The 72,089-nt window shown below is 36.4% G+C and overlaps 1 protein-coding gene across 1 annotated transcript; it reads left to right on the top strand.

The window, feature by feature from the left end:
* Positions 1–351: 351 nt before the first annotated feature.
* Positions 352–39,587, top strand: LOC142340936 (uncharacterized). The gene is made up of 3 exons (XM_075391757.1): positions 352–913; positions 30,232–30,391; positions 39,452–39,587. The coding sequence occupies exons 1-3, from the start codon at positions 625–627 to the stop codon at positions 39,585–39,587; spliced, it is 585 nt and encodes a 194-aa protein (XP_075247872.1). The 5' UTR covers positions 352–624.
* Positions 39,588–72,089: the final 32,502 nt, after the last annotated feature.

A 72,089-nucleotide genomic window follows, 5' to 3' on the forward strand; every position in this document is an offset into this window, starting at 1 on the left:
TGGTCATTTTAGCTTTGTAAGCTTTATTGGATTTCATCAGAGCCGTTTTAAGTAAATATCTTACGTAATATTTTTCTTGTAAGTAGCTTCCTTTTTATATTTGACATACGGGTCAGAAAATTTATTTTAAGCGAAGACGACAATAAACCGCGGGCACGTATTTTAGCAATTTCAATTTCAATGACAGTATATGCCATTTAATTCTAGTTCGGAAGGTATCATAGTTAAATTTAATGAGCTAACACAGGTTAGAGAAAAATGAAACTGAATTGACATATTTTGAACAAAGCTCAATTTCCATACTTTTAATTAATCTACTGTATGAAGAAAATAAATCTTGGTCAGTGATATCCAAAGTATGGTCCCGCTTTAACTTCAGTTGTTTAAAACCTAAGTCAACACTATTGTCTCAAATTGAATTCGGAAGAGAAATTTCAAAATTTCATATAAAGATATCTGCGTCCCCTAGTCAGGAGGGTTTTTGTAAACATTGTCAAAACTTGGATTTTATTGCAAACGCTTAAAAAAATCAATTGTGTGCCTAAGCCTTCTGCCTGAAACCAAAATTATCCAAACAACGCCTCTTTTGCTGTTTATAATCAAAGTTTGACTATACATCCAAAAATGGTTTCAATGAGCGTAATCAACTCGACGGTCGACGCCGAATCCTCGCAACCTGGTGCTCCTTTCGGACCTATATTTGCCTCAATTGCTGACGCAGAAGGCATGGATGCGATGTCTGGCATAGTAGCCTCTACACACGTGGTAGTGATGCTGAGCCAGGTGGTGGTGATCCTGATGGCAGTGGGTTTGGAGGGCAATTTCTCTGCCCAGACTCTCATGTGGTTGCAGGCTGCAATGGAGATCCTCAAAAGGGTTTCAACTCTGTACAACCAGTTGTGCAATGATATCGGTAAGAGAGAACAGCTGCAGTAAGAGAGTGACAACTTTTCACACACTAGCAACACATGTATTTAGTAGTAATTGTTTGTCGCGAAAACTTTTCGCTAAGGTGTCCCTACCTTTAGGCAAGGCGGATCGGTTATGTGGGTTTAAACATAATATTTCTTCCTTTCCCGCATGTTTCCATTATTCTTTCCTTCTTTAGTAAAAATTTAATTATTGATGCAAAAGATATTGTCCATTCGTCGTTATGCGGCCTTCAAGTTTGACCCTCGCTCATCCAAAGACTTGACAAAGGATTTGGAGGACAATTATCAATGGAAGTCATGTTGTTTTAGCCAATGACTTTCCTGCAAAAATAATTGTCCTAACCCAGGCTGAGGTCCCAGACGGAAAGTCGATATGTCCAGACCGTCCCAGACGGAAAGTGCCTATGTCCAGACCGTCCCAGACGGAAAGTGCCTATGTCCAGACTTTCGTGCGTTCACAAGACTTTCGTGCGTTCATGTCCAGACTTTCGTGCGTTCACCAGACTTTTGTGCGTTCATGTCCAGACTTTCGTGCGTTCACCAGACTTTCGTGCGTTCATGTCCAGACTTTCGTGCGTTCATGTCCAGATTTTCGTGCGTTCGACAGACTTTCGTGCGTTTACCAGACTTTCGTGCGTTCACCAGACTTTCGTGCGTTTATGTCCAGACTTTCGTGCGTTCACCAGACTTTCGTGCGTTCATGTCCAGACTTTCGTGCGTTCACCAGACTTTCGTGCGTTCACCAGACTTTCGTGCGTTCATGTCCAGACTTTAATGCGTTCATCAGATTTTTGTGCGTTCATCAGACATTCGTGCGTTCACCAGACTTTCGTGCGTTCATGTCCAGACTTTCGTGTGCGTTCATCAAATTTTAGTTCGTTCATGTCATCAGTTGGATGCAATTGGAACTGAAAATGAGCACAATTGGACTAAAATTGACGATTTCGTGTCCAAAACAATGTTCGGTGATCGAAAAAGTTAAGCCTCATCGAGAGCGGATACTTTTTCAGAAGTAACTGAGAACTTGTCCAAAATGGTTTGCTCAGTCCATTTTTTTATTTCATCCCCATTTATGGCTAAATTGGAGCCTGCACACCAAAAATGAGCACAATTGGACTAAAATTGACGATTTGGTCACCAAAACAATGTTCGGTGATAGGAAAAGTTCAGATCCTTTTCGGAACTAGGTAAAAACTCGACCAAATTAGTTCGGTCAGTCCGAATTTTTAATTTTATCACCAACTGTGGCTAAAGTGGAGCATACCCACCAAAATTGAGCACAATTGGACTAAAATTAACGATTTGGTGTCCAAAACAATGTTCGGTGATCGAAAAAGTTAAGCCTCATCGAGCGCGGATACTTTTTCAGAAGTAATTGAGAACTTGTCCAAAATGGTTTGCTCAGTCCATTTTTTTTATTTCATCCCCAATTATGGCTAAATTGGAGCCTGCAAACCAATAATGAGCTCAATTGGACTAAAATTGACGATTTGGTCACCAAAACAATGTTCAATGATAGGAAAAGTTCAGATCATTTTCGGAACTAGGTAAAAACTCGACCAAATTAGTTCGGTCAGTCCGAATTTTTAATTTTATCACCAACTGTGGCTAAAGTGGAGCATACCCACCAAAATTGAGCACAATTGGACTAAAGTTAACGATTTGGTGTCCAAAACAATGTTCGGTGATCGAAAAAGTTAAGCCTCATCGAGCGCGGATACTTTTTCAGAAGTAATTGAGAACTTGTCCAAAATGGTTTGCTCAGTCCATTTTTTTTATTTCATCCCCAATTATGGCTAAATTGGAGCCTGCAAACCAATAATGAGCTCAATTGGACTAAAATTGACGATTTGGTCACCAAAACAATGTTCGGTGATAGGAAAAGTTCAGATCCTTTTCGGAACTAGGTAAAAACTCGACCAAATTAGTTCGGTCAGTCCGAATTTTTAATTTTATCATCAATTGTGGCTAAAGTGGAGCATACCCACCAAAAATGAGCACAATTGGACTAAAATTGACGATTTGGTGTCCAAAACAATGTTCGGTGATCGAAAAAGTTAAGCCTCATCGAGCGCGGATACTTTTTCAGAAGTAACTGAGAACTTGTCCAAAATGGTTTGCTCAGTCCATTTTTTTATTTCATCCCCAATTATGGCTAAATTGGAGCCTGCAAACCAATAATGAGCTTAATTGGACTAAAATTGAGGATTTGGTCACCAAAACAATGTTCGGTGATAGGAAAAGTTCAGATCCTTTTCGGAACTAGGTAAAAACTCGACCAAATTAGTTCGGTCAGTACGCATTTTTAAGTTTATCACCAATTGTGGCTAAAGTGGAGCATACCCACCAAAAATGAGCACAATTGGACTAAAATTGACGATTTGGTGTCCAAAACAATAATCGGTGATCGAAAAAGTTAAGCCTCATCGAGCGCGTTTACTTTTTCAGAAGTAAAGGAGAACTGGTCCAAAATGGTTTGCTCAATTCATTTTTTTATTTCATCCCCAATAGTGGCTAAATTGGAGCCTGCAAACCAATAATGAGCTCAATTGGACTAAAATTGACGATTTGGTCACCAAAACAATGTTCGGTGATAGGAAAAGTTCAGATCCTTTTCGGAACTAGGTAAAAACTTGATCAAATTAGTTCGGTCAGTCCCAATTTTTAATTTTATCATTAATTGTGGCTAAAGTGGAGCATATCCACCAAAAATGAGCACAATTGGACTAAAATTGACGATTTGGTGTCCAAAACAATGTTCGGTGATCGAAAAAGTAAAGCCTCATCGAGCGCGGATACTTTTTCAGAAGTAACTGAGAACTTGTCCAAAATGGTTTGCTCAGTCCATTTTTTTTATTTCATCCCCATTTATGGCTAAATTGGAGCCTGCACACCAAAAATGAGCACAATTGGACTAAAATTGACGATTTGGTCACCAAAACAATTTTCGGTGATAGAAAAAGTTCAGATACTTTTTTGGAACTAGGTAAAAATTTGTCCAAATTAGTTCGGTCAGTCCGAATTTTTAATTTTATCACCAACTGTGGCTAAAGTGGAGCATACCCACCAAAAATGAGCACAATTGGACTAAAATTGACGATTTCGTGTCCAAAACAATGTTCGGTGATCGAAAAAGTTAAGCCTCATCGAGCGCGGATACTTTTTCAGAAGTAACTGAGAACTTGTCCAAAATGGTTTGCTCAGTCCATTTTTTTATTTCATCCCCATTTATGGCTAAATTGGAGCCTGCACACCAAAAATGAGCACAATTGGACTAAAATTGACGATTTGGTCACCAAAGCAATGTTCGGTGATAGGAAAAGTTCAGATCCTTTTCGGAACTAGGTAAAAACTTGACCAAATTAGTTCGGTCAGTCCCAATTTTTAATTTTATCATCAATTGTGGCTAAAGTGGAGCATACCCACCAAAAATGAGCACAATTGGACTAAAATTGACGATTTGGTGTCCAAAACAATGTTCGGTGATCGAAAAAGTTAAGCCTCATCGAGCGCGGATACTTTTTCAGAAGTAACTGAGAACTTGTCCAAAATGGTTTGCTCAGTCCATTTTTTTATATCATCCCCATTTATGGCTAAATTGGAGCCTGCACACCAAAAATGAGCACAATTGGACTAAAATTGACGATTTGGTCACCAAAACAATTTTCGGTGATAGGAAAAGTTCAGATCCTTTTCGGAACTAGGTAAAAACTTGACCAAATTAGTTCGGTCAGTCCCAATTTTTAATTTTATCATCAATTATGGCTAAAGTGGAGCATACCCACCAAAAATGAGCACAATTGGACTAAAATGGACGATTTCGTGTCCAAAACAATGTTCGGTGATCAAAAAAGTTAAGCCTCATCGAGTGCGGTCAGTTTTTGTGTCCGGGTCAATGTTTTGTTCAAATAAAAGCAAATATGATACGAAGAGTTCCAATTGTGTGTTTAAGGCGAATCAAAATGAAAAATTAGCCTGCTTGCTTTTATTGTTTGTTATTTATTGTTTTTAGGGGACTCCGCGCTTAAAATACGTTATGGTTTTCAATAAATCAGGCGTGAAAGAAAGGTTGCGCGAAAAGAAAAGGGTCCTTAATGTATGTTTTACGCATGAAAATTGGAGGAAGTTTTTGAAACAAATCAATTGCTTTTAGGTGAATTTTCAAGTTTATCAACGTATTTTACCATTACAGAATATTTATCCGGCATATGTATGCTTGTTATACTGCTTAGAAATTCGTCTTTCAAGATATGCATACAAAGACTATCGTTTTCGAACGTAAGTATTAAAAAAATTGCAAGGAATTGGAAGAAAAGTGAAAAAAACGCCTTTTTTCACAATCAGTCCTGCTTTAAAGTGGTGTTTGTACTTCGAAACTATGATTTCAAGTATGCAACGTTTAGCTTAATATCGCAGCTTTGTAGCTAAACCAATTTTAACCTAAAACTACGTAAAAATTGTCGAGAAATTGGTCAAAGAGTACGACGTACTTGAGGTGGAAATTTCGAAAAAATTCGAATTTTCAAAGTTGTTTTTGCCAATAACTTCGAGCATAGATAGAGTTAGAAAGCGTTCTATAGCTTAAAATAAAGCTTGGCTAATGTGCGTTACGGTCATGTATATTGTTACAATGTTATCTGTGAACAAAGGTGTTGTTTTTTTGCTTTCACTGAAGAATGTCGAAAATGAGCTGTTTTTGACCAAGGGGTCAGAATCATCAAAATTTAAAAACTGTTTTTCCGAACTTTTTTATGTTCCAGATGATAGCCCTTCTCTTCCTGATTCCAAAACACCTTCATTTTTAAAAATCGGTTCAGTCATCTTCGAGATATTAAGCTTTGAAAACAGGTTGGGGGTGGGATTCATCCCCATTATTCCAATCTGTATTCTCTTTTTTTTTAAAACGAGCTATATTTTTAAACTAACTAACAAAACCAACTAGCTATATATATTCGGCAGCTCGAGGGCTTCCGAAATATGTAATTTGAATGCAAGTTGTATTTCGCCTCTCTACAGGCAAGTTATATGTGTTGGCAATGTGAAATATTCGAATTGACTGCCCCATTGTCAACTGACCAGCGGTATACATTCTGAGCATGTCATCTGACAGCAGGAGGAGTGCTATGAAGCGCTGTCCGGGTAGACCACTATAACTAACCTGCAATGAGGTGCTAGCGAAATGAAATGTATGCGAATTCCGTTTAAGTAGTAAGTTACTGTTTCGAATGAAATGAAATGGAACGGACAGGACCCCCCCCCCCACCGAATGGCAGAATGGTAGCTGCTGCAGACCAGCGTACCTGCTGCAGAACAGCGTAGCTGGTGCAGACCAGCGCTTTGAGTGCAGAGGACAGTGCAGACAGCTGCAGCAGAGCGTTATAAGTGTTATAGGGTTGTTATAGTCCATTTTTAACGGGTTTCGAGCACTTTTAGATCTACTGAGATGCATTCGCGCTATTTCGAGGATGATATTCCCGGAAGTGGAATTAATGCTAATGAGTTTTTGAGCCCTGGAGGTAACAAGAAGGCTATTAGGATAAAGTGTTTGGAGAATTTGAAAGTAAAGAAGGAAGATTTTTTGATGAAATCAAGACGTTGCGTCAATTTCGAACATGCAACTTCATTAAAGTTCAGAAATTTTAAAGCCAAATGCGAACCCAAAAAAGTGTTGAGCACTGTATTGAAGCTGTTCAAAAGCGCAAAGTCCGTCAAATTGGGGAAATTGAGGCCCAACCAGAAAAAAGGAATAACAACCGAATGGGAATACAATGGATGGGTCAATTTTTTTGGCATCGGGGATTGCAACCGTGCTAAAAGACGTATTCAAAAGAAGCCCCATAAGTACGGTCAAATGAAAATTGAAAAAGTTGGTTCAATCAGGATCCTGGGTTTTGATGCCAAGAAGAAATACGTTCAAATACCACGTTTCAGAGTACCCGCCAAGGAGAAAGTTCCGAGACAGTACTTCATTTGGGGCAAGAGATTAAGCCCAAAAAATTACAGTAAATTTGCAGTCGACGAATTTTCCAGCTTGCTTAGTAATGTTGTGCTTGTATATTAGTTCTTGTTGCTTTTGCTTGGTGTAGATTTAGGTTTTAAAGTTCACTTTACCCTTCAAATTTGTATATATTCACCTTTTATGACTACTTAGAGATGATGAATTGAAAAATGATGATTTCAAAAGTGTTTTATTACCATTTATCGATCTAATTATTCATATAGTATTTACCATGTGGTCTATTGTCGAGGATTCTGCAGGGGAAACCCTAGATTACCAACAGAATTGTTGACAATAGGCTATTTTCTCTATTCTTCAAAAGTCGCGATTTTTTTTGTTTGCTATTTTTGATAGGGTCATAGAGTTGTTCAAATTGAACCAAACCGGATATGGAGTATCCCATGTGTACCTGGAGTCTAAAACAAAAAGAATTTTTGGTATAGCTTGCCTAGGAAAAAAGTTAGTTTTTCATACGGAAATTTGCGATTATTTCGAATAAATAATTTCAAAAATAGGTCTTTTTCATCGGGCCAAGGAGTTGTTGAAATCAAACGAAACTCGGTATGGAGTATCCCCTGTCTACCTAGAGTTTAAAACAGAAGGAATTTTTGGTATAGCTTGCCTAGGAAAAAAGTTAGTTTTTCATACGGAAATTTGCGATTATTTCAAATATTTAATTTTTAAATATAGTATTTTTCATCGGGTCAAGGAGTTGTGCAAATCAAACCAAACTCGGTATCGAGTATCCCATGGATAGCTAGATTGTAAAACAAAAAGAATTTTTGGTATAGCTTGCCTAGGAAAAAAGTTAGTATTTCATACGGAAATTTGCGATTATTTCAAATATTTAATTTTTAAATATAGTATTTTTCATCGGGTCAAGGAGTTGTGCAAATCAAACCAAACTCGGTATCGAGTATCCCACGGATAGCTAGATTGTAAAACAAAAAGAATTTTTGGTGTAGCTTGCCTAGGAAAAAAGTTAGTATTTCATACGGAAATTTGCGATTATTTCAAATATTTAATTTTTAAATATAGTATTTTTCATCGGGTCAAGGAGTTGTGCAAATCAAACCAAACTTGGTATCGAGTATCCCATGGATAGCTAGATTGTAAAACAAAAAGAATTTTTGGTATAGCTTGCCTAGGAAAAAAGTTAGTATTTCATACGGAAATTTGCTTATTTCTCGAATAAGGAATTTCAAAAATAGGTCTTTTTCATTGGGTCAAGGAGTTGTTGAAATCAAACGAAACTCGGTATGGAGTATCACCTGTCTATCTAGAGTCTAAAACAGAAGGAATTTTTGGTATAGCTTGCCTAGGAAAAAAGTTAGGTTTTCATACGGAAATGTGCAATTATTTCGAATAACTTGAAATTATTGAATTTTAAAAATAGGCCTTTTTCATCGGGTCAAGGAGTTGTCCAAATCGAACCAAACTTGGTATCAAGTATTCCATGGATAACTAGATTGTAAAACAAAAAGAATTTTTGGTATTGCTTGCCTAGGAAAAAAGTTAGTATTTCATACGGAAATTTGCATATTTCTCGAATAACGAATTTCAAAAATAGGTCTTTTTCATCGGGTCATGGAGTTGTTCAAACCAATTGAAACTCATAGTCAGAGTTCCCCAGTGTATACGGAGTCTAATGAGCCAAGAATTTTGGGTATATCTTTTCTAGAAAAAAAGTTAGGATTGCATTCGGAAATTTGCGATTATTTCGAATAATTATTTTTAAAAATAGGTCTTTTTCATCGGGTCAAGGAGTTGTCCAAATCGAACCAAACTTGGTATCGAGCATCCCATGGGTAACTAGAGTCTAAAACAAAAAGAATTTTTGGTATAGCTTGCCTAGGAAAAAAGTTAGTATTTCATACGGAAATTTGGACTTTTTCGCGTATTCTATTTTTAAAAATATAGAAATTTCATCGGGTCAAGGAGTTGTCCAAATCGAACCAAACTTGGTATCGAGCATCCCATGGGTAACTAGAGTCTAAAACAAAAAGAATTTTTGGTATAGCTTGCCTAGGAAAAAAGTTAGTATTTCATACGGAAATTTGGACTTTTTCGCGTATTCTATTTTTAAAAATATAGAAATTTCATCGGGTCAAGGAGTTGTCCAAATCGAACCAAACTTGGTATCGAGCATCCCATGGGTAACTAGAGTCTAAAACAAAAAGAATTTTTGATATAGCTTGCCTAGGAAAAAAGTTAGTATTTCATACGGAAATTTCGACTTATTCGCTTATTCTATTTTTAAAAACATAGAAATTTCATTGGGTCAAGGAGTTGTCCAAATCAAACCAAACTTGGTATCGAGTATCCCATGGGTAACTAGAGTCTAAAACAAAAAGAATTTTTGGTATAGCTTGCCTAGGAAAAAAGTTAGTATTGCATACGGAAATTTCGACTTATTCGCTTATTCTATTTTTAAAAATATAGAAATTTCATCGGGTCAAGGAGTTGTCCAAATCAAACCAAACTTGGTATCGAGTATCCCATGGGTAACTAGAGTCTAAAACAAAAAGAATTTTTGGTATAGCTTGCCTAGGAAAAAAGTTAGTATTGCATACGAAAATTTCGACTTATTCGCCTATTCTATTTTTAAAAATATAGAAATTTCATCGGGTCAAGGAGTTGTCCAAATCAAACCAAACTTGGTATCGAGTATCCCATGGGTAACTAGAGTCTAAAACAAAAAGAATTTTTGGTATAGCTTGCCTAGGAAAAAAGTTAGTATTTCATACGGAAATTTCGACTTATTCGCTTATTCTATTTTTAAAAATATAGAAATTTCATCGGGTCAAGGAGTTGTCCAAATCAAACCAAACATGGTATCGAGTATCCCATGGGTAACTAGAGTCTAAAACAAAAAGAATTTTTGGTATAGCTTGCCTAGGAAAAAAGTTAGTATTGCATACGGAAATTTCGACTTATTCGCTTATTCTATTTTTAAAAACATAGAAATTTCATCGGGTCAAGGAGTTGTCCAAATCAAACCAAACTTGGTATCGAGTATCCCATGGGTAACTAGAGTCTAAAACAAAAAGAATTTTTGGTATAGCTTGCCTAGGAAAAAAGTTAGTATTTCATACGGAAATTTCGACTTATTCGCTTATTCTATTTTTAAAAACATAGAAATTTCATCGGGTCAAGGAGTTGTCCAAATCAAACCAAACTTGGTATCGAGTATCCCATGGGTAACTAGAGTCTAAAACAAAAAGAATTTTTGGTATAGCTTGCCTAGGAAAAAAGTTAGTATTGCATACGGAAATTTCGACTTATTCGCTTATTCTATTTTTAAAAATATAGAAATTTCATCGGGTCAAGGAGTTGTCCAAATCAAACCAAACTTGGTATCGAGTATCCCATGGGTAACTAGAGTCTAAAACAAAAAGAATTTTTGGTATAGCCTGCCTAGGAAAAAAGTTAGTTTTTCGTACGGAAATTTGCTATTATTTCAAATAAGTAATTTTAAATAATTTTCAAAATTAGGTCTCTTTCATCGGGTCAAGGAGTTGTCCAAATCGAATCAAACTCGGTATCGAGTATGCCATGGGTAACTAGAGTCTAAAACAAAAAGAATTTTTGGTATAGCTTGCCTAGGAAAAAAGTTAGTATTTCATACGGAAATTTCGACATATTCGCTTATTCCATTTTTAAAAATATAGAAATTTTATCGGGTCAAGGAGTTGTCCAAATCAAACCAAACTTGGTATCGAGTATCCCATGGGTAACTAGAGTCTAAAACAGAAAGAATTTTTGGTATAGCTTGCCTAGGAAAAAAGTTAGTGTTTCATACGGAAATTTGCTATTATTTCGAATAACTTGAAATTATTGAATTTTAAAAATAGGTCTTTTTCATCGGGTCAAGGAGTTGTCCAAATCGAATCAAACTCGGTATCGAGTATGCCATGGGTAACTAGAGTCTAAAACAAAAAGAATTTTTGGTATAGCTTGCCTAGGAAAAAAGTTAGTATTTCATACGGAAATTTCGACTTATTCGCTTATTCTATTTTTAAAAATATAGAAATTTCATCGGGTCAAGGAGTTGTCCAAATCAAACCAAACTTGGTATCGAGTATCCCATGGGTAACTAGAGTCTAAAACAAAAAGAATTTTTGGTATAGCTTGCCTAGGAAAAAAGTTAGTATTTCATACGGAAATTTCGACTTATTCGCTTATTCTATTTTTAAAAACATAGAAATTTCATCGGGTCAAGGAGTTGTCCAAATCAAACCAAACTTGGTATCGAGTATCCCATGGGTAACTAGAGTCTAAAACAAAAAGAATTTTTGGTATAGCTTGCCTAGGAAAAAAGTTAGTATTGCATACGGAAATTTCGACTTATTCGCTTATTCTATTTTTAAAAATATAGAAATTTCATCGGGTCAAGGAGTTGTCCAAATCAAACCAAACTTGGTATCGAGTATCCCATGGGTAACTAGAGTCTAAAACAAAAAGAATTTTTGGTATAGCCTGCCTAGGAAAAAAGTTAGTTTTTCGTACAGAAATTTGCTATTATTTCAAATAAGTAATTTTAAATAATTTTCAAAATTAGGTCTCTTTCATCGGGTCAAGGAGTTGTCCAAATCGAATCAAACTCGGTATCGAGTATGCCATGGGTAACTAGAGTCTAAAACAAAAAGAATTTTTGGTATAGCTTGCCTAGGAAAAAAGTTAGTATTTCATACGGAAATTTCGACATATTCGCTTATTCCATTTTTAAAAATATAGAAATTTTATCGGGTCAAGGAGTTGTCCAAATCAAACCAAACTTGGTATCGAGTATCCCATGGGTAACTAGAGTCTAAAACAGAAAGAATTTTTGGTATAGCTTGCCTAGGAAAAAAGTTAGTGTTTCATACGGAAATTTGCTATTATTTCGAATAACTTGAAATTATTGAATTTTAAAAATAGGTCTTTTTCATCGGGTCAAGGAGTTGTCCAAATCGAATCAAACTCGGTATCGAGTATGCCATGGGTAACTAGAGTCTAAAACAAAAAGAATTTTTGGTATAGCTTGCCTAGGAAAAAAGTTAGTATTTCATACGGAAATTTCGACTTATTCGCTTATTCTATTTTTAAAAATATAGAAATTTCATCGGGTCAAGGAGTTGTCCAAATCAAACCAAACTTGGTATCGAGTATCCCATGGGTAACTAGAGTCTAAAACAAAAAGAATTTTTGGTATAGCTTGCCTAGGAAAAAAGTTAGTATTTCATACGGAAATTTCGACTTATTCGCTTATTCTATTTTTAAAAACATAGAAATTTCATCGGGTCAAGGAGTTGTCCAAATCAAACCAAACTTGGTATCGAGTATCCCATGGGTAACTAGAGTCTAAAACAAAAAGAATTTTTGGTATAGCTTGCCTAGGAAAAAAGTTAGTATTGCATACGCAAATTTCGACTTATTCGCTTATTCTATTTTTAAAAATATAGAAATTTCATCGGGTCAAGGAGTTGTCCAAATCAAACCAAACTTGGTATCGAGTATCCCATGGGTAACTAGAGTCTAAAACAAAAAGAATTTTTGGTATAGCCTGCCTAGGAAAAAAGTTAGTTTTTCGTACGGAAATTTGCTATTATTTCAAATAAGTAATTTTAAATAATTTTCAAAATTAGGTCTCTTTCATCGGGTCAAGGAGTTGTCCAAATCGAATCAAACTCGGTATCGAGTATGCCATGGGTAACTAGAGTCTAAAACAAAAAGAATTTTTGGTGTAGCTTGCCTAGGAAAAAAGTTAGTATTGCATACGGAAATTTCGACTTATTCGCTTATTCTATTTTTAAAAACATAGAAATTTCATCGGGTCAAGGAGTTGTCCAAATCAAACCAAACTTGGTATCGAGTATCCCATGGGTAACTAGAGTCTAAAACAAAAAGAATTTTTGGTATACCTTGTCTAGAAAAAAAGTTCGTATTTCAATCGGAAATATCGACGTATTCGCTTATTATACGCTTATTCTTTTTTCAAAATTATAGAAATTTTATTGGATCAAGGAGTTGTTCAAATCAAACCAAACTCGGTATGGAGTATCCCATGTGTACCTAGAGTGTAAAACGGAAAGAATTTTTGGTATAGCTGGCCTAGGAAAAAAGTTAGTATTTCATACGGAAATTTGCGATTATTTCGAATATTTAATTTTTAAATATAGTATTTTTCATCGAGTCAAGGAGTTATTCAAATCAAACCAAGCTCGATATGCAGTATCCCCTGTATAGTTAGAGTTAAGGGTAAAAGAAGTTTTTGCTATAGCTTGCGTACGAAAAAATTGGGTTTAGTATGAGGTTCAGCGGAGCTTGGTTTTTTAGTTCTCTTGATGCTGCAAACAAGAATTGTGATAGAAGAATCTGGCAGAGTGTCCTGTAAGAGGCCTCGTTTGAACGTTGATGAAAATTCAGTGCGCCAGTCACAGGAAGACCAAATTTGGCTGAAAATAAGACAACTTCAAGTAGAAATTGAGCTATTGAAAAAGAGAGTAAGGGAGCTTGAAAACGCGAAAGTTGAATTCGTTGATCTGACAGCTGACGATAGCTTTCCATCGACTGTCTCCGTACTTTCAGATGATTTAGTTGAAATCCCTAACGGTATTTGAGATCATTGTTGGATCTAAAACGCCATGCAATTTTGTTCTGATTAGAGATAAACTCTTCGTTAGTGAGTTTGAAGTTTTGTAGTCGAGATGATTTTCTAAATTACTTTATTTTAATTCAACTAGTGTTTGTTTAACCTCAACGGCGTTTAAAGGCACTAAAATATTTGCTGTAACAATGTGTCATCAGTTTCACAACGTTGTTTCTGAATTTCAGGTCTTGAAAATGGACAATAAATACTATTGGCTGATTATGAGCGCCGAAAAAGATGATGCCCAAATCATTGATACGGATTCTGAAATGTGGGGTTACTTGAGTCAGTCTGACAAATTCAAAAAAACCGAGGGCAAAGAAGCGCGTTTATTCAAAGGCAATGATTGGCGTACCTATAAGATTTTGAAGCATGGCACCGATGATTATACTGCAGACCTTCGTGAATTGAGAAAACAGCTTAAACTTGACGACCCAGTTTCTCTAAGTGATTCTACCCAAGCAGCTAACGAAGAAAGTGATGATTTGGTTGCCCCTCAGTCCTCAAAAGTCAAGAAGTTAACAATGGTTTCGGTATGTTTCATTTCAAAAGCATATAATAAAAAAAACATTACATTCAATATTTTGTCTTTCTGCATTTTAGTGCTGTGCGAAACATAGAGGTTTTACTGAAGTTCTCTTAGAAAATGAAAAGCGAATGCATAATCTTGTCACCCTCCTCGAAAGCACCACAAGTCAGTCAATTGACGACATAAACAACATCAAGCGCAACCTGAATGGGATTGTTAGTTTTCAACAGTTATTTCGAAGTTTGTTTTTATTATTATGAACGTTATACCGGTTTGTTTTGTAGGTTACGGGTGCTCTCGCTGGCGTCGACGGGTTTCAAGATTTAGAAAACGTTACAGCTGAGGTTGATGAGGAGAGTACCTTGGAGGTAGAGGATTTGGAAGAGGCCGCCTTGCTGCGTTTAGTTGAGAAAAAGCCTGCAGTTCAGTTTGGCATAAACGGTAAAAACCTTGATCATATATACCGTGGTCACAAACCTGCAGAGTACGGCCTGGCATTGAGGAAGTGGATATATGGAGTTGATGGCCTAGCTTACCAGATGATCTTGCCCTCAAAAAGTTTGTCGAGTGGGAGAGCTTGTGCTTCAAAACAGTCAATGCTTACATTTTTTCGTAAGTTTCTTGCCGGATATCTTTGGTGCTTTTTGTCATTTCTTTTCTAATGGATCCTTTGTAAAAGTGATCATTTGTACTTGTTTATTATTAGGTGCTGTTGAGAGAAAGTTTCCAAGTGCTTCCTTCCCTAATGCGAGAAGAGATGCGAAGAAGGCAGCAAACAAAGCGGGTTTGAATGCAAAACAGAGACTTGAATCCACGGGCAAATACAGCGAAGATGCTAAAGGGAAAAAGAAGCAGTCTTATTTGACTTTGATGGATGCTAAAAGAAAGAAGGATGCAAATTGAATTTCTAGTGCTCAGTTTATGTAATGTTTCAAGCATTTTCTTTTCTTAGATGTTATGTAGCTAGATGTCTTTAGCGCTGTTATGATTAATTTTAACGAGAGCTCTATTTGTCTAGATTATTTGAATGAATTTTGTTCAGATGCGCAGATGTGAAATCAAGTTTTGACTCGCCTTTAATTGTCTATTTAATTTTTGAAAAATTTAAAAGTTTGGTCTTTTCTGATAGTTTTCAATTGGAGATTACAAATAAATCGAGATGATACTCCATTGATTCAAATAGCAAAAAACTACGTTCAAAGAAAGTAAAAGTCCTCTGATGCTTATTGTTCGTTTGATTTTCAGATCTTAACCATGGCTCCAAGCAAAAAGACGTCCCGTTCCAAACGAGAAGTTAAAGCGCCGAGTTTTGAAACCAGCCCAGAAGTCCAAGTTCAGCGAAGCATTCGATATCAACATCGAAATACACTGTTTTGTTTTTTCTACAGTAAAGCATGCGTTTCGACAACGCTGAATAGTATTGCATGGCCACGTGGATACACCGATGAACAGAAGCTTGCAATGAAACCGGGCCAGTACGAGTTCATACGACATAATCAAGATACACCTAGGATGCTATACTTAGGCTACGGTGTCGCTGATGAAGTTAGGCTACACAAGAAGTTGACAGAAGAGAGAGTTAAAAGAGGACTGCCTCCAACCTACTTGAATTGCGTCATACCAGACAAATCTTCAAAAACGAAGGCAGTAACCAGTGTTACGCAAGCTACCGAAATCTTAGTTCCGGAATCGCCTAACGTCTTTTCTTCGCCAGAGGTTCAAATTCAAGAAGGAAATGCGGTTGCGAGCAATCAGGAGGCAAGAGCAGTCAGCAGAGAGAAGGTGACAACTCAAGGGCTGCTATTCCAAGAAAAAGCAGTAATGAATGATGAGCCCAATGAGCAGGTGAATTTTTTGCTGATAGTAGAGTTTGAATTTTTTCATGTCGTCTAAAGTTTGAAGGTCTTTTTGCAGGCTAGACCCCCAGCTGTATGTAAGGAGTTCATGGAATTCATGAAAAGGCACGAAGAACGAATGAGACGAGCGGAAAGAGTTGCGAATGAAATTAAAGGCGGACATGACAAGAAAAAGCGAAAACTGCTTGGAGAGCTAGATCAAACGGTAATTTTGTCTGTCTTTTTAATAAAGACTTCAGCACTTTTTTTGATTTAGGCACAAGACGTTAAAAAAACTTCAACATTTTTTTAAAATTTAGGCAAAGGACGTTCAGGAAATCTGTCTACTCCAAAAACACGGCTTCCAGAGCATTGACGAACATCCAGAGTTGATGGTGGCGTATCCTGTACACCGAGTTGACTTTGAGGGCGAAGACTTGATGAAGGCTCACAAAGCCAATGCGCATCCTTCTCAACTGGGTAGATTTTTACGACGTGTTCTGTTCGGAGAATATGGTTTAGTGGAGGAAATGATTGACAGTACCCGGTCTTCAAAGCGTTCCGAAGCACCGAGGGACAAAGTCGTGCTTTTTCAAGGTTAACTTGCTTTCGCGTGTTTTCTTTTATAACATAGTTTTTTAACAATTTTTCATCTCAGTAATTTGGAAAAAGTTATAGTTGTCCAAGTCCTGCTTCTTTGCTCTGAGAAAATAAAAGAAATCTGGTTCTTGTTTAGATGTCGTCATGCAGAAATACCCCCTCACGCCACAACTGGCATATCGCAAAGCTAAGGAAGCTGCCAATCAGGCTGGTCGAGAAAGACTCAGTTATTCTAAAAGGACAGAGATAGATGATGAAGTGGAAATTGCTGCAGTTTCAACCCCTACTGCTCAGTAATTTCGGAGATTGAGTTTCAGTAGATCAGTCAATTCTGAAGCATTCATTTGTGACTGTAGTTTTGATCTCAGGAAAATTACTTTTAGTTTCTATTATTTTATTGAAAGTCTCCATTTGAGTTATCAAATTGTCGCCTAATTTTATTTACTTGAGATAGCGGTTGCTTTCATGAGAGGTTTTAATTTTCATTTGATTCGGAACAGTTTTCGATTTTCTAGCATTCATCGTTTTAGCATTCATCGGAGATTGAGATGTAGTAGATTAGTCAATTCTGAAGCGTTACGTTTGTGACTATAGTTTTCGATCTCAGTATAATTACTTTCTATTATTTTATTCAAAGTTTGCATATGAGTTATCAAATTGTCTTCTAATTTTACTTAATTGAGATAGCGGTTGCTTTCATGAGAGGTTTTAATTCATTTGATTCTGAACAATTTTCGGTTTTTAGCATTCATCGTCGTGCAGTGACGGCCTTTAGTTTTCGTTTGTTTTCGTGGCTCGAAAATTGAAAATCATCAAGTCTTTCTATAGTTTCAGTAGTTTTTAAAATCAAATTAGTAGATCTCTCTAATCATGAAAACAAAAACTTTTCCAATTTTCAGATTATGGACCAATGTGAAAAGCTCGCACAAGTTGAAGGATTTTTGGCCGAGCAGTTTGTGAAGAGATCGGATTATCCTATTCATGCGTTGACAAATTTATTATCAGCAGACAGCTACAAGAAACTTTTGATCTCTGACAAAAGTTTCAAGAAACTGCATCTTGATATGGAAGAAATTTATAAGTCTTCTTTTGCTTTTGGACTGCGAATTGAACCTGACAATTACGGAGGATATGTCCTGTTCAACCGTAGTGGAAAAGTCATAAAGTGCGGAGAAATAAACGTTGCCGTCGGCCTGTTAGCTAAGAAGCCAAAAAATCGTGAAATTGATGACTGGTCTTTGATGGAGGGGGATAAACTGTTAGTTGGAGTGGCGAGATGGGCGAACCATTCATGTGTTGCAAATTGCGACTATTATATGAGTAATGGTTTTCGAGGACGAGTTTGCGTTCGGCTAAGGGCTCTTCGTGAAATTATGGACGGCGAGCAGTTGGTTACTTTCTATAACAGTGATTTTTTTGGAGAAAATAATGCTTTGTGTCTCTGTGAACATGAAGCAAAACATGGAAAAGAAGAAGGACAGGGCCTTGAGAAGCAAGATGACTTTTGCGCTACGACAGCCAAAAGAAAACGAGTTGCAAAACCCAGGATCAAAATTATTGAAAATGATGAACGTAGCTCGTTACTGGCCAATCTCATCAAGTTTTACGATGAAGACTCGAATGTCAGCTTAGAATCAGAAACTAGCTCGCTGCCTCTCACAAATTCAACTGATTCAGATTGGGATTTATCTGACAAAAATTTTGATACTATCAGCAATTTATCTGAATTATCAGTTGCTAGCAGTACAAATTTTGCCGATTTCTTTGGTGAAGACGAAGATTATGAATTTGGATTAGATTTCATCGCCAATTTCCCAATTTCTGAGGACGTTCACGGGACACCAGAAGCTTACGATGAAACAAACGAGTTAGTTAGCATGACAGGTGTCACAAAGACAAATTTAATGGCTTCACTTTTGGCTATTGTCTCGCTGCATAACGCCCCTGATGCACTTTTGAACGATCTGCTGAAGCGAGATCAGCTTATTTTTGGGGGTCAAACAGTTTCGCCTTGGGCTTTCAAGAAACAGTTTGAAGATTTTTGCTCGAAGTATCAGTCCAGCAAACAGAGTTCTGAGAAGGGCGAGCTAATCTTGTTGAATTTTCGTCCACTATTAATTGACATTCTTAACGATTCACTTCCTGACATATTAAATTATGCTGTAAACAAACCTGAAAAGCAAGATATCTCGATGCCCAAATTTCGTATAGCCGAGAACCGAATCAGCGTCAGATTAATTGTCAATACTGATGGAGCAACTGTCAGCAAGACACCCGTAACTTCCGCTTGGCCTCTATTCTTTGCGGTTGCTGACCTTCCTCCAAAAAAGCGACAACTTTTCAAAAATATTGTCCTGGGAGCGTTGTTTGTGGGAACTGGTTATCCGGACTTTGATGTTGTATTCGAGCATGTGCGCAACCAGCTGTCAGTCACAGAGAAAGTTCATTTTAATGGAAATGATATAGCTGTCTCATTTGAACCTATCTTGTTAATTGCGGATCTGATTGCAAAGTCAAAAGTGCTAAAGATGAAGCAATGTAATGGCTACTACGGTTGCACTTTATGCACTCAGAGAGGCTGCCACATTGGACGAGTTCATAGATATCCTCATGAAGAAAAGTTTGAGATGCGATCGTTTAAATCCCACATGTTCAATATCCAGGAGCTTGAACGAGGAAGCATTCAGGAGTTAAGAGCTCGGCTTGGTCGGGATTCAGATTGGGAAATAAAAACTCAAGGGGTAAAAGGCCGTAGCAAAGTTTTCAACGTTATATCAAATTTGCCTTTATCATCTCCAGTTGACCCTATGCATCAACTTTTTCTAGGAGTTGCAAAAGATATACTCCTCTATCACTTTGAGACAATGAGATCCGAACATAAAGAGGAAATCAATTCTTTCATCGGAACGCTTGATTTACCGAAGGAATTCAGGAATATGATCAGAAATCTGCAGGCTCTCCCCAATTTCAAGGCAAAGGAAGTCAAGTTTTTGTTATTATATTTGGCTCCAATAATTTTTCCTCCGTATTTGTTCGGCGAAAACAGAAAGAGCGATGAAGTTGACCTGAAAAAATTAGTTTTTTCGATCCGCGAACTTTTTGAATCTTCCCGCAATGCGGACTTTTGTGATCAGCTTCTCTCTGAGTTTTGTGTGAGTATGGCTGAGAAGACGAACAAAATGGATACAATCAATTTCCATCTCCTGCGGCATCTCGGATGGCAGATGAAAAGTATTGGACCTCTGTATACTGCCTCTGCTGCAATGTTCGAATCCGCCAATAGGCTACTAATTGCTCCGCTCACCGGAACTGTAAACCAATGCCAGCTAATGGTTTGGCGTTTTATTAGAGCAAAAATGTTAATAAAAATGAAATTCAAGGAAGACTGTTTAACTCCAATGCTTGCAGATTTCCTCGAAAAAAGGAAGTTCGACGAAACGTACGGCTTTGCAGAAAATTCAGACACCAGAACTTTTCGGAAGCGACGGCCGCAATTAAAACTCTTTTGTCGTTTTTCGGGCGAGTTCTTTTTCTCCTCGGCTGCGTACGGACGAGGATCGGTCGCAGATAAGTATGTTGGTGTTGATTTGGAAGATGAACTTATAGCCGGAGAAATTCTGTTTTTTTTTTCGAAGGAGAAACCAGAGGTCTAGTTCTCAGAATGTTCAAAATTGTGAAGACGCTGAAGTTAGTGAAAAATGAAAATCGACAGGTGTTGCCGTTCGGTTTTATTGTAGAAGATACAGAAGAAAAAATCGAAATTCCGTTGACTGCCATCAAATTTAAATTTCTTTATTTCAAGTTTCGAGAAACTTATTTGATTACAATGTTAAATCATTATGAGCACAACTAGTGAATTTATAGATTTGTAATCTGGTAAAACTGCTTCTGTTTTAGCTCTAAACTCTCGTTTCTCATTCTTTGTTCAGCTCAATTGAAAATTGTTTCTTTCAAAGTTTTGTCCTTTTTATAGATGTTTTCCACTTACAAGTTGAATATATTTTGCGAATTTTAGAAATAGTTCTTTTTCATCGGGTCAAGGAGTTGTCCAAATCCAACCAAACTGGGTATGGAGTATCCCCTGTGAAGTTATAGTGTAAAACAAAAAAAGTTTTGGTATAGCTTGCATAGGAAAAAAGTAAAGTTTTCATACGGAAATTTGCTATTATTTCAAATAAATAATTTTGAAAATAGGTCTTTTTGATTAGGTCATAGAGTTGTTCAAATCAAACCAAACTTGGTATAGAGTGTCCTCTTTGTAGGTAGAATGTAAAACAAAAAGATTTTTCTGTAAAGCTTGCCTAGGAAAAAAGTTTTTCATACGGAAATTTGCGAATTTCGCAAATAACGAATTTTAAAAATTGGTCTTTTTCATCGGGTCAAGGAGTTGTTCAAAGTGAACCAAACTTGTTATCGAGTATCCCATGGGTAACTAGATTATAAAACAAAAAGAATTTTTGGCATAGCTTGCCTAGGAAAAAAGTTAGTTTTTCATACGGAAATTTGCGAATTTCGCAAATAACGAATTTTAAAAATAGGTCTTTTTCATCGGGTCAAGGAGTTGTCCAAATCGAACCAAACTTGGCATCGAGTATCCCATGAGTACCTAGATTGTAAAACAAAAAGAATTTTTGGTATAGCTTGCCTAGGAAAAAAGTTAGTTTTTCGTACGGAAATTTGCGATTATTTCGAATAAATAACTTTAAAAATAGGTCTTTTTCATCGGGTCAAGGAGTTGTCCAAATCGAACCAAACTTGGCATCGAGTATGCCATGGGTAACTAGATTGTAAAACAAAAAGAATTTTTGGTATAGCCTGCCTAGGAAAAAAGTTAGTTTTTCGTACGGAAATTTGCTATTATTTCAAATAAGTAATTTTAAATAATTTTCAAAATTAGGTCTCTTTCATCGGGTCAAGGAGTTGTCCAAATCGAACCAAACTTGGCATCGAGTATGCCACGGGTAACTAGATTGTAAAACAAAAAGAATTTTTGGTATAGCTTGCCTAGGAAAAAAAGTTAGTTTTTCGTACGGAAATTTCGACTTATTCGCTTATTCTATTTTTAAAAACATAGAAATTTCATCGGGTCAAGGAGTTGTCCAAATCAGACCAAACTTGGTATAGAGTATCCCATGGGTAACTAAAGTCTAAAACAGAAAAAAATTTTGGTATAGATTGCCTAGGAAAAAAGTTAGTTTTTCGTACGGAAATTTGCTTATTATTTCAAATAAGTAATTTTAAATAATTTTCAAAATTAGGTCTCTTTCATTGGGTCAAGGAGTTGTTCAAATCGAACCAAACTTGGTATAGAGTATCCCCTTTGTAGCTAGAGTCTAAAACAGAAGGAATTTTTGGTATAGCTTGCCTAGGAAAAAAGTTAGTTTTTCATTCGGAAATTTCGACTTATTCGCTTATTCTATTTTTAAAAATATAGAAATTTCATCGGGTCAAGGAGTTGTCGAAATCAAACCAAACTTGGTATCGAGTATCCCATGGGTAACTAGAGTCTAAAACAGAAAGAATTTTTGGTATAGCTTGCCTAGGAAAAAAGTTAGTGTTTCATACGGAAATTTGCTATTATTTCGAATAACTTGAAATTATTGAATTTTAAAAATAGGTCTTTTTCATCGGGTCAAGGAGTTGTTCAAAGTGAACCAAATTTGGTATCGAGTATCCCATGTGTAACTAGATTGTAAAACGAAAAGAATTTTTGGTATAGCTTGCCTAGGAAAAAAGTTAGTATTTCATACGGAAATTTCGACTTATTCGCTTATTCTATTTTTAAAAATATAGAAATTTCATCGGGTCAAGGAGTTGTCCAAATCAAACCAAACTTGGTATCGAGTATCCCATGGGTAACTAGAATCTAAAACAAAAAGAATTTTTGGTATAGCTTGCCTAGGAAAAAAGTTAGTTTTTCATACGGAAATTTGCGATTATTTCAAATATTTAATTTTAAAAATAGGTCTTTTTGATTAGGTCAAGGAGTTGTCCAAATCGAACCAAACTTGGTATGGAGTATTCCCTGTGTAGCTGGAGTCTAACACAGAAGGAATTTTTGGTATAGCTTGCCTAGGAAAAAAGTTAGTTTTTCATTCGGAAATTTGCGAATTTCGCAAATAACGAATTTTAAAAATAGGTCTTTTTCATCGGGTCAAAAAGTTGTTCAAAGTGAACCAAACTTGTTATCGAGTATCCCATGTGTAACTAGATTGTAAAACGAAAAGAATTTTTGGTATAGCTTGCCTAGGAAAAAAGTTAGTATTTCATACGGAAATTTCGACTTATTCGCTTATTCTATTTTTAAAAATATAGAAATTTCATCGGGTCAAGGAGTTGTCCAAATCAAACCAAACTTGGTATCGAGTATCCCATGGGTAACTAGAATCTAAAACAAAAAGAATTTTTGGTATAGCTTGCCTAGGAAAAAAGTTAGTTTTTCATACGGAAATTTGCGATTATTTCAAATATTTAATTTTAAAAATAGGTCTTTTTGATTAGGTCAAGGAGTTGTCCAAATCGAACCAAACTTGGTATGGAGTATTCCCTGTGTAGCTGAAGTCTAACACAGAAGGAATTTTTGGTATAGCTTGCCTAGGAAAAAAGTTAGTTTTTCGTACGGAAATTTGCGAATTTCGCAAATAACGAATTTTAAAATTAGGTCTCTTTCATTAGGTCAAGGAGTTGTTCAAATCGAACCAAACTCGGTATCGAGTATCCCATGGGTAACTAGAATCTAAAACAAAAAGAATTTTTGGTATAGCTTGCCTAGGAAAAAAGTTAGTTTTTCATACGGAAATTTGCGATTATTTCAAATATTTAATTTTAAAAATAGGTCTTTTTGATTAGGTCAAGGAGTTGTCCAAATCGAACCAAACTTGGTATCGAGTATTCCATGGGTAACTAGATTGTAAAACAAAAAGAATTTTTGGTATAGATTGCCTAGGAAAAAAGTTAGTCTTTCGTACGGAAATTTGCTATTATTTCAAATACATAATTTTAAAAATAGGTCTTTTTGTTTAGGTCAAGGAGTTGTCCAAATCTAACCAAACTCGGTATCGAGTATCCCATGGGTAACTAGAGTCTAAAACAAAAAGAATTTTTGGTATAGCTTGCCTAGGAAAAAAGTTAGTTTTTCATACGGAAATTTGCTATTATTTCAAATATTTAATTTTAAAAATAGGCCTTTTTGATTAGGTCAAGGAGTTGTCCAAATCTAACCAAACTCGGTATCGAGTATCCCATGGGTAACTAGAGTCTAAAACAAAAAGAATTTTTGGTATAGCTTGCCTAGGAAAAAAGTTAGTTTTTCATACGGAAATTTGCTATTATTTCAAATATTTAATTTTAAAAATAGGCCTTTTTGATTAGGTCAAGGAGTTGTCCAAATCTAACCAAACTCGGTATCGAGTATCCCATGGGTAACCAGAGTCTAAAACAAAAAGAATTTTTGGTATAGCTTGCCTAGGAAAAAAGTTAGTTTTTCATACGGAAATGTGCAATTATTTCGAATAACTTGAAATTATTGAATTTTAAAAATAGGCCTTTTTCATCGGGTCAAGGAGTTGTTCAAATTGAACCAAACTTGGTATGGAATATCCCCTTTGTAGATAGAGTGTAAAACAAAAAGAATTTTTGCGATAGCTTGCGTAGGAAAAAATTTAGTTTTTCGTACAGTTTTTTTTGAAAAAAATCAAAAATAGTTAAAAATGGGTGGGACGCCTTTCGGGCGTCAAGATTTTTCGGTGCTCTCTCTCCCCCTCTCCCCTCGTTCTCTCGCCCCTGTTTTCGTCTCTCGCTCGTCTCGCGTTCTCTCGCTCGTCTCGCGTTTTCTCGCTCGTCTCGCGTTTTCTCGCGTTTTCTCGCGTTTTCGCGCGTTTTCTCGCGTTTTCTCGCTCGTCTCTCGCGTTGTCTCGCTCGTCTCGCGCTTCGGTCTTTTAGTTTGAGTCTATGATGTGTGTTTATGATGTATGATATATGTTTCAGCTTTCTTGAATGAGTGTCAAAAAAAAAGTCTTATCAAAAAAAAGTCTTATTAGAGGTTCATTTTATTCTTAATACTGATAGATAGACATCCCTAGAATTTTGCTCACGCCAGCAAAAAAGGATGTCTACTATTAGTATAAAGATGTTCGTGTACCTCACGTAAAAAAAGACTTTATATGTGGATTTGTGGACTGATGGAACCCTCTGGCGTCTTCATCTTCAATGGGCATCTACAAGCAAAAAGGTTAGTTTTTTAGTCTGATCATGAACGCACGAATAGTCTGGTGAACGCACGAAAGTCTGATCATGAACGCACTAAAGTCTGGACATGAACGCACTAAAGGTCTGATGAACGCACAAAAAAATTGTGCGTTCATCAGACCTTTAGTGCGTTCATGTCCAGACTTTCGTGCGTTCATGATCAGACTTTCGTGCGTTCACCAGACTATTCGTGCGTTCATGATCAGACTTTCGTGCGTTCACCAGACTATTCGTGCGTTCATGATCAGACTTTCGTGCGTTCACCAGACTATTCGTGCGTTCATGATCAGACTTTCGTGCGTTCACCAGACTATTCGTGCGTTCATGATCAGACTTTCGTGCGTTCACCAGACTATTCGTGCGTTCATGATCAGACTTTCGTGCGTTCACCAGACTATTCGTGCGTTCATGTCCAGACTTTCGTGCGTTTTTCCTTGTTTCCAGACCATGTAAATTTGAACGCACGACACCCCCGTCGTGCGTTCATCTGGGTCTGGACATATCGACTTTCCGTCTGGGACCTCAACCTGGGAAGAGACAAAACAAAAAAAAATTGACACTTTTCAATAAAATTTTCAACATTGGTAGAAACAAGTACCTCATCTTTAAATGAACTCGCTTCAGGCATTCAAACTGAAGTGAATGTCAGGAAAAGGTCAGTAATCAAAAATTCAAAACTGCCATAATTCAATTTCAAAATCCTCTATCATTTATCTTTTATCTTTTCAAGTAGGAAGCAAACAATCAGTATTACTAGCTAATAATTGATGGCTACAAAGCATGCGAAGCAACAGAACATAAATTATGAAGCACATGTGGAAAAATTAGTAGTCAGTGACGGAAAGGTAATAAAACCTGGGCCCATTTACCTATTTCAGGTTTATCAAAAGTTAATCAAAGGTTTATCAAAGGTTTGCGAAAATTGTTGAGGAGAATTAATAACATTATCCACTGAGAAGCTGCAGTTGAAGTACATGAGCCAATTAATCCTCGCCCTTGTAGAACTTTCGAAGCAAGGTTTGTCGAAACCTCTAAGAGAGCATAGTTATTGTGCTTTTTAAATTATAAGTGGAATTCGGATTTTTTTGTATGTTCAGTACATATTGCACTTCTACAAAACTTTTCAGGAAATTGCGTTCATTCAAGTGCGAATAATTGATGACTCCTGGTTTCACTCGCGGATATTTATACCTCTAAGTATGTGAAAGATCCACGAATGGCAGTGGAACTCATTGTGTTTCTCTATATGGATTTGTTTAACTGATTATTACGTATTGCTGTAAAAAAAGTAAGTTACGACAGGACGCAGTCATCACTTAAAAATATGGATCGTGTGACTCACAATGAGATCCACTGCCATTCATGGATGTCAATAGTTCCTGTAATTTTATTTAGTAAACTCGTACCTGTAGATTGCTTGTAATTCAGTACCGGTAAGATTGCTTGTGATGACTACCAAAAGTTTAGTGCTTCAAAAAAAGGGCAATTGAGTACAGCGTATAAAGGAGATATCGAAAGTTATCATGGATTTTATCCAAACCTTTTCAAAAAACATAATTTGTTTTTTCGTGGTAGTTAAGGTAAACTTTTATTTTTGTAAAATTAAGGCAAAGCTAACTTTAACTTTACCTTTATTTGAGTTAAGCCAAAAATTTAACAGAAAGTTATAAAAGTTAATTTATCTTAATGTTTCTTTGTAACATGTCAAGCGGAAATTGCATTTTTCAGTATAATTTTATCTTTAACTGGAGGCCTAAATAATAAAGTATATTGGAACAAAAAATTGAAAAACAAAAATTGAACTTCAGCGGTCATTAAACAAAAGTAAAATGGATCAAGATCAGGTTTTGTTATCTGCTTACTATCGAATACAAACATCTAAAATAGATCTCAAGATGCACTTTTTTCGGTAGCAGAAAACGTTTGATTTATATACTGCAGATACGTCGTTTTTATCTTCACCTGAACTAACATTAAAAATTAAGGTATTGGTAAAGTGAAGATCCTGTATTTTTAAAGTAACTAAGGTAAAATTTCAAGTGATGTAAAGTGAGGGCAGGTTAAGGTTCAAGTTTTAAGTGAGGGCAAGTTTTAAGGCAAAACTAAAATGCTTGAACATTCCAGGTAAGCGAAGTTAATTTTCAGGTACATTTTCCTGAACTTTATTAAGTGTATAGAATAGGTTATAATGTGGGATCAGTTCCCAGGTCGAGGTGCCTAGACCAACGCGACCTATGATCAGACCATCTGCGAGCGCTCAACTGCGCATGGAGCGCTCAAATTACATGATCTGGAAAAATTGACGAGCGCAATTTAATTTGAGCAATGATCTGGATCTTGTCTGATAAGCACACTAGTCTGATCAGAAAAGATTTTGAGCGCATTTGGGTCTGATCGGAAAAATTTTGCAGCGTAGATTTTTGTATATATAATAGCAACAAGGCGGCTCGGTAATGTGCAATCGCACATAAGGTTCCGACCCCGCTCATCCACAATTTTGGCATAATTGTCTACCAAATGAGAAACAGATGGAAAAACACAAAAAAAATCAAGTATTTTAAAAAAAAATTGGTGTATGATCGAAAAAAAAGCCTCCAAAGCAAATAACTCAGTAGAGTACAAAAAATGATGCATTAGATTGATGAGATGAGCCAATACTAAGAAAGCGAGCGAAGACGAACGGCAAAATCAAACAACAACAACAAACATTAATTACATCAAAAAATTTATGTCCATTTTAAAAAACAAAACTTAATAACAAAGTCAAAATAGCGTCAGATAAAACTGAAAATAAACAAAATAAGTTGTAAATCACCAGAAAAAAAATGGTTATTCACCAGTTAATAATACAGCTTGGTAACAATTAGACAAAAAAGCACAAAAACTTTGAAGTTAGAAAATCCGCTGAATTTTTTTCTAAAAAAACAATTAATTTCAAAATAATGAAAACCATTAGGAATCGACTAATATATTCCATAGGTTTACAATTACCAATGCTTCTATAGAATGGCATTAAGAACTCTTGGTACTCAATTTTTTGTGCAGTTACAAAAAGAACAACAAATAGACAAAAAACTAAAAATCAATTAAGACTTGCCAGAAAATGCTTTGGGAACCGAAAAGTCATACTTTGGCGCCCAAAAAAAGTTCAATTGCAGCTTTGTCGGACACCGATCATGTAGTATGTGACCTCTCATTAATGAAACTAGGTAACAATTAAACCAAAAAGAAAAAAAGCAAGATTATATAATACTTGTTTTTATCGAAAAAAAATTATTGCCAAAGACATGAAAGCCATTAATTACAAAATAAAAAACTTGAATATGTTCGTTTATTCTTCAAAAAAACCCCTCAAGACCTGCAATTATCCAGAACAAGTCTTACGTCTACAAAAAGAACGTCAAATTTGAAAAAAAATCAAAAATTATTTGACTTTTTTTTGTGAAAAACCGGAGTCGAAGCCAGTAAAGTCATAACGAATTCTTTAAAAACATTAAATTTTGTGACACCAATCCCTTTTGACACCTGTCCTTGACAAAAATAATGTCACATTTAGCCTTTAATTAACGAGACCAGGTAACAAACAGACAATAAAAAGAACAAAATTGCGAAGTTGAAATGTTTTTTTTTTCATTTTGGAAAACAATTGTTTTCAAAGCCATGAAAGCCATTATCTATCTTCTAATATCAGAAAATCGGCTCATCTACTCTTCCAGTAAAAGCCAATCAAACCGGGTCATTGTATAGGAAATTAAATACGACTAAAAAGGCAAAGTAAAAACGACAGTTTAAGACAAAATTAAAAAATTCAATTAAATTCTTCAAGAAAGTACTGTCGAAGCGGTAAAGAACCACTATCTATATCCTTAAGGATTTAAATATTATCAATTGTGCGTTATATTGAACGCGAAAAATATGATATATGAACAGACAATAACATGATAATTTGACAAAAATAGAATACATGAAAAATGGGCAAATATCTAAAAATTAAAAAAAAAATTGTGAAATCTAGTAGTATCAAAGCCAGAACACCATAACTTATGGCGTGAAACCGCAATAAGGACTAAATTTGAATTCAGCAGAGAGAAGGAGCACTCTTTGATTGCTGACACTAAGGTACAAGGTGACCAAATTAAGAGAAAAGTGGAGGCAAATTTCAATAAGCCATTTTTTAATTAAAAATCAAGTATTTTAAACGTCAAAACGACCATTAGCTTTCCAGCAATCAACTAGAGAAATTAATTGGGAATTGAGTTAAATAGGAAGCCAATATGACCTATCACTAGTGAGCTTTGATTTGAAATGTTCTGTTATTTAATTAATATAAAAAAGATCGAACTTTATTTTTTATAAAAAACCGACTGACGACACTCCGAATTATTTTTGAATTGTAACGGCCCAAGGTTGGTACAGAACTAGTCCTGCTAATGCTGATTGTCCATTAGGAATAGTTTATGTTTGGAATGTCATTGATATAGATATTTTGTTAGTTAAAAAATCGAAAGTAAATGCTGCGTTTTTGATAATTAACGAATAAAGTTAGCAAAAAACGGCAAAATTTTATTTACAGAGCACTCTCAACGGAAGTTGAAGTGAAATTAGCCCCCTTTTCAGTCTGTTTGAGAAAAATGATTGTTTTAGTGCTGTTTGGGTGTGCACTTCCTGCAAATTTAATAAGAGTGGACTATAGAAACTTATTTCGAGCTGTTTTTGATTAAAAAGTCTGAATTTTGTGAAATATTTAGCCGGAATTTGAGACCAAAAAACTTCAATGAAAATAGCCGCTAATATATTTGGTCTTTAAACGTAAAATCATTAACATTTTCTTGAAAACTTCATTAAATTTTATCAAAATTGGCGAAAAAATTCCGAAAAAGTGAATGAAATCAACTGAATTCACTCTATTTTCTCGAAAGTTTAAACCTCGATATCGCCCTGTCAAAAACGAAAATCAAAAAAATCTTTTTAATTCCATATTCTACTCTGGACAAGCTTTCCAATGATACTAGTCTCTACTCTCTACGATGAATATATCGATCGGCCAAAATTGACTGAACAAAAAAAACCCATTTGAGCATATAGTTCCTCCCCCCCTCAAGAGGGGTCGGAACAAATAGTTTAAAACCATTCTCTGATCAGACTATTTCGAGCGCACTTGAGTCTGATCACCGGGGGATGCGAGCGCAGCTTAGTCTGATCAGAGGTGAATTGGGGCGCACCAATGCGTAACCAGGAGCGACTTTCGAACAAACGATAGTCTGACCAGAGTAGGTTTTCGCGCGCACTTCGAGCATGCACGGACTTTCGAGCGCATGATAGTTCGAATAGAGGTCTCTTCAGTCTGGTTGGTCTGATTAAAGGTCACATTTGTCTAGACCTCAACTTGGGTTAGCTGAAATTGGATTGGTTTTGTGAGCTGTTTTGCTGAACTCAGAGATGTGTTTATTGCTATTTAGAGTTGTGTGTGGTGCCAATCAGCGAGATCTACTGCAAGTTGAATGGTTTTGTCATGTTCATGGCTACTGTTCAGGTGGACTGGGTGTCTGTGTTGGTGGCTGCCGACAGAGTGATCGCAGTGGCATTCGGACTGTGGTATAGACAGCACTGCACTGCTAAGTAACTTCAAGTTTTGCTTTTAAACTACGAGACTAAAATAGAGCGTCGACAGTGAAAGCAGTACAAAAAAACCGTTGCGCTGAGCAAACTACCACTTTTACATTGAATTCAAAGACATGCGGTTTCTTAGAAGCCATTGAATGATTATACAGGGAAGCTTTAGATTTGACAGGAAAGTTATTTTATATTCTAATACGCTACCAAGAAGGATCAAACCGGGCAGCTCCAATGACTCACGGTGCCCATAACGAAGTCCCCACTGGAGGTTTCTCTTTCTCATAATCCAGCTAAATCGTTTACTTGCTCACCTGAGTTGCGATAGAGTCTCTGAGTAGAAAAAACATGGCAAATGTATAATTGCATAATCTCATTGGCGAGAACATCAAATTCTATTCCAACCCTTGCCTAAGAGCAGTTTGCCCAAGAGCAGATTGCCCAAATCAGTTACAATTAACTTATGGATATATGACTGTAAACACAACATTTTTTCTGAAACATGTCTGTGAAGGTAAAAATAGACAAAAATTAATTGCGACCGACTTACGTCGGACAAACTGCTTTCAACCAGCAGGTAGAGTAAATTTTATTCCGGAGTCATTAAGGAGGTCCGGTAATGTGATGTCAGACATATTGTTCCCACCCCGCTGATCCACAATCTTGTCTCCATTGTCTACCCACTTTATTGAAGCAGCAAAAATTATACAATGAATATATAGAAAAAGAAGCAATTTTATCCAATGATTAACTAATTTTACCAAAAAAAATCAGAAACAAAAACCATCACCTATCCCATTTTCGAAACAAATCTCAATTACAAATATGCTTGGAGGGGCCGCTTCGTAGCTTTGATTAGATATTAAATCCTCTAATCAAAGAGATAAAGGTGAGTGCAGAATTAAAAATATGAACTCTGCAGTCACTTATAAATCTAAATTGAGAATGCCAAATCAGATCAGTTTCAAGTAGAATATACCCAAGCTACATAATCAAGACCATATTCACGGTTGAAGTAAGTCATGTTGGCTCTTGGAATATTTAAAAGAAACTGTTTTAGCAAATTGATTATCAATTCATATAAACAAACATAATCGGAATGAAAAGCCAGAAAAGAAAACACAAATAAAACTTGTTTCTTTGAATTTTACTGCTAACCACAAACAAATAGCAATAAATTCCGAAACCTAAAACTACTAAGCAGGAACAAATAGAAATTATGGAAATAAAAATATGGAAAAAAATAACAAGATCTCACAATTTATTTTTAGAAAAAACATTGTCCCGTTAAAAACTTATTATCTGCTTGAAATCAAAATTTGATTTTTGCTCAAACTGCAGTTGATGAGATTCTTCACTACTCGTATCAATACAAACCTACTAAAATTAACCTCTAAATCCAAAAATTTATAAAAAGTTCTTACTAAACCAATAGCTTCAAAACCAATCAGAACAACACAATGAACTCGAAAAAGAGACATCATTTAAGGATATTAGATTTTTCTAGCGCATCGACAAGACATCGCACTATTGGGACATATTATCAAAACAATTTGAAATCCAAAAAATTCAAATTATACAAAATTGCAATGAAATTACCTAATGTTAGAGTCAACAGAACCATTAGATGACCGCAGACCAATTCAGACAGCAGCAATTGTTGATCAAATTTTTGTGATTTAAGCTCTGATATGTATTTACAGACGTGTACACAGAAAAGTAGAAATCAATGTGAGTTTTTTTAAACCAAAGTGAACACTGGAACAAGCAGAACAATAAAATCGATAAACTCAATTCACGTATATATGAATTTTTTCAGTTAAACAACTTAAACGACTAGTTAAAAAATTGACATCCAGAAATCATGATCTATACCGTTTTCAAACTGAAAATCAAACTGTAATATTTCTCAAGTAACAATTTCGATAAAAATCTTCTAATTTCTTGACTCGACAGATTATTTTCGATTCGACAATAAGAATTCAATTCAGATTTTTAAGTAAACGCAGTAGTAAAAACTACCTTTGCACTCAATTTTTAATCCAAGTTGGGAATTCAAAAATTAAATAGAGGTCACCTATGCCATATAATTGGAAATTAAAACGTGAATGAGCTATGCCATGTTCGTTCTTGTGAATTGTCTATTCTCGGTTATAAAAAAATTATTCATCAAATCACTAAAAAGCAGATATGCCAAAAAAAAATTCGGTATGAGACAATGATTTCTTAAAAAATTTGCTGTTAAAATTTGCAAACAAGCCTCGCCGAACACTGCAAAATGTTAAAATTACAATTAACAAGCACAATTTTGTTTATGGTTAAGCCAAAAGCACTAGTTTATGAAAACAATCTGCAAGTGGAAAAATAAAAACTGTGGGCAATTTTTCCAAAGTCTTATTAATTTTGAAAAAATTCCGAAAACCATTTGCTGCCAAATGGACAAATTCAACTGTGTCCTTTATTGTACGAACTCCCCAAGGTTTCCAAATATTATTATTTGGACAATGAAAAATGAATTACAAGCAGTCAGAAAAACTATAAATTTCAATCGTTAACAATCAAATTGGAAACCAAATACAGAAAAATTTCTCGCATTTTATTTTGAAAACAAATGCCGTCGAATTTGAATCTCTGATTAGCTATCGAATGAGAAGAAAAATTGGATTGAGAAAATCTTCATTATTGACTTTAGAGTCATTTTATAAATGAGATTGTAAGGCAACACAACAAAGAAAACAAAACAATTCAGAATTCATTTTTTTTGTTGAAACCATTTAGTGTCCAGTCAAACATTAGCTATGATTTCGAGTATTTGAAAAGCTAATAATATGCACTACTGAAATTGTTGAGATATTTCATTAGTCAGATTCTGGCAAAACTACAGAAAAAATGTCAAAAGTCAGATCTCGAAAACTTACAGAGCTTTTACTAATTTCAGTAAATCAAGTTATCGAGTATTCAATCTGGTAAATTATAAGAAAAACTATAAGACTTATAAACATCCGTTAGTCCAATTAGACTTCATTAGAACACCAACGTGACCTGACATTGTTGGGTCTAGGTAGCAAGGCAAAATAAACTAAAGAACGGACGGAATTTACAAAATTTCACTAAAAAACACTAAATTTCCATTAAATCATACAGTTTCAAAAAAACCGGTTCCATAAACTATAAACTATGGTCATTATTTATGATCATCTTAACCTCGTGAGGATTTCAGTGAGACCTTTCATCTTTGGGACTCTGTAACAATACAACATAAATAACAAAAAATTGGTAAATTTTTAACTGAAAATTGAAGTGTCAGAGTCGACAGACCACTTCTGGCAACACCATATAATCACCTTCAAAACAAAAGATTCCTGCATAGCTCGCAGAAATTTACAAGAAATAACCAAAACAGAACTTAAATCGCAGTAGAAAAATATAAACTAAAAAGTGGCTCTCAAAACCAAAAATTTTACATCCAAATCCAAACTTGATTTTTTTAAGAAACCACGATGAGACAGAAAACGGCCTCGATATTGCTTTAGGATTACTATGAAACAAAAATATTGGAAATGAAAATACAAGGTGGGAAAAATTAACAACCATTTCCAAAAGTGTGATTGGACAAAATTAACTGAACAAAAAACCAGTTGAGAATATAGTTCTTATCCCCACAAGCGGGGTCAGAACAATTGGTTTAGGTGGTTGGAAAGAATATAAAGTACCGTCTACCGTTTTGTTTGACGCACTGATCACATAAATATGGGTTTTTTAAATATTATTTGTTTTTGTTTGATTGCTATGAGCAGAATCGATGCAACGGGGAGAACTTTTTCGACACTAAGGAATGCAACAGAAAAGTAGTTCTTCCTTCCTGCCGTCGACAGCTACTGAAAATTTAAATTTGCGTTTTTTTAGATATATTTTCTGACTCTTGAAATTCAAACAATGGCTGAATTCGAACATATTGGAGAAAACCTTAAAATAAATTGAAGATGTGGAAAAAGTTGTGCTTCTAAAAGTAAAATCGACACAATTGACAGAACAAAACACGCGTGTTTTTCAACCTAAAAGGGAGAAAAACGGAAAACTTTTATAGGCTTTGATCAATCTAAATTGGAAACATCGAAGCCAAATAATCAAGAACAAACAAGAGTACAGACATCAAAATGTAATTTATGAGACCGGTAATTGATCTTCAAATGGTTTCATCATTCTGTTCAAGTAATCTTGATGCACTGTTTATTTTAAGAATGGTCTTGGTAAAAAATTAGCCATCCTTGTCATACCAAATTCGAATTATGATCAGTTCATCTGGTTTGAACCGTTTGACACAAAAACAGTTAAGCAAAAACGTCACCTTCAAAGCTGCTGCAATTTGAATCAGCTAGCTGCGCCTTCATGATAGTTGCCAACTTCTTAAAAAGATTACGTTTTAGGCATGAAAAACTCAATTAAAAAATCAGTTTTTTAAAATTTTTAATGAATAGTTAAAGAATGACTAAAGACATGACTAAAACATGACTAAAGACATGAAGAAGGAATTAATCTTTGATTCTCTGTTCTTGCTGTTAGATGTATATCAGTGTGTGGCTGTGGTGTGGTGTGCTGTGTGAGTGTGTATGTGTGTGTGAAGGTGCGTGCGCGTGTGAGTAAATGTCTGCCGTGAGTGTGTGTGTGTGTGTGTGTGTGCGTGTGTATGTGTGGATATTGTGTGAATGTGAGATAGAGTGTGTGCTTGCAGAAGTGTCTGCCTAGGTCTGTGTGTATGTGTGTTGTGCGGGTTTAAGTTTATGTGTGTGTGTGTGTGTGTGTGTGTGTGTGTGTGTGTGTGTGAGGGTGTTTGTATGGGTATTGTGTGAGTTAGAGAAAGTGCATGTGTGTGTGTGTGTGTGTGTGTGTGTGTGTGTGTGTGTCTATGTGTGTGTGCGTGCGTGCGTGCGTGCGTGCGTGCATGTCTGTTTGTGGGTATTGTGTGAGTGAGAGAAAGAGAGGGGTGTAAAATTATAAAAGTGTGTAAGTTGGGTGTGGTTGTATGTAGGTGTGTGTGTGTGTGTGTTGTGTGTGTGTGTGTGTGTGAGGGGGGGGGGCAGGGGTGCTTGTGTATGTGAATGTGTTTTATTGAGTGTGTTTTTGTATGTGTGTTTGAGTGTGAGTGTGTGTTTGATTGTGTGTGTGTGTGTATTGTGTGAGTGGGTATTGTGGGAGTGAGTGAGGGAGAGAAACAGCGCGTGTCTGTCTGAGAGTATGCGTTTGTCTTGTTTCATGAGTGGTGCGTTTGCAGATGTATTTGTGTTTGAGTGCGATTGTATGAGGGAGAGAAAGAGAGAGGGCGTGTTTAAAATTTTCTGCCAAAATGTTTATGTTGTGTGTATGGTGCGTGGGTAGTTGAGTGTGTGTATGTATTTGATTGCGTAGGTGTGTGTGTGCGCAAGTGTTTGTGTGTGTGTGTTCTTACCTCTTTATGGGTATACACATACTGCCAAAATGTTTATGTTGTGTGTATGGTGCGTGGGTAGTTGCGTGTGTGTATGTATTTGATTGCGTAGGTGTGTGTGTGCGCAAGTGTTTGTGTGTGTGTGTGTTCTTACCTCTTTATGGGTATTGTGTGAATGAGAGAGAGAGACGCTTTGACGCTTTGTTGATGTTTGATTGTGTTTTTGTGTATGCGTATTGTGTTAATGAGAAAGAGAGGGGCTTTGTGTGCAGACGTATACCTAAGTGTGTCTTTGCGCGTGTGTGTGTCTGTGTGTGCGTGTTTGTGTGTGTGTGCGTGTGTGTGTGTGTGTGTGTGTGTGTGTGGTTTTGTGTGTTTGTGTGTTTGTGTGTAGGTGTGTGTGATTGTGTTTGAGTATGTGTGTTGTTGTGTGTGTATATGTGGTTGTGTGTAGGTTCGTGTGTGTGTGTTGTTGTTGTTGTTGTGAGGTGCGTGTGTGAGTGCGTGTGTGTGTGTGCGTTTGAGTTGATTTTGTGTGTGTTGTGCATGTGTAGGTGTTGGTGTGTGGGTGTGTTTGTGTGTGTGTATGTATGTTAGTGTGTGTCTGTGTGTGGGTTTGAGGTGGGGTGCTTGTGTATGTGAATGTGTTTTATTGAGTGTGTTTTTGTATTTGTGTTTGAGTGTGAGTGTGTGTTTGATTGTACTTGTGTGTGCGCTTGCCCGTTTGGGTATTGTGTTTGTGTGTGTGTTTGTGTGTGTGTGTTCTTACCTCTTTATGGGTATTGTGTGAATGAGAGAGAGAGAGAGAGACGCTTTGACGCTTTGTTGATGTTTGATTGTGTTTTTGTGTATGCGTATTGTGTTAATGAGAAAAAGAGGGGCTTTGTGTGCAGACGTATTCCTAAGTGTGTCTTTGCGCGTGTGTGTGTGTCTGTGTGTGCGTGTTTGTGTGTGTGTGTGTGCGTGTGTGTGTGTGTGAGTGGTTTTGTGTGTTTGTGTGTTTGTGTGTAGGTGTGTGTGATTGTGTTTGAGTGTGTGTGTTGTTGTGTGTGTATATGTGCTTGTGTGTAGGGTCGTGTGTGTGTGTGTGTGTGTGTGTGTGTGTGTGTTGTTGTTGTTGTGAGGTGCGTGTGTGAGTGCGTGTGTGTGTGTGTGCGCGCGCGTTTGAGTTGATTTTGTGTGTGTTGTGCATGTGTAGGTGTTGGTGTGTGGGTGTGTTTGTGTGTGTGTGCGTGTTTGCGTGTGTGCGCGCGCGTGTTTCTATGTGGTATGTGTGTGTGTGTGTGTGTGTGTGCGTGTTTGTGTGTGTGTTTGCGTGTGTGTGTGTTGTTTTGTGTGTGTGTGTGTGCTATGTGTGTGTGGTTGTGTGTATGTTTGTGTGTTTGTGTGTAGGTGTGTGTGATTGTGTTTGAGTGTGTGTGTTGTTGTGTGTGTATATGTGGTTGTGTGTAGGTTTGTGTGTGTGTGTGTGTTGTTGTTGTTGTGAGGTGCGTGTGTGAGTGCGTGTGTGTGTGTGTGCGTTTGAGTTGATTTTGTGCGTGTTGTGCATGTGTAGGTGTTGGTGTGTGGGTGTGTTTGTGTGTGTGTGTGCGTGTTTGCGTGTGTGTGCGCGCGCGTGTGTGGGTGTGGTATTTGTGTGTGTGTGTGTGTGTGTGTGCGTGTTTGCGTGTGTGTGCGCGCGCGTGTGTATGTGTGGTATTTGTGTGTGTGTGTGTGTGTGCTATGTGTGTGTGGTTGTGTGTATGTTTGTGTGTTTGTGTGTAGGTGTGTGTGATTGTGTTTGAGTGTGTGCGTTGTTGTGTGTGTATATGTGGTTGTGTGTAGTTTGTGTGTGTGTGTGTTGTTGTGAAGTGCGTTTGTGCGTGCGTGTTTGTGTGTGTATGTATGTATGTATATGATGTGTGTGTGTGCGCGATCGCGTTTGAATTGATTTTGTGTGTGTTGTGCATGTGTAGGTGTTGGTGTGTGCGTGTGTGTTTGTGTGTGTGTATGTATGTTAGTGTGTGTCTGTGTGTGGGTTTTAGGTGGGGTGCTTGTGTATGTGAATGTGTTTTATTGAGTGTGTTTTTGTATTTGTGTTTGAGTGTGAGTGTGTGTTTGATTGTACTTGTGTGTGCGCTTGCCCGTTTGGGTATTGTGTGAGTGAGGGAGGGAGTGAAACAGCGCTTGTAAAAATGTCTGTCTATGAGTATGCGTTTGTCTTTTTTGTGTGCTGTGCGTCTGCAGATGTATGTGTGTTTGAGTGCGATTGTGTGAGGGAGACAAAGAGAGAAGTGTGTTTAAAAATTTCTGCCAAAGTGTATATGTTGTGTGTATGGTGCGTGGGTAGTTGCGTGTGTGTATGTATTTGATTGCGTAGGTGTGTGTGTGCGCAAGTGTTTGTGTGTGTGTGTGTTCTTACCTCTTTATGGGTATTGTGTGAATGAGAGAGAGAGAGACGCTTTGACGCTTTGTTGATGTTTGATTGTGTTTTTGTGTATGCGTATTGTGTTAATGAGAAAGAGAGGGGCTTTGTGTGCAGACGTATACCTAAGTGTGTTTTTGCGCGCGTGTGTGTCTGTGTGTGCGTGTTTGTGTGTGTGTGTGTGCGTGTGTGTGTGTGTGTGGGGTTTTGTGTGTTTGTTTGTTTGTGTGTAGCTGTGTATGATTGTGTTTGAGTGTGTGTGTTGTTGTGTGTGTATATGTGATTGTGTGTAGGTTCGTGTGTGTGTGTTGTTGTTGTGAGGTGCGTGTGTGAGTGCGTGTGTGTGTGTGTGTGTGCGCGTTTGAGTTGATTTGTGTGTGTTGTGCATGTGTAGGTGTTGGTGTGTGGGTGTGTTTGTGTGTGTGTGCGTGTTTGCGTGTGTGCGCGCGCGTAAGTGTATGTGGTATTTGTGTGTGTGTGTGTGCGCGTGTTTGTGTGTGTGTGTGCGAGTGTTTGGGTGTGTAGGTTCGTGTGTGTGTGTTGTTGTTGTTGTGAGATGCGTGTGTGAGTGCGTGTGTGTGCGCGCGTTTGAGTTGATTTTGTGTGTGTTGTGCATGTGTAGGTGTTGGTTTGTGTGTGTGTGTGTGTGTGTGTGTGTGTGTGTGTGTGTGTGTTTGATTGTGTGTTTGTCTGTGGGTATTGTGCTAATGAGAGAGCGAGGCTTTTTGTGCAGACGTCTACCTAAATGTAATTTTGTGTGTGTGTGTGTGTGTTTGTGTGTGTGCGTGTTTGCGTGTGTGTGCGCTCGGGTGTGTGTGTGTGTGCTATGTGTGTGTGGTTGTGTGTTTATGTGTAGGTGTGTGAGATTGTGTTTGAGTGTGTGTGTTGCTGTGTGTATATGTGGTTGTGTGTAGGTTTGTGTGTGTGTGTGTTGTTGTGAGGTGCGTTTGTGCGTGCGTGTGTGTGTGTATGTATGTATGTATATGATGTGTGTGTGTGTGCGCGCGCGCGTTTGAGTTGATTTTGTGTGTGTTGTGCGTGTGTAGGTGTTGGTGTGTGGGTGTGTTTGTGTGTGTGTGTATGTAAGTGTGTGTGTTTGTGTGTGTGTGTGCGTGCGTGTGTGTGTGTGTGTGTGTGTGTGGGGGGGGGGGGGGGGGGGTGCGCGCGTGCGTGCGTGCGTGCGGCAAATATTGAACCTACGATCACATCCTCAGTTTTTACCCTCCAATCTGTTCAGAAATGCGTGGGTGGCCATTGCACCCTTGTGGCTGCTACTCGCTGCAATTGGAGCTCCCAGACCTCTCTTCTTCAGAAAGGAGAGACCAAGCGCACACATACAGACAAGATTAAAATTAACACACATTCAAGAATAGGAAAAACTCAGTAGAATAGGAAAAATAGTGGCTCACTCGACGTTATAGTCAACTAAATAGTATTTTTGTGTTAATAAAGTTGTCTTATAAGATTTTACAGGAATAGACCTCGCTAAATGCAGGTAAAATGTCTAATAAATTCTCGCAAGAGCTCAGGAGTATCTGATATAATCTTTTAAAATAATGATCAAAATGATGTCATAAGGGATTCTAATTATCTCTAAAATTCATGGAAGGCGTAATAAGTGAGTTTTGATTAATAATTGACCGACAAAAATTTTCGGCGTGCAACGTACAGAATATTACCCCATAGATAATTCTAAATCACTCGAATCACTTTGGAAAAATATCTAATTACTTTCATTTTCCCTCAAGCTGCGTGAGTGTGCGTTAATTTGATGATACCAATTTGATTAATTTAAATCTCGGGTCGAGGTGTCAACGCTAAAAATCGCTAAAAAATGTAAGATTTGCGTTGAATGAGGTGAAAAGATGTAAGAATTGCAATTTTTAGCGTTGATTGCGGGAAAAAAATTCACCGCTAAGAATCGCATATCTTACAAAAGTTCACCGCCAAAAATCACTAAAAACAATTTTGCGGTGAATTTTGGTAAGATTCGCAATTTTTAGCGGTGAAGATTATTACATTAGCAATTGACCGCTAAAAACCGCAAATCTTGCAAAATTTCAACGCATTTGTTTTTCACATAACTTGTCGAATTTGATTTAAATTCAAAAGAAATATTATTGACGTAATTGAAAGATGGCGCAGTGGAATTCGAAGTTGTTGACATGAAAGACACGAGAGGTTCGAATCCGAGTACGGCAGTTTATTGTTTGTAAAAAATCCGGAGAATGCGATGAAAATAAAAATTTCACCACTAAAAACCAAATCTTGCAACAATTCACCGCTTTCACTGCATTCATCGTAAAAATATGCAGGCGCTTTGCGGGGAAATTTTTTTTCACTGCTATTCACCGCATTCCTTACATTTTTTCCGACCAAACCTGGTCTGGGTTTGATTATCAAAATCACCCAACTTTGTCGCATTAGATTAATAATGGCACATTCGAATTTTCATAATGGTGTAAACACTCATTGAAATATGAAGTTAGACAAGATTTCTCTGCTCATCATTATTTGTGCTCAAGTTTGTTTACTCAAATATATTTTAAAAAAAAACATTTTTTAATGCCATGCATAAAAAACTACACGATTGCGAAATTTTTCTTTCTCAATCAAATTTAGAAAGCTGTACTAGTGATAATGTCTATTTTCTACACCATGGATATTTCTTGCAGTTCAAAGGAGTATTTCGACAACAAGAATATGTGGAAATTAGTTACAGTGACACGTTGTGTTCAAATTTGCCTAAAACTTAAGTAAATCTGCAACTGGATTCCTCAATATGCTTTTTTGCGGTTGGCGTGACAAATAATGCCTTAATTTGCTGCCAATTTCAGCGCCATCAGTCAATAGTTTCCGCGCGTCACCTGTTTCCGCCGTTTAAGTTTTTAATAACTAAAATGAAGTTATTTAAAGAGAATTGAAAGAAACCTGAGCTGGCCATTCATTTCAGAAATGTCCCACTCGGTACTTTTTATTGATTAAGAATGTGATTAGCAATTTTGAAAATATGCTTTGCAATGCTCACAAGAACCATTAGGTCCTTCAATTTGGTCTCAAGTAAATATTAAAAGTCGGGCAATAAAATCTTAGGCTAATACACGGTCCATTCAACTACTGGTGCAACCTAGTTCGATATTCAAAATTTTTATGTTTATGTTGCAGGATAATCCAAGATCCTTGCGAATGACGCTTACATTGCAAAATGCAGGGATTGTGACGGTTATCCTGCGAGAATCATTGAAGATCTTTTAAGATAACCGTCCAAATTAAAAAAAAGGCAACTCAAACAAAACGGAAATTATTTCTTAATGCATCCATGGATTCATTGCGACGATTGCACACAAAATTAAGGGAAGCAAATTTGGTTAGGTTAGGAGTAGCTAAGTCCGGTCACCAATTACACTACTTTTTTTCTAAGTTATTGCTGAGTTATTTCCGGTTCCGTTATGAAACCATTTTGTGGAGTTTGGCGACCAATTACTGTACTCCGATTTCACAAAAAGTTTTACCAAGAGCAAACCGGTCAAAATGAGCTGTGCTCTAATTGATTGGCCCACTGGCTCAAAATGAGATAAATTTAAAAGTAATCTATTTGGGTTTTACATTACTTTATTGCTTTTGATGTTAACTCATAGTCATGCAAAAAAGTGGGATGAAAGGTAGGTAATTTTTGTTCATGCCACAATGATTTAAAATGAGTTAAAAGCGTTCTGCCGGTAGATTCTGACAAGGAGGCTAGGTAATGTGCGTTCGCGCAATAAATTCCAACCCGCTTATCCACATTTTTGGCATAAATGTCTACCAATTGAGGAACAGATAGAAAACCCCAAAAATTCAAGTATTTTTCAAAAAAAAATTTGTATGAACAGAAATCGCCTCCAACGCAAATAACTAAATGGAGTTAAAAATGCCGCACTAGATTGATGAGATCAGTCATTTTCGAGCCGCAAAATCAAACAATAATAACAACAAACAGTAATTACATCCAAAATCTTATGTCCATTTAAAAAGAAACATACCAACAAGCTCAAAATGGCTTCGGATAAAACTGAAACTGAACAAAATAACTTGTATTTCACTAGAAAAAATATTTGAGCACTCTATAAAAAGGCTCGGTGACAATCCGAAAAAAAGAACAAAAAAACATACATAAAAAATTGGCGTATATTTTTTAAAAACAATTAATTTCAAAATAAGGAAAACTATTAGACGGCGAATGAAAACATCCAATAATTTTATGATCACATACGCCTTTAAAGGAGAGCATGAAGACCTGTCATTGGTCAACTTTTTTATGCGCTTACAAAAATAACAACAAATAGAGACAACAAAATAAAATCAATTAAAAATTGCGAGAAAACGCTGTCGAACCCCTAAAGCCATATTTGACCCCACAAAATACGTTCAATTGAGCCATCCTCGAAAATAAAAAAAAATGTGTTATTAGCCTTCTCTTTAATGAGAATAGGTAACAAGTGGAGCAAAAAGGACGAAAAGGGTAAAATTAATTATTAATTTTGTGTTTTTTAAAACAATTATTTTCAAAGTCATGAAAGCCATTAGCTACAAAATGAAATAATTAAATAATTTCCTCTATTCGTTCAAAAGAAGCGCTTGCGACCTGCAATTTTTCACAATATGTCTTACGTCTACAATAAGAACGTTAATTATAGACAAAAATCAAAAGTTAGCTTACTCTTTGTGCGAAAAACCCGTGTCGCAGCCAATAAATTCACAACGAATTCTTTAAACATTAGATTTTGTACAGTTGCACCTTTCCTCGACAACAAAAATATATTTTTGACGTAAAGTTAACGAGACTAGGTAGCAAATAGATAAAAAAAGAAATGCCAAATTAAAGAACGTTAAAAAGAGTTTTTCTTTTCTTTGAAAACAATTGTTTTCATTGTCGTGAAAGCCATCAGCTATATACTCAACTAAAAAAAACTCATTTATTCCTTCTTGAGATGATAATGAGACCAGTCATCACCCAGGTAATTTCATAAGACTAAAAGGACAAAGTAAAATCGACAGTTAAAAACAATTGTAAAAGTTTCAATTAAATTTTTCGAGAAAGGGTGTCGAAGACGTGAAAACCCTAATCTCTGCCTTCAAAAACTTTAGATCTTCAATTTTTCTTTATTTTAAACGCCAATTATGTAACATGTGAACTGTCAATAATGCGATATTGTGTCAAAACAAGAAAAAAATTGAAAAAGGGCCAATACATAAAATTAAAAAAATTTGAAATCCAGTACTATCAAAGCCAGAAACCCATAACCTAACGCGTAAGAGCCATCAACTCTTCGTCCATTTAGAACACACAATTGTTTCGAATGCTTTGTCGTGAAAGCCATCAGCTATATACTCAACTAAAAAAGCTCATTTATTCCTTCTTGAAATGATAATGTGACCAGTCATCACCCAGGTAATTTCATAAGACTAAAAGGACAAAGTAAAAACGACAGTTAAAAACAATTGTAAAATTTTCAATTAAATTTTTCGAGAAAGGGTTTCGAAGACGTGAAAACCATAATCTCTGCCTTCAAGAACTTTAGATCTTCAATTGTGCCTTATTTTAAACGCCAATTATGTAACATGTGAACCGTCAATAATGCGATATTGTGTCAAAACAAGAAAAAAATTGAAAAAGGGGCAAATACATAAAACTAAAAAAATTTGAAATCCAGTACTATCAAAGCCAGAAACCCATAACTTAACGCGTAAAACCTCAAAAAAAACATTACAATTTACTGCAAGGGAAGGAAGAGGATGAAGAACCATTCTTTCTTTGCAGACGTTAAGCTACAAGTTGACCAAATTAAGAGAAAATTAAAGGCGAATTTCAATAAGCCATCTTTGATTTAAAAAGCAAACATTTTGAAAAGTTCGAAGGACCATTATCTTTCGAGAAAGGGAAATAAACGCATTAGTTTGGAACTCTTTAGGAAGGCATTTGGACCTATCAACAGTGAGCTTTGATGTGAATTGTTCTCTTCTTAATTAACATAAAAATGCTCGAGTTTTTTTTAAAAAGAACGAATGATTACAATCGGAATTATTTTTTCGATTGTAACAGTCCAAGATTAGACCAAAACCAGCCCTGCTATTGCTCTTGGTTCATTTAGAACACACAATTGTTTCGAATGCTTTAGATTTAGATAGTTTAATTTGTCAATTTAAAGATCAAAAGTTAGTGCTGCTTTTTTGATAATCACAAAGTTTGCAAAAAATGGAAAATTTTTGATTCTAGACTACTCTCAATAGAAGTGGACGTAAAGCTAGCTCCTTTTGTAGTTTAAAAATATTGTGTTTGTTGCTTTTGGGGTGTGTATTTCCTGCAAATCTAATCAAAGTGGACTGAAAAAGTTATTTCGGGCAATTTTCGATGAAAAAGGCTGAATTTTGAAATATTTGGCCAAATTTTTAGCCAGGAAAATTAAATCAAAATAGTCAACAATACTTTTTTAGTCACTAAAAATAAAGTCAACAGTACTCTGGTTAACAATTTTTATAATTTTTAGCAAAATTGACGAAATTTAGGCGAAAATCCGTAAAATGTGAATAAAAACAACTGAAAACCGTCTATTATTCACAAAAATTCAAACCTCGATAACTTCCTGTAAATTACGAAATTCGAAAATATCTTTTTAATTCCATATTGAACGCTGGAGGGGCTTTTTAATGATACCACTCACAACTCTGTACGATGAATATATCGATCGGTCAAAATTGTCTGAACAAAAAAACCCATTTGAGTATATAGTTCCCCCCCCCCCCCCTCAAGAGGGGTCGGAACAAAAATTTCCTTCATCAAACACAGCTTTAATTTGATTACATATCTCAATGCGTGTGCGCGTGTGATGTGCGATGGTTGTGGAGTGCAGTCTCCTTTCGTGGACTTTTGTGTGAGTATGTCCTACTTCTACGAGCACATTGTGACCTTCCTGGGCATGGGGGCTGTGATGTTGGTTCTATCTATGACAATCGCCCTTCTGGTGCTTCTGAGGAAACGCAAGGCAAACTCGAGAGGACGGGAGAAAGTGGTAAATTTTAGTCATAATTTGGCGTACACTAAGACAGACAAGGAAGTCTGACGATAGTTGGATTCCATGCACTGAAGTCTGTGCTGAGATGGTCGTGCTAAAATGTAGTCAAGTTTTGTTGAGTCCCCTATCAAAAATTACATCGAGCGCACAAAAAATATGAAGTTTCTGAACTCATCATTGAGAAGAGATCACTTTGATATTGGACAGTGTGATAAGACTCAGTTCAGAAAAGAGGTCGTATTGTTCTGGGAGATAAAAGTCTGGAGAACCAATAGCATATCTGACTGTCACCTGTAAAAAATGAGAAAGGATTGCTAAAAATGTGAAAGACTAAGTTCCGGATTGCTTCAGAGTGGATAAGGTAACTTGATGCTTAGATCAACATAGCGCTGACAATCAACTGTGCCCTGTTTACCCTGGGTGCTGGCATCCACTACTCAATCCTTCTGATTCCTGTGGACCCGGGCACCCAGAAGAGACAGATGTTCCAGTTATCACAGATGGCAGCCTCCATATCTGCCCTCAGAGCTCCTGTCTACTTGGCCATGAAGCCCATGAGAATAGCTCTCAAGAGGTCACTTGGGTTCAAGTAATGACATTCTGCGACGTCACAGTTTGACGTCACAGGTACATGCTTGTACCGCTCTGCCACACCGAAAGAAAAGCTGTTTCCTCATCCTTGGTCCAAATTAAATATTTGTTTTGAAAATTTGAAGCGATTTAAGTAATATACCTGTTTCAGGTTTGAATGAAAAACAATTGTTTTTACTTTCCAGTTTCAAATTGTGGTGATCAACCGCAGTAAGTTTGTTCTCATTTATTTTACAATGCAAAAGCCTTCAGATCATTTTTTCCGCAAAAAAAGTTAATGAAAAGTAATTAACGGGGTCTGTTTGTTGTTTTTCGAATTGTAAACATTCACAAAAAAAATACTCAGGAAATAGAGTTCTTATCAATGTGATCAACTGAAATATTTAATCGGCTGGCTTAAACACTGGCATTCTAGTCTAGACCTCGATTGTTAAAAAACTGTAAAACTTCTAGTGGTGGGGGGGGGGGTCAATATTGACTATAAATACAGGGTCCAATATCAAAGTTGAAATCGAGCTAAAGTATTTTATGGGTCGAGCATTTTTTATTTTTGATTAGTGTGGTAAGTTGTATTTAAAAATTTTGTAACAGCTCCGACAAATTTTAGATAGTTTTTAGTTTTTATGCAATTCATCGCTTTTTTGTCGGTTTCTCAGAGCAATTTTCTTCCCCTAATTTGTTTTATTTGTTTCCCAGTATTGAAAAATTGATCGAATAGTAAAATTCTCAACTGAAACAAATCTTACAGTTCAACTAGTTTACATATTATCAAATAATCTTGAAGCACCGTCAGTATTAAAATAATGAATTAATGCCTTTTTGACACGTATTAAACTGTGCTCAAGTACATGGTTGAAATGTTTAAGTGTCTGAAATTTGGCAAAAAAATGAAAGGATGAGGAAAAGGGGTTATTTACTGTGAATGTTGAATCTTTCCCTGATATGCTATGTGAATAAAAATTTCCCAAGAGAAATAAATTGTTTGAAATTGACTTTCTTCTTCACATTTAATTAAAAATTCGGCCAATTTTTATAACAAACATGCTCACCAGAGAGTTTCCGATTGCACTTTGCGCAGATTTAGCGTCGAAGATTAACATCAGTCCTGGTGGAAATTTTTTTTTAGAATTGTGCATGAAATGCGCAGAAAAAAATATGCACAATTCCGGTTATTTTGGTGCACATATCCTATCCTTGTCATATCTTTTTCTACTCTGTGTCACAACCTGCAAAACATGCATGTTCATCAGGTTTGATTTTAACTTCAGTATACTTTCGAAGCAAAATGCAAACCGCTGAAATGGGAAAGCATTGCACCAAAAAATTGTGCAAAAAACGCTGAAAAAGTTATAAATTTTGTTAGAAAGAATCAGAAAGTGCAGCATTTTTGCAAGATCAGCTGATTTCAGGATATTCCTGGCATTCAGCTGTATGTCTCTTATAAACATTATAGTGCTGACATCTCATCTTGTAAAATGGGCGCTTAATATAATCCAGCTAATATTTTTATAGTAATAACCTCGAAGGGATCAACAAGAAGGAGGCTTGGCAATGTGCGTTTGCACATAGAAATCTAGCTCCTCTCAACTAAGTTTTTGACTTATTTGTCCAGAAAATGAGGAAGAGATAGAAAACAAAAAATGTCTTTAGCTTTAACCAGTATGCAAATGAAAAAAACTAATTGGAGGACTGATGATAACTGCCATTGAGGAGCGTAAAAAAAGAACACAATCAAGGAAATCGAATGAAAACAACAAGCATTTCTTACGACCAAACCTTAATCTCTATCCACTTCTTTGAAAAAAAGTTAACGAAAAAGCCAAATAGCATCAGATAAAAAGTAAACTTAACCAGATGACTTGCATTTCACCAGAAATTATATGGGATCTGTCCTTACTGAGAATAATTAACAAGTAGACAGAAAACGGCAAATTTAGAACATACGCTTACACTTTTCCAAAACAACTAAACTCAAAGTCAGGAAATCAATTAGCTGTCAACTTAAATCATTCAATGGCTTCAGTTATACCTTCAAACAAATCCACTGAGACTTGTCATTATCCAGAATCTCTTATGACTCCTTATCACTCTACAATCCACTAAAGAAACTGAACATAATCAATTTCACATTTTTATTGCTATATGATGAACTATGTTTAACTTGCCACCAATATGACGACAAGATGGCAAAAAAGAACCTCAAAGATTTGCAATTATAAAAAAAATGAATGAAAAATTATGAAAACCCGTAGCATCAGCGCCAAAAAACGTTAATTAATTGATAGCACAGGTATTAAGACTGCAGTATTGCTAACTTGAGAATTATTTTGACTTCTCTTTTAAATGAGACCATTCCAAAAGGTTGCAGATATAAGATTGAAAGCTCAAATCTCAAACAACAATTATTTTTTAAATACTATTTTTTAAAACAGCTGGACATTACAACCCTAAAAAATTCGTTTAAAATACTTTAACTTGTATATACATAGGAAGTTAATTATCGCAACTAATATAGAAATAGAAAATAGAAATATGCCTTTCGCAGAAAATCTGCTCTGTTTTCACTGGCCTAACACAAATACATACATGCACATAAATTTGACCTGTCAATAATTGAGGTTTGATTTGAAATCAATGTGATCTTGAACTAAGATTTAAAAAAAACAAAAAATTGGAAAATTTTTTTCAGAAAAAAATATATACAGTGCCCCATTACAATCCAAATAATTTTTGTGCTATAAAATCCACTACTAATTCACGTTCGGCATTGCTCTGGATAAAAGTTCATTAAACATAATCAAACGTTACCCCAATAGAGAATTTGACCAAAATAATATTATTCGAAAATTAATTGATGATATTTGATACTTATAATATTACCAAAAACGCATCATGTATCAACTGAAGGCACTAGATAGCTTCCTTGGGATCTACAAAGATTGAACAAGAAGTTTGTTTAAGTACGAAAACATTATTTACGAAAACATTGTTTAAGTACGAAAAATTTACGAAAACATTTTGCCGGAGCCATAAAAACCTCGAATTTTACTCATAAAACACGATTTTGTTTCATTGGACCTTATTGGAACATTTGAAAACCTTTATATTCATTGATTATTCATAAGGCCTTCCTGTAATTCTTGTAAAAAACGCAAAGAAAAGACAGACCCAAAATACAACCCGAACAATATTTCATCACAAAACTCAACAATGAGGCCAAAACTGGCCTTGCATAAAAAAAACAATTGTTCAACAATAAAAAGTTTTAGTTCTTTGGCATAAAAAATATATATCAGAATCGAAATGTTTTTTTAAAATAAATATTGGTTTAATTTATCAAAAGACCGCCAAATCGTTGCTTCCAGAAAACTTTTTCGGGAGCTGGAGGTACAATTAGGGCGTATCTAGGTAAAGGAAGAACTAGGATTGCGTCAACAATTTTCATGTCTTCACCACTGGTCAAATTAGACAAAGCGAGCCAAATAGGCATATTGCTTGACACTTTTATTAAATGAATGGAAAAATGTTGAATGTTTTGCAAAATTTTTGCCAAAACAATCAGTTCACCAGCTCTCTTCTACCTTTCAACGTATAACCAATTAGACTGTTGTTAGCCATTTTGTCATATTCTTAAACAAATTGTCAAAATTTATGCAAAAATTACAAAAAATCTGAAGAAAACAACGGAAGTTAGGCTAACATTCACAAATCCTTAAACCTCCCTAACTCCTCGAAAAAAAAAACAAAATGCAAACAAAAAAACCGTTATAATTTGAAAATCTAAACTTGACAAGTTTTCAAATGGCATTACTTGAAATCTTTTACCATGAACATATTGATAGGCAAAAATTAACTGAACGAAAAACCCAGTTGAATATATAGTCCCCCCCCCCCCCCCCCCCGCATTGACGTGGGTCGGAGAAATTATGAGCGAGCAATTTATTATCAAAAAATGTATCAAAATCTTTTCAAGATATTGGAAAAAGAATCATTTTCAATACAGTAATTAGCTGATAAAATTTTTTGAGCAGACGCCTTTTTGCAGAAATTTATACTAGTTTCCTCCTTCAAATATTTTTGGAAGCTTCCACAAAATGTTAAATTTTATGTGATAGACAAAATGGCCGCTCAGGCGTGTAGACCTTAGTGTTTGTTTCTGATAACAGTGGTTCAGTCATTTTTGATGGATTGCGATGACAGATTTGCTATGGTTGTCTTGCAAAAAGAATTTTCTCCCCATAGCTCCCCATTCAGGCTTTAACTTTTTAAAATACAGAAACGCTCGAAGATTTTGTTTTAAATGGAGTTCATCAGAAGTCTTTGAATTGCATCTCAATTTTAATCAAGTTTTGATCAAATTTTAGAGATGCTCAATTAACGTTTCTTCAAATAACAGCCGAAAAAAGAACACGTTTTCTAATATCACCTCTGTTGAAAGCTGTTTCTAATTTTTTGTTGTGCCCTTAAAAACTAAATTTTTCCTTTCAGCTGAATTATGCGCAACAATTATCGCGGAATTGTTGAAAATGGTATAAAAACAACTTAAAAACTATGTGTTCGGGAGATGATGACTTGCGCTGACCCTCATTCATTTTGAACATAAAGAAATGTATTAGTTTAAATATTCGGAATCTAACTTTCAAAAAAACACAGTGAAGCGTAACGGTTTCCACTGCTTCAAAAATTGTAATGCCAGAAATAGAAAAGCCGAAAAACAAGTAAAACTGTTCGTTTTTTGCTGATTTGTTTCTAATATTTGCTCTTAAACTTGTCCTGTTTGGCTCCTGAAACATAAGATTTATGTCTTAGCGGTCCCGTTTGTGAGAGAAACCTTTCGAAAATTACAGAAACATGCAATTGAACTAATGTATACTTGATCAATTTTTATTTGAATCTGTTTACAACAATCTTGTTGGAACAGAGCAAAAAGTTGACGTGAAGTTGGCCAAAAAATTCATTGACTAGATAATCTTCTTTGAACCCAGGACCCTTTATTTGCGCCGATCTCTCCTTTATCTGTTATAATTTGGATCGTTGAAGCTCTTATAGCGTTTGTTTCATTAAATATAATTGCACAGTTGAAAACAAACTTATGAATTAAAATGGGTTGAATGAATTTTAACATAAATATGTACACTCCGTTGCAAAAAATGATAAAAATTAAAAATCAATATGTTGAAACGATCTATGTTCGCCAGCTTTTATAATGAAATTCAAAATTATATCAATGAGCAAAAGTTAACTGAGCTCAGAAAAATAAGAAACCAGATCACTCCACAAACTAAGCGTTGCGCTTTTTTGGATTTTAGGGAATAAGGAATTATTTTTGCTTTGACCATTCACCGAATGGATCCGGTCCTCCATAGTGAGTTTGCTTGAATTAGAATAAATCCAGATTAGATGCAAAGCCTAATCATCGCTGGAGTAACAACGTTTAGAGTGGAATCAGTGGTACTCCGGAACTTATTCGGGCAACACAAGTGTAAGAGAAAAGACAGGACTGTGTAGCTGTTTACTACACAGGTTGGCTGGAAAGGGAGCATAGACCGGACTTAATTCAAAAAATAATCGAAGGAGATTAAGTCCAGTGTTCTGAACTCCATTGTGTCAAGCAAAGAAAGGACATTCTTTTGCAGAAAAGAAATATATTTTTTGTGATTGAACGCACAGGCTAGCCAACTCTTAATTTTATTTAAGTTTTAAAAAAATGAAATAAGCTTGATCGGTGGTGATTTAAACAGGAAACGGTTACTCAAATGTTTTACTTTGTTTACTCCAATCTACATAGACGATTAAAATCTTGTTTGTATGCATCAATGTTTGGATGCACAGCAATAGTTGATATCCGTTACTTACATCAGAGCCTGCTGTTTGCAAGAAAAAAGCTGATAGCTTTCTTTTCGAATTGTTTTTTTTTTCAAATAACAACAGTTATTGTTTAGAAACAGTGGTGCCCTTTTCCTTTGTTATTTTAGCGCAGTTGCCAATTCATTAAGCTAACCCAATCTCAGAATTAAGTTTTCTTTGTTAAAATTAGTACATACTGCCTGCTATTCGGAACATCTGTCAAGACTAGGCCTAGAGCGGGCTTCTTCAGTGATCAATATGTCCATATGTAGTCCGAGATTAAGGATGCGCGCCCAAAAGCTCCCTGTTCAGGGATAGCTCCAGTGTTCTACTCTGCAGCTACTCTGTCAAGCCTAGAGAGTGGCTTTCTCAGATTGACTTCCTGCTCTGAAATGGTTTTTTTAATCTGTTCCAGCTTCAATGCTTCTCTGAATTTATGGTTCGAGAATGAAAAACAAATAGGATTTATGTTTCTGGGGGTAAATTTAGGGGGTCAAATTTTGCCCAAATTTGGGGGACTCAATAAGATTTTATTGCGTGTTTCCTACTTTCTACGCCAGTAGTATAAAAAAGTGACTAGAACCTCAACGGGGGGGGGGACGGACAATTACTGCAGCGTGGCAATCTACAACAGGGTGGGACAATTTGAAATTTCAAATGTCCCACCCCGTTGTAGATGGCAACCCTGTAGTAATTGTCCGTCCCCCCCCCCGCGTTGAGGTTCTAGTCACTCCCCTCCCCCCCCCCCCCCCCTCGTTGTACCTCTGGTCAGCCCCCATTTTTTTTAAAGAAAAATTTCTGTTTTTTTAACTTTCCGCTGATTTTAACTTTGTTCAATTTGTTTACAAGCTTGACCCAGTTTTTGTTATGACTAATTGTTTGCTGCGGCGTCTGTTTGTTTGTTTAGAACAGTGATATAAATTAAGCACTGCTATTGCTAGCATTGCGATTACATGTTTTGTGTATGATAAAAGTAATCAGATCCAGTTTTTCATATTTGAGAATTTACCGCTTATGGGGGTCGACACTTGCAAAATTTTTGAAAAATGGAGTCAAAATTTTTTTTTTGCGTTTTTTCGTCTTTAATCAATGTGAAATTGTGTGAAACATGTTTTTTGAGTAAAAAAAGTTGTCGGAAAAAATTTTTTCAAAAATTGAAATTTTTACCCTATAGGGGGATCAGAACTTGTAAAAATTCTTGGGGTCGAAAAGTTTTTTTGCGTTTTTTCGGCTTCAATGAATGTGAAATTGTGTGAAACATGTTTTTTGAGTAAAAAAGTTGTCGGAAAAAATTTTTTTCAAAAGTCTAAATTTTTACCCTATAGGGGGATCAGAACTTGTAAGTTTTTGAAAAATGGTGTTGAAATTTTTTTTGCATTTTTTCGGTTTGAATCATTTGAAAATATGTGAAACAAATTTTGTGACTAAGAAAATATTGAAAATCACGGAATTCTTAAGATTTCCGTATTGAAAATCGCGGAATGAGACATAACGTTTTAACTTAAGATTTCCGTGTTGAAAAACACGGAATTCTTAATTTAAGATTTCTGTGTTGAAAATAGCGGAATTCTTAAGATTTCCGTGTTGAAAAACACGGAATTCTTGATTTAAGATTTCCGTGTTGAAAATCAAATACATACATACATACATACAGAAATACATACGTACATACATACATACTTACATCATACATACATACATACATACATACATACATACATACATACATACATACATACATACATACATACATACATACATAACTACATACATACATACATACAAACATACATACATACATACATACATACATACAGACATAGACATACATACATACATATATACATACTTACATATATACATACGTACATACATAACTACATACATACATCCATACATACATACATACATACATACATACATACATACATACATACATACATACAAACATACACACATACATACATACATACATACATACATACCTATATACAAACATTCATACCTACATACATACATACATACATACATACATACATACATACATACATACATACATACATACATACATACATACATACATACATACATACATACATACATACATACACCCAGTGCGTTGGATCCCGGAAGTCTTATTAAGATCCCGGTTTTTTTCCCGACAAGATCCGGGAAATACACGGGGAAGATCCGGGGATCTTACCGGGAAAATTACCGGGAATTTCAAGATGTGCCAAGATAGAGCAAGATCCCGCATTTCCCGCCGGGAAATCCGGGACATTTAAGAACCCTGACAGGAAAACCGGGAAAAAATTAAATCTCGGCGGGATTTCCGGGATTCACCAGTGGGATCTTACCGGGAAACTCGGGAACTTTAAGATTCCCGCCAATTTTTCCGGGATTTCTCCGCCAGGATCTTACCGGGAAAATCGGGAAATTTAAGATTCCCGCCAGTATTTCCGGGATTTACCGGCCGGGATTTTACCGGAGGAAACTGGGAAATTTAAAATTCCCGCAAGTATTTCCGGGAATGAGCTGCTGGTCTTACCGGGAAAACCGGTAAAATTATGATTGTTCTGAGTGAAATCAAAAATGCTCGCCAAGTTTTTTTCTTGGAGACAGATAAGAAACGTTTTTTTTCTCCGCAAAACAGACAAAACTGCTTTTGATATTCGACGAGCGCAGTATTTGATCACCCAAAATTGGAGCACAACACATACGGCACAAACAAAACAGACACACACAAAATTTAGGCAAAAATTATGGCCTTCACATAAATTCATTTTTTAGACAAGTTATTCCAAATCTGGGCAAAAATTTTTATTAGCACAAAATAACGATCTAGATAGCCCTTTTTTTGTAGGTGTCAAAAAAAGGCGGGCATTAGGGTACATCTCCTCAAAATCCAAATTCCAATGTTTGCAAACATGCAAACATTGAAATTTGAGTTTTGAGCAGATGTACCCCATGGCCCGCCGTGTTTTTTTATCTCAAACAGTTACAATATTCCTAGCCAAAAGCACAAGAAAAATTATTCAGGGAAACTGTTTTTGTCACCGGGTCACCTAACCAACCAACTTCGTCGCACTTAACATCTTACGACCCGAAAAACCAAAGTAAGAAGTATCGAAAACTTTTTTCTTTAAAAATTTCATTTTTTTTCTGGACTTAATTAAACGTTCAATACAGTCATAAAGCATTAGCATACGCTAAATTGTAGGGAAAACTAGCACAACTAACACACAACTGCATAACTTATTGCCGAGCACGTTAGAATGACACTAGGTTTCCTCGGAAGAGCACCAGAACGCTCGTACGAAATCAGCCCACCAACACAAGTCGAACGGAATTTTCTCCATTAATAAAACGCGCACGTAAAAAAGTTGCCTTAATTCATCTGTCACAACAGAGGGTCCTTAGCTATACTCTACTCAGTGTCTGAGTTAAAAAAGAACATTGTTCTGAGTGAAATCAAGAACGGTCGCCAAGTTTTTTTCTTGGAGACAGATAAGAAACGTTTTTTTTCTCCGCAAAACAGACAAAACTGCTTTTGATATTCGACGAGCGCAGTATTTGATCACCCAAAATTGGAGCAAAACACATACGGCACAAACAAAACAGACACACACAAAATTGAGGCAAAAATTATGACCTTCACATAAAATCACTTTTAGACAAGTTATTCCAAATCTGGGCAAAAATTTTTATTAGCGCAAAATAACGATCCAGATAGCCCTTTGTTTGCAGGTGTCAAAAAAAGGCGGGCATTAGGGTACATCTCCTCAAAATTCAAATTCCAATGTTTGCAAACATGCAAACATTGAAATTTGGATTTTGAGCAGATGTACCCCATGGCCCGCCGTGTTTTTTTATCTCAAACAGTTACGATATTCCTAACCAAAAGCACAAGAAAAATTATTCATGAAAACTATTTTTGTCACCGGGTCACCTAACCAACTGACTTCGTCGCACTTAACATCTTACGACCCGAAAAACCAAAGTAAGAAGTATCGAAAACTTTTTTCATTAAAAATTTCATTTTTTTCTGGACTTAATTAAACGTTCAATACTGTCATAAAGGATTAGCAGACGCTAAATTGTAGGGAAAACTAGCACAACTAACACACAACTGCATAACTTATTGCCGAGCACGTTAGAATGACACTAGGTTTCCTCGGAAGAGCACCAGAACGCTTGTACGAAATCACCCCACCAACAAAAGTTGAACGGAATTTTCTCCAATAATAAAAAGCGCACGTAAAAAAAGCTGTCTTAATTCATCTGTCAGAACAGAGGATCCTTAGCTAAACTCTACTCAGTGTCTGAGTTAAAAAAGAACATTGTTCTGAGTGAAATCAAAACGGTCGCCAAGTTTTTTTCTTGGAGACAGATAAGAAACGTTTTTTTCTCCGCAAAACAGACAAAACTGCTTTTGATATTCAACGAGCGCAGTATTTGATCACCCAAAATTGGAGCACAACACATACGGCACAAACAAAACAGACACACACAAAATTTAGGCAAAAATTATGGCCTTCACATAAATTCATTTTTTAGACAAGTTATTCCAAATCTGGGCAAAAATTTTTATTAGCGCAAAATAACGACCTAGATAGCTCTTTGTTTGTAGGTGTCAAAAAAAAGGCGGGCATTAGGGTACATCTCCTCAAAATCCAAATTCCAATGTTTGCAAACATGCAAACATTGAAATTTGGATTTTGAGCAGATGTACCCCATGGCCCGCCGTGTTTTTTTATCTCAAACAGTTACGATATTCCTAACCAAAAGCACAAGAAAAATTATTCATGAAAACTGTTTTTGTCACCGGGTCACCTAACCAACCGACTTCGTCGCACTTAACATCTTACGACCCGAAAAACCAAAGTAAGAAGTATCGAAAACTTTTTTCCTTAAAAATTTCATTTTTTTCTGGACTTAATTAAACGTTCAATACTGTCATAAAGGATTAGCAGACGCTAAATTGTAGGGAAAACTAGCACAACTAACACACAACTGCATAACTTATTGCCGAGCACGTTAGAATGACACTAGGTTTCCTCGGAAGAGCACCAGAACGCTTGTACGAAATCACCCCACCAACAAAAGTTGAACGGAATTTTCTCCATTAATAAAACGCGCACGTAAAAAAGTTGCCTTAATTCATCTGTCACAACAGAGGGTCCTTAGCTATACTCTACTCAGTGTCTGAGTTAAAAAAGAACATTGTTTTGAGTGAAATCAAGAACGGTCGCCAAGTTTTTTTCTTGGAGACAGATAAGAAACGTTTTTTTTCTCCGCAAAACAGACAAAACTGCTTTTGATATTCGACGAGCGCAGTATTTGATCACCCAAAATTGGAGCAAAACACATACGGCACAAACAAAACAGACACACACAAAATTGAGGCAAAAATTATGACCTTCACATAAAATCACTTTTAGACAAGTTATTCCAAATCTGGGCAAAAATTTTTATTAGCGCAAAATAACGATCCAGATAGCCCTTTGTTTGTAGGTGTCAAAAAAAGGCGGGCATTAGGGTACATCTCCCCAAAAAACAAATTCCAATGTTTGCAAACATGCAAACATTGAAATTTGGATTTTGAGCAGATGTACCCCATGGCCCGCCGTGTTTTTTTATCTCAAACAGTTACGATATTCCTAACCAAAAGCACAAGAAAAATTATTCATGAAAACTCTTTTTGTCACCGGGTCACCTAACCAACCGACTTCGTCGCACTTAACATCTTACGACCCGAAAAACCAAAGTAAGAAGTATCGAAAACTTTTTTCATTAAAAATTTCATTTTTTTCTGGACTTAATTAAACGTTCAAAACTGTCATAAAGGATTAGCAGACGCTAAATTTAAATTGTAGGGAAAACTAGCACAACTAACACAAAACTGCATAACTTATTGCCGAGCACGTTAGAATGACACTAGTTTTCCTCGGAAGAGCACCAGAACGCTTGTACGAAATCACCCCACCAACAAAAGTTGAACGGAATTTTCTCCAATAATAAAAATCGCACGTAAAAAAAGCTGTCTTATTTCATCTGTCAGAACAGAGGATCCTTAGCTAAACTCTACTCAGTGTCTGAGTTAATAAAGAACATTGTTCTTAGTGAAATCAAAACGGTCGCCAAGTTTTTTTCTTGGAGACAGATAAGAAACGTTTTTTTCTCCGCAAAACAGACAAAACTGCTTTTGATATTCGACGAGTGCAGTATTTGATCACCCAAAATTGGAGCACAACACATACGGCACAAACAAAACAGACACACACAAAATTGAGGCAAAAATTATGGCCTTCACATAAATTCATTTTTTAGACAAGTTATTCCAAATCTTGGCAAAAATATTTATTAGCGCAAAATAACGATCTAGATAGCCCATTGTTTGTAGGTGTCAAAAAAAGGCGGGCATTAGGGTACATCTCCTCAAAATCCAATTTCCAATGTTTGCAAACATGCAAACATTGAAATTTGGATTTTGAGCAGACGTACCCCATGGCCCGCCGTGTTTTTTTATCTCAAACAGTTACGATATTCCTAACCAAAAGCACAAGGAAAGTTCTTCAGGAAAACTGTTTTTGTCACCGGGTCACCTAACCAACCGACTTCGTCGCACTTAACATCTTACGACCCGAAAAACCAAAGTAAGAAGTATCGAAAACTTTTTCCATTAAAAATTTCATTTTCTTGTGGACTTAATTAAACGTTCAATACTGTCATAAAGAATTAGCAGACGCTAAATTGTAGGGAAAACTAGCACAACTAACACATAACTGCATAACTTATTGCCGAGCACGTTAGAATGACACTAGGTTTCCTCGGAAGAGCACCAGAACGCTTGTACGAAATCACCCCACCAACACAAGTTGAACGGAATTTTCTCCAATAATAAAACGCGCACGTAAAAAAAGATGTCTTAATTCATCTACCACAACAGAGGATCCTTAGCTATACTCTACTCAGTGTCTGAGTTAAAAAAGAACATTGTTCTGAGCGAAATCAAAAACGGTCGCCAAGTTTTTTTCTTGGAGACAGATAAGAAACGTTTTTTTTCTCCGCAAAACAGACAAAACTGCTTTTGATAATCGACGAGCGCAGTATTTGATCAACCGAAATTGGAGCAAAACACATACGGCACAAACAAAACAGACACACACAAAATTGAGGCAAAAATTATGACCTTCACATAAATTCACTTTTTAGACAAGTTATTCCAAATCTTGGCAAAAATTTTTAAAAGCGCAAAATAACGAGCCAGATAGCCCTTTGTTTGTAGGTGTCAAAAAAAGGCGGGCATTAGGGTACATCTCCTCAAAATCCAAATTCCAATGTTTGCAAACATGCAAACATTGAAATTTGGATTTTGAGCAGATGTACCCCATGGCCCGCCGTCTTTTTTTATCTCAAACAGTTACGATATTCCTAACCAAAAGCACAAGGAAAATTATTCATGAAAACTGTTTTTGTCACCGGGTCACCTAACCAACCGACTTCGTCGCACTTAACATCTTACGACCCGAAAAACCAAAGTAAGAAGTATCGAAAACTTTTTTCATTAAAAATTTCATTTTTTCTGGACTTAATTAAACGTTCAATACTGTCATAAAGCATTAGCAGACGCTAAATTGTAGGGAAAACTAGCACAACTAACACATAACTGCATAACTTATTGCCGAGCACGTTAGAATGACACTAGGTTTCCTCGGAAGAGCACCAGAACGCTTGTACGAAATCACCCCACCAACACAAGTTGAACGGAATTTTCTCCAATAATAAAACGCGCACGTAAAAAAAGCTGTCTTAATTCATCTGTCACAACAGAGGATCCTTAGCTATACTCTACTCAGTGTCTGAGTTAAAAAAGAACATTGTTCTGAGTGAAATCAAAAACGGTCGCCAAGTTTTTTTCTTGAAGACAGATAAGAAACGTTTTTTTTTCACCGCAAAAGAGACAAAACTGCTTTTGATATTCGACGAGCGCAGTATTTGATCAACCGAAATTGGAGCAAAACACATACGGCACAAACAAATCAGACACACACAAAATTGAGGCAAAAATTATGACCTTCACATAAATTCACTTTTTAGACAAGTTATTCCAAATCTGGGCAAAATTTTTTATTAGCGCAAAATAACGATCCAGATAGCCCTTTGTTTGTAGGTGTCAAAAAAAGGCGGGCATTAGGGTACATCTCCTCAAAATCCAAATTCCAATGTTTGCAAACATGCAAACATTGAAATTTGGATTCTGAGCAGATGTACCCCATGGCCCGCCGTGTTTTTTTATCTCAAACAGTTACGATATTCCTAACCAAAAGCACAAGGAAAATTATTCATGAAAACTGTTTTAGTCACCGGGTCACCTAACCAACCGACTTCGTCGCACTTAACATCTTACGACCCGAAAAACCAAAGTAAGAATTAACGAAAACTTTTTTCATTAAAAATTTCATTTTTTTCTGGACCTAATTAAACGTTCAATACTGTCATAAAGCATTAACAGACGCTAAATTGTAGGGAAAACTAGCACAACTAACACATAACTGCATAACTTATTGCCGAGCACGTTAGAATGACACTAGGTTTCCTCGGAAGAGCACCAGAACGCTTGTACGAAATCACCCCACCAACACAAGTTGAACGGAATTTTCTCCAATAATAAAACGCGCACTTAAAAAAAGCTGTCTTAATTCATCTGTCACAAGAGAGGATCCTTAGCTATACTCTACTCAGTGTCTGAGTTAAAAAAGAACATTGTTCTGAGTGAAATCAAAAACGGTCGCCAAGTTTTTTTCTTGAAGAAAGATAAGAAACGTTTTTTTTCTCCGCAAAACAGACAAAACTGCTTTTGATATTCGACGAGCGCAGTATTTGATCAACCGAAATTGGAGCAAAACACATACGGCACAAACAAAACAGACACACACAAAATTGAGGCAAAAATTATGACCTTCACATAAATTCACTTTTTAGACAAGTTATTCCAAATCTTGGCAAAAATTTTTAAAAGCGCAAAATAACGAGCCAGATAGCCCTTTGTTTGTAGGTGTCAAAAAAAGGCGGGCATTAGGGTACATCTCCTCAAAATCCAAATTCCAATGTTTGCAAACATGCAAACATTGAAATTTGGATTTTGAGCAGATGTACCCCATGGCCCGCCGTCTTTTTTTATCTCAAACAGTTACGATATTCCTAACCAAAAGCACAAGGAAAATTATTCATGAAAACTGTTTTTGTCACCGGGTCACCTAACCAACCGACTTCGTCGCACTTAACATCTTACGACCCGAAAAACCAAAGTAAGAAGTATCGAAAACTTTTTTCATTAAAAATTTCATTTTTTCCTGGACTTAATTAAACGTTCAAAACTGTCATAAAGGATTAGCAGACGCTAAATTTAAATTGTAGGGAAAACTAGCACAACTAACACAAAACTGCATAACTTATTGCCGAGCACGTTAGAATGACACTAGTTTTCCTCGGAAGAGCACCAGAACGCTTGTACGAAATCACCCCACCAACAAAAGTTGAACGGAATTTTCTCCAATAATAAAAATCGCACGTAAAAAAAGCTGTCTTATTTCATCTGTCGCAACAGAGGATCCTTAGCTATACTCTACTCAGTGTCTGAGTTAAAAAAGAACATTGTTCTGAGTGAAATCAAAAACGGTCGCCAAGTTTTTTTCTTGGAGACAGATAAGAAACGTTTTTTTTTCTCCGCAAAACAGACAAAACTGCTTTTGATATTCGACGGGCGCAGTATTTGATCAACCGAAATTGGAGCAAAACACATACGGCACAAACAAAACAGACACACACAAAATTGAGGCAAAAATTATGACCTTCACATAAATTCACTTTTTAAACAAGTTATTCCAAATCTGGGCAAAAATTTTTATTAGCGCAAAATAACGATCCAGATAGCCCTTTGTTTGTAGGTGTCAAAAAAAGGCGGGCATTAGGGTACATCTCCTCAAAATCCAAATTCCAATGTTTGAAACATGCAAACATTGAAATTTGGATTTTGAGCAGATGTACCCCATGGCCCGCCGTGTTTTTTTATCTCAAACAGTTACGATATTCCTTACCAAAAGCACAAGAAAAATTATTCAGGAAAACTGTTTTTGTCACCGGGTCACCTAACCAACCGACTTCGTCGCACTTAACATCTTACGACCCGAAAAACCAAAGTAAGAAGTATCGAAAACTTTTTCCATTAAAAATTTCATTTTTTTCTGGACTTAATTAAACGTTCAATACTGTCATAAAGCATTAGCAGACGCTAAATTGTAGGGAAAACTAGCACAACTAACACATAACTGCATAACTTATTGCCGAGCACGTTAGAATGACACTAGGTTTCCTCGGAAGAGCACCAGAACGCTTGTACGAAATCACCCCACCAACACAAGTTGAACGGAATTTTCTCCAATAATAAAACGCGCACGTAAAAAAAGCTGTCTTAATTCATCTGTCACAACAGAGGATCCTTAGCTATACTCTACTCAGTGTCTGAGTTAAAAAAGAACATTGTTCTGAGTGAAATCAAAAACGGTCGCCAAGTTTTTTTCTTGGAGACAGATAAGAAACGTTTTTTTTTTCTCCGCAAAACAGACAAAACTGCTTTTGATATTCGACGGGCGCAGTATTTGATCAACCGAAATTGGAGCAAAACACATACGGCACAAACAAAACAGACACACACAAAATTGAGGCAAAAATTATGACCTTCACATAAATTCACATTTTAGACAAGTTATTCCAAATCTGGGCAAAAATTTTTATTAGCGCAAAATAACGATCCAGATAGCCCTTTGTTTGTAGGTGTTAAAAAAAGGCGGGCATTAGGGTACATCTCCTCAAAATCCAAATTCCAATGTTTGCAAACATGCAAACATTGAAATTTGGATTTTGAGCAGATGTACCCCATGGCCCGCCGTGTTTTTTTTATCTCAAACAGTTACGATATTCCTTACCAAAAGCACAAGAAAAATTATTCAGGAAAACTGTTTTTGTCACCGGGTCACCTAACCAACCGACTTCGTCGCACTTAACATCTTACGACCCGAAAAACCAAAGTAAGAAGTATCGAAAACTTTTTTCGTTAAAAATTTCATTTTTTTCTGGACTTAATTAAACGTTCAATACTGTCATAAAGCATTAGCAGACGCTAATTTGTAGGGAAAACTAGCACAACTAACGCATAACTGCATAACTTATTGCAGAGCACGTTAGAATGACACTAGGTTTCCTCGGAAGAGCACCAGAACGCTTGTACGAAATCACCCCACCAACACAAGTTGAACGGAATTTTCTCCAATAATAAAACGCGCACGTAAAAAAGCTGTCTTAATTCATCTGTCACAACAGAGGATCCTTAGCTATACTCTACTCAGTGTCTGAGTTAAAAAAGAACATTGTTCTGAGTGAAATCAAAAATGCTCGCCAAGTTTTTTTCTTGGAGACAGATAAGAAACGTTTTTTTTCTCCGCAAAACAGACAAAACTGCTTTTGATATTCGACGAGCGCAGTATTTGATCACCCAAAATTGGAGCAAAACACATACGGCACAAACAAAACAGACACACACAAAATTGAGGCAAAAATTATGACCTTCACATAAATTCACTTTTTAGACAAGTTATTCCAAATCTTGGCAAAAATTTTTAAAAGCGCAAAATAACGAGCCAGATAGCCCTTTGTTTGTAGGTGTCAAAAAAAGGCGGGCATTAGGGTACATCTGCTCAAAATCCAAATTCCAATGTTTGCAAACATGCAAACATTGAAATTTGGATTTTGAGCAGATGTACCCCATGGCCCGCCGTGTTTTTTTATCTCAAACAGTTACGATATTCCTAACCAAAAGCACAAGGAAAATTATTCAGGAAAAACTGTTTTTGTCATCGGGTCACCTAACCAACCGACTTCGTCGCACTTAACATCTTACGACCCGAAAAACCAAAGTAAGAAGTATCGAAAACTTTTTCCATTAAAAATTTCATTTTTTTCTGGACTTAATTAAACGTTCAATACTGTCATAAAGCATTAGCAGACGCTAAATTGTAGGGAAAACTAGCACAACTAACACATAACTGCATAATTATTGCCGAGCACGTTAGAATGACACTAGGTTTCCTCGGAAGAGCACCAGAACGCTTGTACGAAATCACCCCACCAACACAAGTTGAACGGAATTTTCTCCAATAATAAAACGCGCACGTAAAAAAAAGCTGTCTTAATTAATCTGTCACAACAGAGGGTCCTTAGCTATACTCTACTCAGTGTCTGAGTTAAAAAAGAACATTGTTCTGAGTGAAATCAAAAACGGTCGCCAAGTTTTTTTCTTGAAGACAGATAAGAAACGTTTTTTTTCTCCGCAAAACAGACAAAACTGCTTTTGATATTCGACTAGCGCAGTATTTGATCAACCGAAATTGGAGCAAAACACATACGGCACAAACAAAACAGACACACACAAAATTGAGGCAAAAATTATGACCTTCACATAAATTCACTTTTTAGACAAGTTATTCCAAATCTGGGCAAAAATTTTTATTAGCGCAAAATAACGATCCAGATAGCTCTTTGTTTGTAGATGTCAAAAAAAGGCGGGCATTAGGGTACATCTCCTCAAAATCCAAATTCCAATATTTGCAAACATGCAAACATTGAAATTTGGATTTTGAGCAGATGTACCCCATGTCCCGCCGTGTTTTTTTTTATCTCAAACAGTTACGATATTCCTAACCAAAAGCACAAGAAAAATTATTCAGGAAAACTGTTTTTGTCACCTGGTCACCTAACCAACCGACTTCGTCGCACTTAACATCTTACGACCCGAAAAACCAAAGTAAGAAGTATCGAAAACATTTTTCATTAAAAATTTCATTTTTTTCTGGACTTAATTAAACGTTCAATAATGTCATAAAGCATTAGCAGACGCTAAATTGTAGGGAAAACTAGCACAACTAACACATAACTGCATAACTTATTGCCGAGCACGTTAGAATGACACTAGGTTTCCTCGGAAGAGCACCAGAACGCTTGTACGAAATCACCCCACCAACACAAGTTGAACGGAATTTTCTCCAATAATAAAACGCGCACGTAAAAAAAGCTGTCTTAATTCATCTGTCACAACAGAGGATCCTTAGCTATACTCTACTCAGTGTCTGAGTTGAAAAAGAACATTGTTCTGAGTGAAATCAAAAACGGTCGCCAAGTTTTTTTCTTGGAGACAGATAAGAAACGTTTTTTTTCTCCGCAAAACAGACAAAACTGCTTTTGATATTCGACGAGCGCAGTATTTGATCAACCGAAATTGGAGCAAAAAACATACGGCACAAACAAAACAGACACACACAAAATTGAGGCAAAAATTATGACCTTCACATAAATTCACTTTTTAGACAAGTTATTCCAAATCGGGGCAAAAATTTTTATTAGCGCAAAATAACGATCTAGATAGCCTTTTGTTTGTAGGTGTCAAAAAAGGCGGGCATTAGGGTACATCTCCTCAAAATCCAAATTCCAATGTTTGCAAACATGCAAACATTGAAATTTGGATTTTGAGCAGATGTACCCCATGGCCCGCCGTGTTTTTTTATCTCAAACAGTTACGATATTCCTTACCAAAAGCACAAGAAAAATTATTCAGGAAAACTGTTTTTGTCACCGGGTCACCTAACCAACCGACTTCGTCGCACTTAACATCTTACGACCCCAAAAACCAAAGTAAGAAGTATCGAAAACTTTTTTCATTAAAAATTTCGTTTTTTTCTGGACTTAATTAAACGTTCAATACTGTCATAAAGCATTAGCAGACGCTAAATTGTAGGGAAAACTAGCACAACTAACACATAACTGCATAACTTATTGCCGAGCACGTTAGAATGACACTAGGTTTCCTCGGAAGAGCACCAGAACGCTTGTACGAAATCACCCCACCAACACAAGTTGAACGGAATTTTCTCCAATAATAAAACGCGCACGTAAAAAAAGCTGTCTTAATTCATCTGTCACAACAGAGGATCCCTAGCTATACTCTACTCAGTGTCTGAGTTAAAAAATTATGACCTTCACATAAATTCACTTTTTAGAAAAGTTATTCGAAATCTGGGCAAAAATTTTTATTAGCGCAAAATAACGATCCAGATAGCCCTTTGTTTGTAGGTGTCAAAAAAAGGCGGGCATTAGGGTACATCTCCTCAAAATCCAATTTCCAATGTTTGCAAACATGCAAACATTGAAATTTGGATTTTGAGCAGACGTACCCCATGGACCGCCGTGTTTTTTTATCTCAAACAGTTACGATATTCCTAACCAAAAGCACAAGGAAAGTTCTTCAGGAAAACTGTTTTTGTCACCGGGTCACCTAACCAACCGACTTCGTCGCACTTAACATCTTACGACCCGAAAAACCAAAGTAAGAAGTATCGAAAACTTTTTTCATTAAAAATTTCGTTTTTTTCTGGACTTAATTAAACGTTCAATACTGTCATAAAGCATTAGCAGACGCTAAATTGTAGGGAAAACTAGCACAACTAACACATAACTGCATAACTTATTGCCGAGCACGTTAGAATGACACTAGGTTTCCTCGGAAGAGCACCAGAACGCTTGTACGAAATCACCCCACCAACACAAGTTGAACGGAATTTTCTCCAATAATAAAACGCGCACGTAAAAAAAGCTGTCTTAATTCATCTGTCACAACAGAGGATCCTTAGCTATACTCTACTCAGTGTCTGAGTTAAAAAAGAACATTGTTCTGAGTGAAATCAAAAACGGTCGCCAAGTTTTTTTCTTGGAGACAGATAAGAAACGTTTTTTTCTCCGCGAAACAGACAAAACTGCTTTTGATATTCGACGAGCAGAGTATTTGATCAACCGAAATTGGAGCAAAACTCATACGGCACAAACAAAACAGACACACACAAAATTGAGGCAAAAATTATGGCCTTCACATAAATTCATTTTTTAGACAAGTTATTCCAAATCTGGGCAAAAATTTTTATTAGCGCAAAATAACGATCTAGATAGCCCATTGTTTGTAGGTGTCAAAAAAAGGCGGGCATTAGGGTACATCTCCTCAAAATCCAAATTCCAATGTTTGCAAACATGCAAACATTGAAATTTGGATTTTGAGCAGATGTACCCCATGGCCCGCCGTTTTTTTTTATCTCAAACAGTTACGATATTCCTAACCAGAAGCACAAGGAAAGTTATTCAGGAAAACTGTTTTTGTCACCGGGTCACCTAACCAACCGACTTCGTCGCACTTAACATCTTACGACCCGAAAAACCAAAGTAAGAAGTATCGAAAACTTTTTTCTTTAAAAATTTCATTTTTTTCTGGACTTAATTAAACGTTCAATACAGTCACAAAGCATTAGCAGACGCTAAATTGTAGGGAAAACTAGCACAACTAACACACAACTGCATAACTTATTGCCGAACACGTTAGAATGACACTAGGTTTCCTCGGAAGAGCACCAGAACGCTTGTACGAAATCACCCCACCAACACAAGTTGAACGGAATTTTCTCCAATAATAAAACGCGCACGTAAAAAAAGCTGTCTTAATTCATCTGTCACAAGAGAGGATCCTTAGCTATACTCTACTCAGTGTCTGAGTTAAAAAAGAACATTGTTCTGAGTGAAATCAAAAACGGTCGCCAAGTTTTTTTCTTGGAGACAGATAAGAAACGTTTTTTTTCTCCGCAAAACAGACAAAACTGCTTTTGATATTCGACGAGCGCAATATTTGATCAACCGAAATTGGAGCAAAACACATACGGCACAAACAAAACAGACACACAAAAAATTGAGGCAAAAATTATGACCTTCACATAAATTCACTTTTTAGACAAGTTATTCCAAATCTGGGCAAAAATTTTTATTAGCGCAAAATAACGATCCAGATAGCCTTTGTTTGTAGGTGTCAAAAAAAGGCGGGCATTAGGGTACATCTCCTCAAAATCCAAATTCCAATGTTTGCAAACATGCAAATATTGAAATTTGGATTTTGAGCAGATGTAGCTTATGGCCCGCCGTGTTTTTTTATCTCAAACAGTTACGATATTCCTAACCAAAAGCACAAGAAAAATTATCCAGGAAAAATGTTTTTGTCATCGGGTCACCTAACCAACCGACTTCGTCTCACTTAACATCTTACGACCCGAAAAACCAAAGTAAGAAGTATCGAAAACTTTTTTCATTAAAAATTATATTTTTTTCTGGACTTAATTAAACGTTCAATACTGTCATAAAGCATTAGCAGACGCTAAATTGTAGGAAAACTAGCACAACTAACACATAACTGCATAACTTATTGCCGAGCACGTTAGAATGACACTAGGTTTCCTCGGAAGAGCACCAGAACGCTCGTACGAAATCAACACACCAACACAAGTTGAACGGAGTTTTCTCCAATAATAAAACGCGCACGTAAAAAAAGCTGTCTTAATTCATCTGTCACAACAGAGGATCCTTAGCTATACTCTACTCAGTGTCTGAGTTAAAAAAGAACATTGTTCTGAGTGAAATCAAAAACGGTCGCCAAGTTTTTTTCTTGGAGACAGATAAGAAACGTTTTTTTTTCTCCGCAAAACAGACAAAACTGATTTGATATTCGACGAGCGCAGTATTTGATCAACCGAAATTGGAGCAAAACACATACGGCACAAACAAAACAGACACACACAAAATTGAGGCAAAAATTATGACCTTCACATAAATTCACTTTTTAGACAAGTTATTCCAAATCTGGGCAAAAATTTTTATTAGCGCAAAATAACGATCCAGATAGCCCTTTGTTTGTAGGTGTCAAAAAAAAGGCGGGCATTAGGGTACATCTCCTCAAAATCCAAATTCCAATGTTTGCAAACATGCAAACATTGAAATTTGGATTTTGAGCAGATGTACCCCATGGCCCGCCGTGTTTTTTTATCTCAAACAGTTACGATATTCCTTACCAAAAGCACAAGAAAAATTATTCAGGAAAACAGTTTTTGTCACCGGGTCACCTAACCAACCGACTTCGTCGCACTTAACATCTTACGACCCGAAAAGCCAAAGTAAGAAGTATCAAAAACTTTTTTCATTAAAAATATCATTTTTTTTCTGGACTTAATTAAACGTTCAATACTGTCATAAAGCATTAGCAGACGCTAAATTGTAGGGAAAACTAGCACAACTAACACATAACTGCATAACTTATTGCCGAGCACGTTAGAATGACACTAGGTTTCCTCGGAAGAGCACCAGAACGCTTGTACGAAATCACCCCACCAACACAAGTTGAACGGAATTTTCTCCAATAATAAAACGCGCACGTAAAAAAGCTGTCTTAATTCATCTGTCACAACAGAGGATCCTTAGCTATACTCTACTCAGTGTCTGAGTTAAAAAAGAACATTGTTCTGAGTGAAATCAAAAACGGTCGCCAAGTTTCTTTCTTGGAGACAGATAAGAAACGTTTTTTTTTCTCCGCAAAACAGACAAAACTGCTTTTGATATTCAACGAGCGCAGTATTTGATCAACCGAAATTGGAGCAAAACACATACGGCACAAACAAAACAGACACACACAAAATTGAGGCAAGAATTATGACCTTCACATAAATTCACTTTTTAGACAAGTTATTCCAAATCTGGGCAAAAATTTTTATTAGCGCAAAATAACGATCCAGATAGCCCTTTGTTTGTAGGTGTCAAAAAAAGGCGGGCATTAGGGTACATCTCCTCAAAATCCAAATTCCAATGTTTGCAAACATGCAAACATTGAAATTTGGATTTTGAGCAGATGTACCCCATGGCCCGCCGTGTTTCTTTATCTCAAACAGTTAGGATATTCCTAACCAAAAGCACAAGGAAAATTATTGAGGAAAACTGCTTTTGTCACCGGGTCACCTAACCAACCGACTTCGTCGCACTTAACATCTTACGACCCGAAAAACCAAAGTAAGAAGTATCGAAAACTTTTTTCATTAAAAATTTCATTTTTTCTGGACTTAATTAAACGTTCAATACTGTCATAAAGCATTAGCAGACGCTAAATTGTAGGGAAAACTAGTACAACTAACACACAACTGCATAATTTATTGCCGAGCACGTTAGAATGACACTAGGTTTCCTCGGAAGAGCACCAGAACGCTTGTACGAAATCACCCCACCAACACAAGTTGAACGGAATTTTCTCCAATAATAAAACGCGCACGTAAAAAAAGCTGTCTTAATTCATCTGTCACAACAGAGGATCCTTAGCTATACTCTACTCAGTGTCTGAGTTAAAAAAGAACATTGTTCTGAGTGAAATCAAGAACGGTCGCCAAGTTTTTTTTCTTGGAGACAGATAAGAAACGTTTTTTTCTCCGCAAAACAGACAAAACTGCTTTTGATATTCGACGAGCGCAGTATTTGATCACCCGAAATTGAATCAAAACACATACGGCACAAACAAAACAGACACACACAAAATTGAAGCAAAAATTATGGCCTTCACAAATTCATTTTTGAGACAAGTTATTCCAAATCTGAAATTTTCAAATATAAAATTGCGTACGAAGAGGCGTCAAATTTCATTTTCTCACAACAGAAGGTATCTAAACACGCGCTGCTATGTGCCTGGCCGGCTCATCTTGCTCAAAAACAAAAAACACAATTACCTATTTATTGACTGAAAGATGGAATCAGTGAACAAATTTGATAGGGTCTTCTGCGAATTAAACTGCGGCTTACGAAATTTTAGATATACACGGGGAGCAAGCCAAGTCTTCTCCAAAACAAATACTGCAGTTCCAGATCGAGCAATGTAGACACAAGAAGAAGTCGATGGAGAGTGGATTCCTCCCACAAGCGCACTCACCGACAGGTGCAATTATTTGATCGGGAAGCCAGCTCGGCTTTTTGTCCGAAAGCAGCACATTTTTCCGTTTACGGAAACCAGAAAGCCAATCTTTCGATGCTTTGCCGTTTTTCTTCCAACTTTCGGGCACGCTATTCCTTCCCTTTATGACATAAATGAGTTGCAAAAACTTCTCCCGTGCCACCTTCCAAGAATTTACAATTTCTACCTCCAGTATTTTAGAAAAAAATTTGCATAGGTCTTTCTCCGTCTGCTCGTCGAGGATATGCATCCGTGACCTGTCACGCTTCTTTTTTAAGTTGTCGTACAACGTTTGTCTGGGTATGCCGATATGCTTTGCAACATCAGCAACAGGATAACCATCTCTGACTAACGACAGAGCAACCTCCATGTCCTTCTCAGAATACTTGCGCTTCACTTTCCTCACGTAATTTCGAGGCATTTACAAACAATCTAACAAACGAATAACTCGCTTAAACTTTTTCACCTTTTTATGATGTGCTCCACCTCATAAAAATAAATTGAAAACAAACATTAATGACAAAACAATAGCGTAAACAGTGCAAGAACATATAAGAAAACTTCAATCTCTTTCAAACACAGAGCAAATCTCGGAAATTACAACAAGGTCCCCAATGAATCGAACAATACACGGAGCTTGTAGTCTTGTTATACCTATTTCAAAAATTTTGCTGGTTAAAGATTCTACAACAAAATGCTTTTCTGCCGTAGAGTTTAGTAGCTCCAAGCTCTCATCTAAATCAGAATCCATATCTATATTGTCCATGCTTGAAGCCTCCAGCTGTTGGAAACGTTCGCTGAGTAGTTCACGAAACGACTTGAATTCCTCAAAAAAATATACATGTGCAACGCCGCAGCAATTTTTGATGTCAACATATATAGCCAAGAGTTGTCCAAAAGAAACGCATTTATCCTCGCGCTCAAACTTAACAATGTGCACGCAGGAACCATTCTCGAGGTAACGACATTTCGAATTGCGACAATAAAAATTTTTCTCGAGAAAAGAAAAAGCGGAAGAATTTCGGAAGATAGCAAGCTCCTCCCCAACGTTAACTGCAACTTCATGACTGTTCCTCAAAACAACAGAGCCAATTTCCATTACATTTGTATGGAAGTCGCGCTTTCGACCAGCAAGCCTATTGCGTCGTTTGATCGCTAATCGCGTGAAAACAGATGTGGAAGTAGTTTTACTGATTCGTCTTTTCAAATGAGAGTGAGCAGCTTCGAAAACAATGCTGGAACTTGTTGAAGGAGGACCACACCGCTTAACTTGGTCAGCCAGGTGACTCAAGGAATGAGCGTTATATGTTTCGGACTTGTCACCGTAGAACTCACTAGTTGCTTGCGGAAGGTAGCGAGAGACTTAGCGGCAACATCAATGTCTTTTTCAGTATCAGGATCTAACAATAATCGAATAGAAGCGCTCAATAAAAAGAAATGCGTAAACATTTGATCAGAAAGGAGACCATAGAAAGAAATAAAGC

This window comes from Convolutriloba macropyga, chromosome 1, assembly GCF_964194025.1.
Source record: "Convolutriloba macropyga chromosome 1, txConMacr16.3, whole genome shotgun sequence".
Taxonomy (NCBI): Eukaryota; Metazoa; Xenacoelomorpha; order Acoela; family Convolutidae; genus Convolutriloba; species Convolutriloba macropyga.

Excerpts from the sequence above, each read along its gene's own strand:
- LOC142340936 (XM_075391757.1), top strand. The coding sequence starts at position 625 with ATGGTTTCAATGAGCGTAATCAACTCGACGGTCGACGCCGAATCCTCG. Across the intron at positions 914-30,231 it reads CCAGTTGTGCAATGATATCG|AGTTGTGTGTGGTGCCAATC; the intron begins GTAAGAGAGAAC and ends ATTGCTATTTAG. Across the intron at positions 30,392-39,451 it reads AGACAGCACTGCACTGCTAA|AAATGCGTGGGTGGCCATTG; the intron begins GTAACTTCAAGT and ends CAATCTGTTCAG.